This window comes from Engystomops pustulosus, chromosome 5 (genome assembly GCF_040894005.1).
Source record: "Engystomops pustulosus chromosome 5, aEngPut4.maternal, whole genome shotgun sequence".
NCBI lineage: Eukaryota > Metazoa > Chordata > Amphibia > Anura > Leptodactylidae > Engystomops > Engystomops pustulosus.
The window spans coordinates 140,427,331-140,499,419 of record NC_092415.1 but is presented as its reverse complement, the minus strand read 5'-3'; the positions used below and the strand labels follow the sequence as shown (position 1 = coordinate 140,499,419).

At 42.3% G+C, this 72,089-nt stretch overlaps 1 long non-coding RNA gene across 1 annotated transcript; it reads left to right on the top strand.

The window, feature by feature from the left end:
• Positions 1–12,653: 12,653 nt before the first annotated feature.
• On the top strand, positions 12,654–51,869 carry LOC140134202 (uncharacterized). Its single transcript, XR_011856118.1, has 3 exons — positions 12,654–12,742; positions 29,438–29,551; positions 51,637–51,869. It is a non-coding gene; the product is annotated as an uncharacterized lncRNA (long non-coding RNA).
• The last annotated feature ends 20,220 nt before the right edge of the window (positions 51,870–72,089 follow it).

Below are 72,089 nucleotides of genomic sequence, written 5' to 3'. Positions count from 1 at the left end.
CTGCACAATATATTCCTAGATGCATTTTCAGTTTTTATTCAGTTTATGTGGGTAAATTTTGTGGCTAAATGAATGTATTAATGATAAATATTTGTGAATTCCAAATCAAACCTTCATTTAGTTTGAATTTATATAAAATACTTAAAGGGTTAACAAGCTTCCTACCTGCTGTTTTGAATAGTTTGAGGGGTGAAGTTAAAAGAACGGGGTGAGATGTGGCTGTTTTCTATCAACAGAACTTCCAAAACCCCTATAGAGATTAAATGTCCCTAAAATAATTGATTCTAAAATTTTCTTAAAAATTTGAGAGAATGCTGTTCTGATTTGTGATCTTTCAAGCATCGTAATAACAAAAAGACACTTCTAAAATTACACCAACACAAAGCTGAGATACAGTAAATGTTAGTAACTAATTTGGGTAGTAAGACTATCAGTTTAAAAAACAGAACATTTTGAAGTTTTCTAAAGTTATAACCAGATAAAGTGACACATGCTGGTTTTGAAAAATAGGCCTTGGTCATCGAGGTGCAAATGAGCTTGGTCACGAAGGGGTTAATCAAACATTACATCATTAGTCAAAATGTAAACAGTTTCATCCCAGGTAGGTATTATGGAGCTGCAATATCCGATGTAGACAGAAATGTCTATGTAGACAGAAATGTCTATGGACATATGCAATCTAAAAGGAGTGTAATATTTTGTGATTGCTGTATTGGCAGGGCCATTACAATAGTGCACATACACTCACCGGCTACTTTATTAGGTACACCATGCTAGTAAAGGGTTGGACCCCCTTTTGCCTTCAGAACTGCCTCAATTCTTCGTGGCATAGATTCAACAAGGTGCTGGAAGCATTCCTCAGAGATTTTGGTCCATATTGACATGATGGCATCACACAGTTGCCGCAGATTTGCTGCACATCCATGATGCGAATCTCCCGTTCCACCACATCCCAAAGATGCTCTATTGGATTGAGATCTGGTGACTGTGGAGGCCATTTGAGTACAGTGAACTCATTGTCATGTTCAAGAAACCAGTCTGAGATGATTCCAGCTTTATGACATGGCGCAGTATCCTGCTGAAAGTAGCCATCAGATGTTGGGTACATTGTGGTCATAAAGGGATGGACATGGTCAGCAACAATACTCAGGTAGGCTGAGGCGTTGCAACGATGCTCAATTGGTACCAAGGGGCCCAAAGAGTGCCAAGAAAATATTCCCCACACCATGACACCACCACCACCAGCCTGAACCGTTGATACAAGGCAGGATGGATCCATGCTTTCATGTTGTTGATGCCAAATTCTGACTCTACCATGCAAATGTCGCAGCAGAAATCAAGACTCATCAGACCAGGCAACGTTTTTCCAATCTTCTACTTTCCAATTTCGATGAGCTTGTGCAAATTGTAGCCTCAGTTTCCTGTTCTTAGCTGAAAGGAGTGGCATCCGGTGTGGTCTTCTGCGGCTGTAGGCCCATATGCCTCAAAGTTCGACGTACTGTGCATTCAGAGATGCTCTTCTGCCTACCTTGGTTGTAACGGGTGGCGATTTGAGTCACTGTTGCCTTTCTATCAGCTCGAACCAGTCTGCCCATTCTCCTCTGACCTCTGGCATCAACAAGGCATTTCCGCCCACAGAACTGTCGCTCACTGGATGTTTTTTCTTTTTCGGACCATTCTCTGTAAACCCTAGAGATGGTTGTGCGTGAAAATCCCAGTAGATCAGCAGTTTCTGAAATACTCAGACCAGCCCTTCTGGCACCAACAACCCTGCCACGTTCAAAGGCACTCAAATCACCTTTCTTCCCCGTACTGATGCTCGGTTTGAACTGCAGGAGATTGTCTTGACCATGTCTACATGCCTAAATGCACTGAGTTGCCGCCATGTGATTGGCTGATTAGAAATTAAGTGTTAACGAGCAGTTGGACAGGTGTACCTAATAAAGTGGGCGCTGAGTGTAGGTTTTACAGAACAGGAGGGTAAACATACACAGGTCTGACACTAGGAAATTCAAAGCCCCTGACTGGCCCTGGGCTGTAAAGAAATTGTTCCTCAATTTTGGATGCTGGTTAAGAACAAATTTAATACAATATTGCAACATGCAAGGAAAATGCTTAAAAACTAACACACATCATAACCAATGGGTGAACTTAGCTAGTGGGATTTATTGACAGTAGTGGTAAAACCCCTGTAGTATACAGGAACTTAAGAACTAATGTCCATAGAGAGAACCAAAGGCCTTTGTCCCAATTGTAGGAACCTTAGTCCAAAGTCCTGCTGTCAGCAATTGATAAATCAAACTATAAAGATATTTGAAGTCAGTGCTCTCTTCAATTTTGTGCTGTACTGCTTTCTGTTCCCATCAGTTCTCTATGTTCTGTTTAAGTAGTTGCTGGAAAATACAGCCCCAGGCAAGATGTCCTTCTGAGAACACTCATTCGTGAATTAGTAGGCAGTGGAAACCTGTTCACCCAGTACGTTTTGTAGACACTGTGGCTGGTTCTATTTACTGAACTGGTTTAGATTTTGTGAATGTCTTTGGGGGGAATATAAATATTTGAATTACTCTTAGTGAAATAAGGGTGGAACCTTTTATATGTTGAGGGGTACAAAAAAATTTACACATGGCACATAATGCATTTTCTACAGGGGCATACTTAATTTTATAATATATAAAGGGGATCACAGTGTATTTTTGATATGCTGCGAAATAGTGTATATTTTTTCAGTAAGCATACAGTATGGGACAAAGTTTTTATTCAGAAGACATTATGATCCAAGTTTCTGGGGAGTTTGAGGGCCACAGTGTAAAGATGTGCTGCAAAGACAAGTCATAGTCAGGAGAAGACGTCATAAAGTTCTGTACCAGTTGAGAAAGAGACATCATCTATGAGTTACTAGATCTCACTTCTGCCTGTGTCTGACCAGTACTGTAGGTACTGAGTAAGGACTCAATTCTGAACCTTTGCATCTGGTCCATGAGACTTTAGATATGGGCTTGTATGTTTGAAAACATGATATAAGATAATGTGGAGAATGGATTTAAGGGACACTTGAAAGGGAATCTGTCATCAAGAAGGTCACTTTTACATGATGAAAGCCTCTTCCATGTTGATTTCAAAAATGCCTTTGTCGTGTATATTATTATCCACAGCTTTTTAATTGTTTCTTTAACATGACCTGGCCCCCTGCAAGCAGCTTGTGGTGAGTCCCATGGGGACGCAGCTCAAATCAGAATAGCTTGCAGTGATAAGTTGATGTAAGTGGAGAGGAGGGAGCAGTAGAGAGGATGAGGCGGGGGAAGGGCAATGAGTAAGTATGAGGGGGAGGAGGCATTGATGAGAAGAAGACTTGTGCCATTTCAACTGACCCACTCTCCCCTCGAATCTCATCACACACTGCGGGCTGGGAGCTGGATAATTTTCAACAAACAATTAAAAATCACTGGATGCACCTTAAAGGCACATTAGAAATCAACATTCCGGAGGCTATTGAAACCTCTCATCATGTGCAGAATGACCTTCCTGATAATAGGTTCCCTTTAATGCAATCATCTTGAATCTTAGGAAGAATACTGCAGAGTAGTATATTGTGATCGAGTAAAGACATACTGGGGGCATTTATTATTTTTGGCACTAGGAGTTGTTCTTTTGGCGCCCGAGTTTTTTGTGACTTACTTTAAATATACATCACTAATGTCACTAATATGACATATAAGCCAAATGAACCGTACTGTAAGCCCTTCTACTATATTACTCAATCTTCTGTCTGCCTCACTGAGGATATTTCTCTCCGTTTCCAATGCTGCCTGTATTACACATGCAGAAGGTGAAGAGGCCTACACCTTCTATGCAAATAACAGAAGAGCGGAAATGTTGATATATGACTCTCTGGCAATGATACATTGAGCAAAGCTATTATTAGAAATCTATTCAAAGCTGAAAAAGCTTCCAGATAGCCTGCATGCTTGACTACAGAGGAGCACATCCTAGTAGAGCTTTATATACTGTCATCTATTATTATACATCCTACACTAAAATAGACTTCAACCCCAGCTTTTATCAAAGGACATCAACATTTTATTATGTTAAAAATTATGTTAGTATATCACATAGTGTTATCACAACCAGTGTTCTATACTGCAAATAGTAAGTAACAATCACTAATATGGGCAACATGGGAAGCAAAGAAATCACAGATAATAAAGTTCTTAGTGCATATATCCTCCATTGCTTTTTTTGTGTAGGATGTATATTCAAGTGCCAGTGTAGACTAGTGTGATATCATGGAAGAATACTTTATGTAATGGCAATAATTTTATGTAGACAGATAAAATTGTTCCTCCATATTGAGGTTATTCAAATTGTTTTGATATTTGGATGTTGTCTATTATTCTAGAACTATAGCATGCTCTATTATGACTAGGCTCATATTTTTACGGATTTGCTAATTTACAATTATATTACTTAAATCTATTTTTCCATTATGGCATCTACAGCCTTGGTATATATAAATTGAACCTCCAGGTCTTGTTCTAAGGGCACATTCACATGGCCGTCTGCGGGGACGTACATGCGGCCGCAAATTTGCGGCCGCATGTACGTCCCCATAGAGGGCAATAGCGGCGCGGCGCAGATACGGTGCAACACATGTGTGGCACCGATCCGGCCCGCACACCGCAAAAAGATAGAGCATGCTCTATCTTTTGGCGTGTGTGCGGCCGTGCGCCACTATTCTCTATGGAGGGAGGAGGGGCCGTCTCCTCCTCCTCTCCAGCACACGGCGGTATGCCCGCACGGCGGGCATACCGCTGTGTGAATGTACCCTAAGGCAGCTCATACAATTTATAAAAAATTAGCAGTTTCCACAAAAAAAAACAGTATGAGCCATGTGGACTGGGGATCATTTAAAACATAGTTGTAGATCCTAGAAGTGGGATACACATCTAGCAGTCATTAATCGGAGCTGGGGTAACAAAAGCAAAGTGCACACCCCCTGCGCTATCTTCAGCTGTCCATACTTGTAATGTCACATGTTCTACACACAAGTGCTGAATAACAGTAGGCTCAAAGCCAGAGAAGGGTAGATAGATTTTTTGAAAATGCTCTGATATAAAAATATTATTTGTATTATTAGTGCTACTGTATAATTTGCAGTGTCATATGTTATATACCGTATATATGGATATGTAAATAGATCAATTGCATCCATCATACAGAACGTTAGACATGGTCAGTGGCAAAACTTGAAGCTGATGGGCCACAGCAAAGTCTGTGCCAATCCCCTGACTGTAATGTATGGTTTATAGTACTAGTCTTCTCATATGGGAAAGTGACAGCTTATGGACCCACTAAGCCCCTTGGGCTATGTAGCGGCTACACCCTCTGCACCTCAAATGACGCCCAAGGACATAAATAAACAATAAAACAATGGCCCCATATTGTATCCAGCATACATGACAAGAGTGCAGTGTTCTTAATATAATATATAAATATATTTATTGTACATGGACACTATAGTCTCTATTGTACAATAGTCTCTGTATTTATGTTCAGTGCAAAGTACCATTTCTCTTGTCTTGCAGATTGCATGTAATTGTCAGCATGCACTCTTATTTATATATGCACATTATTCAGTACCTCTTCTCTTGCCATGTGTGCTTGATGGAACAATCTACTCTTATTATGTATATTTGCAAAACTACCAGTTCTCTTGCCCTGTATACTGGGTATAATTCTCAGAATTTGCTGTTATTCTTCCTTTCATTGCAGGGGCCAATAAGAGACACAGCTGCCCGAACCAATGTGGCACTCCATTTAGACTTGCATGTGTTTTTATTCAGGTCATGATAATCTTCTGGCTCATTTTATACTTCTGATGCCCACTTCTTGTTCCTTTAACTTTTCCCTCTTTCTTATCCTTCTCTCGCTTACTGATTTTGTACCTCACTGTCACCTTGATTCTGAGCCAATCTGTTTGACATTGCCTTTGTTTTTTGTCTTTGTGTTTATTTAGCTTTCTATCTTTACTGTGCACATATATAAGGTTATCATTCAGACTGGTAGGAGGGGGACAGGATTAGTCATAACTCTCCTGCCACAGCCATGTAAGAAAAGAATCACGTATAGTTTGCACACAGCACAAAAGTAAGTAGCACTACTGCTGAATCACTTAATATCAAGGCAGTAAATACACATGAGCAATTTATGTAAAAGAGTGGCAAAACCCTTTTATATATACATCCATGTGTCCTATAACCTTCAAAAACAAATCTAACATAGGAAATTCTATAAAACATAGAAAACATGATTATATTGATATACAGTATTATACAGTATTGTTGTGGAACCACCATTAACCCCACTTGATAGGTGGCTAGGTATTTCTATTATATGAAATTCAAATGACCCCCTGACATCAAGCCTAGCTGCAACCTACACAACTGCTGATCTTGTATAACACAGTGTGTGAGCACTATATATCTCCACATAAATGATACAGCATGTCAACCAAGTGAAAAAAAAACTGTGCATGCACAAAAAATAAAATATAGGTAAAAATAGTCACTGTATCATACATATGCAGACCAGGATATGGGACATATTCATATCACACATCCAATCGTTGGTAAATTAATATTTGTTATCTCCTTTGAGTTGATAAACCCAGCTTAAAATTAGTCTCTTAAAGGAAACCTACCACTTGAAGTGGCAGGTTTCAGATGGAAATACCGAGCACCAGCTCAGGGTGAGCTGGTGCCGGAGCTGATTTTTGTTAGTGTTTTAAACCGCTGTATTGCGGTTTAAAACACTTTTTAAACTTTATAGCCAGCGCGGGGAGGTACGTGCTCGGCGCTTACCATGCGCACGACTGTGCGCGCGGCTACATAGGAAGTGAAGGAGAGCCGAGCGCATGGTAAGCGCCAAGCGCGTACCTCCCTGCGCCGGCTATAAAGTTTAAAAAGTGTTTTAAACCGCAATACAGTGGTTTAAAACACTAACAAAAATCAGCTCCGGCACCAGCTCACCCTGAGCTGGTGCTCGGTATTTCCATCTGAAACCTGCCACTTCAAGTGGTAGGTTTCCTTTAAGTCACTTGGAGTTATTGCATTTGGATATCCTGAAAAGGCTTTGTGGTACCTGTATTGACTCTTCAATACCACGATACCAAGGACGCTGTGTACTTGTGCTCTCACTCCTATTCCTGCGTCATTCTGAACTTTGTGCGTGTTGTAGAGGGCAGCTGAATTATTATGGGTCCTAATGCTGGTATCTAACGTGATGGAAGCCGGCGTCCTCTGCGATAGGCGTCTCTCGTTTGGATAACCTCGTCCACTGGTTCTCGGAGATGGGACAACAATATGGTTAGATGTGCCTGTATTATTCTAGACGCGTTTCGCAGTATCTAACCCCTTTTTCAATAGTTATGTCCATCCTGGATTTTGCCGTGATATTTAAACATGTTCGCATTAACAAAACCTGGTCTGGATTGGCGTCCATCTGATTGATCTTATCCATCCCTTGTTTTGCTGCTTTTGCTGGAACATAGTGTTTTGTATTCAAATCTCATATCTTTATACAAATGTTGCACCTTACATTCAATGATATAAGGATGTGTTGATCCAATCTCTACCATAAATCTGATTGCAACAAATATTGGAAATAACTAGTGAAAACAAATAGTTAGGATCAACCTCAGATTTTCTCTGTGGTTTCCAATCCTCGTAATGTTTTCTGGAAGCAATCCTACCCATTGTAAATCACTGAAGAATTTGTGGGGGAAAGTATATAGTACCCACAAGTAGTTGGAATCCTATACCCCTGTGGAAGGGTTAGGGGAGCTGCACATGATGCAGATCTTCTTGTGGGTAATCCACATGAAGACCTGCCTAAAAATCTGCTGGAAAGATGCAGTATTCCTTTTGGGGGCCTAAGATTCCCCCGTCCACCACTGGTTAGGGCAGTGGTAGCGAACCTTTTAGAGACTGAGTGCCCAAACTATAATCAAAATGCACTTAAGTGCCAACATTGCATTTTAAGCAGTAACTTATTGCTACCTGTTCTTCAACATCTCTCAATCATATCGCCGCCCCCTTCGCTGAGGCAAAAAATACAGTTAAAAGGAAGGCACATTCAGACTGTCATTGTAGCTTCTCTCCAGGGTCTCTCTGTATAGTAACAATGGTGTGTCCAACAGGATGACCTCCAAAGATAATGCAGTTCTGTCAACACCTTCTCACTTTTCCCGCAGTTCCAAACAGCCAATAAAGTGTTGTTTTGAAATACTCTAAGAGCAGCATCTCCTAAGTTGCCCGGGACTGCAGCAAGATTCGGTGGATTTGGTCCTGTTTGGTTAACTCTGTCCTGGGGTTGATGGCCTGAGTGCCCACAGAAATAGCTCCGAGTGCCACCTCTGGCACCCATACCATAGGTTCGCCACCACTGGGTTAGGGGAATACAACTGTCATTTTTGTCTAAGTGGGCCAACCAGATAGTAGACAAGTGTGACTGTTGAAAGTCTTGAAAGCCTCAAACAATTGTTTCCAACATGTGCATCATCTGCAAAGAACATAATAGAAGGTTATTAGTCCAGTGGCCCCTCCTTAAAGCGAGGGTATTGTGAGAACTTCCTGACCTGATATTTAGTGTTATTGGGCTTGGCACCACACCAAGGATATACAGTCACCGGCCACTTTATTAGGTACACCTGTCTAACTGCTCGTTAACACTTAATTTCTAATAAGCAAATCACATGGCGGCAACTCAGTGCATTTAGGCATGTAGACATGGTCAAGACAATCTCCTGCAGTTCAAACGGAGCATCAGTATGGGGAAGAAAGGTGAATTGAGTGCCTTTGAACGTGGCATGGTTGTTGGTGCCAGAAGGGCTGGTCTGAGTATTTCAGAAACTGCTGATCTACTGGGATTTTCACGCACAACCATCTCTAGGGTTTACAGAGAATGGTCCGAAAAAGAAAAAACATCCAGTGAGCGACAGTTCTGTGGGCGGAAATGCCTTGTTGATGCCAGAGGTCAGAGGAGAATGGGCAGACTGGTTCGAGCTGATAGAAAGGCAACAGTGATTCAAATCGCCACCCGTTACAACCAAGGAAGGCAGAAGAGCATCTCTGAACGCACAGTACATTGAACTTTGAGGCAGATGGGCTACAGCAGCAGAAGACCACACCGGCTGCCACTCCTTTCAGCTAAGAACAGGAAACTAAGGCTACAATTTGCACAAGCTCATCGAAATTGGACAGTAGAAGATTGGAAAAACGTTGCCTGGTCTGATGAGTCTCGATTTCTGCTGTGACATTCGGATGGTAGGGTCAGAATTTGGCATCAACAACATGAAAGCATGGATCCATCCTGCCTTGTATCAACGGTTCAGGCTGGTGGTGGTGGTGTCATGGTGTGGGGAATATTTTCTTGGCACTCTTTGGGCCCCTTGGTACCAATTGAGCATCGTTGCAACGCCACAGCCTACCTGAGTATTGTTGCTGACCATGTCCATCCCTTTATGACCATAATGTACCCAACATCTGATGGCTACTTTCAGCAGGATAATGCACCATGTCATAAAGCTGGAATCATCTCAGACTGGTTTCTTGAACATGACAATGAGTTCACTGTACTCAAATGGCCTCCACAGTCACCAGATCTCAATCCAATAGCGCATCTTTGGGATGTGGTGGAACGGGAGATTCGCATCATGGATGTGCAGCCGACAAATCTGCGGCAACTGTGTGATGCCATCATGTCAATATGGACCAAAATCTCTGAGGAATGCTGTGTGATTGACAAGTGGACTGCCTCTCTGGGCTTGGAGTATGACACAAGCGCACATATGTATGGTAGGGGCAACAGCCCAGTTGTTGCTTGCGGCCTAGTCCTTTAAGTAGATATGGACAGATGTTTTAGGAAGTTTAGGACTCACTCTTTTTCCATGTCTTGACAAAAGAACTAAATAATTCAGCACAGTTTAGGGTGAAGAAGTGAGTCAGGTGATTGAGGATTTTATGCTGAGGAATGTCATTGTTTTCCCAAGGTTACAATGCTGACGACCAGAGGCTGTTCAAGAGGTACTTTCAGATCATTGGCTACTTCCCTGAAAATTTCTAGATAAGGGGAGAGGCTCTATCAAGGAGACACAAACCAACGGGCCCAATAGTTCAGGGAGAAGACAAAATCTTGCTAAGTGAGGAATAATATAAGTGGAGAGATGGAAGCTGAGAGTCCAGGAGCAGCTGAACAGCATTATCTTGTATCAAACCAGCAGTCTAGAGGGTGAAAAAGGATGTGAGGATGGTGATTGTAGAAGAATACCAACATAGAATAGTAATGTCATTTGGGTGATTACACAATAAGCTCAGACATAGGGAGCAGTAAATAAGCCTTCATGTAGGTATGCATAAGTAACAGCTACGGAGTCCTGAGGCCTTTAGATTCAAAAGTCTATTTTTTAAATAAGATACGATACAATACAACTTTATTGATCCCCTGGGGGTAGACTCCTTTGTGCATTGTGTCCCGGCATAATGATAGACACAGTTAGGGATAGGTTACATGTTACAAATATATGTTACTTATATGTTTACATAATGGGGTCATTTACTAAGGGCCCGATTCGCGTTTTCCCGCCGTGTTACCCGTATACATCCGATTTGCGCCGATTTTCCCTGTATTGCCCCGGGATATTGGCGCACGTGATCGGATTGTGGCGCATCGGCGCTGGCATGCATGCAACAGAAATGGGGGGGCGTGGCCGAACAAAAACCCGACAGATTCAGAAAAACCACCGCATTTAAAAAAAAAAAGTGGACTCGCGCTTACCTTCACTAGGAATAGGCCGGTGAACTTCAGTGCATTCCGGCTGGCCTCGGCGGACTTCAGCGCAGCAGCGACACCTGGTGGACGTCGGAGGAACTACAGAGAACACTCCGCTGGATCGCGAATGGACCGGGTAAGTAAATCTGCCCCAATGTTGCATATATATGCTACATTTGTTACAATATAGTTATAAACAATGTTATGTTACATGTACTACTAGACTTGCTAGGAAATCTACCACCAGGATTAAGAATGCTACAAGAAGAGTAGCTTCTGCCAGTGGGGGCACACACCAGTATATCAGTGAGCTTGGTTTACAATCCTTCATCCTGGTGGTAGATTTCCTTAAATGTTACTAGTTACATAACAAAATAGGTTTACATACAACACATTACATTACAGACTATGGCTACATACTGATTGTGGGGACATACATATTAATAACAGTACCGTACAATAAGGTACAGGTTACAGACAGAGCTAAAAACTGGTTATCTATAGGTGGGTGGAGAAATTGTTGCCACTGCCGTTGCAGTGTTACTGAGAAACTAACTTTAGCAGGGGTAACTGTGTGCTGCTTCCGGGGCACCAATTGCTGTGTTTCAGTCTGCTTGGAGCATGCACCTCCGAAGCATTCCACACTTTTAATGCTGGGGCACTGGTGTCTGCATTTGCACAGGGTTAACTCGCCCAGATTATTTGATGACGCCTTTTATGGTACTCTTGGCTGTCTTTCACAGGTGCTCTATTGCACGCAATAAATGTCCCAAGCTGCCTGGTGCTGATGATCTGCCTTGTGCCATTGGGGTTGTGGGCCACAGGAGTGTTTTGTGGTCATTATTGTGCTATGTGATGACTGCGGGGTCCCTTATATTGATGATTCCCAGTCGGGCTGGGTTGCGTTGTCGTGCTTTGTTTGGTTGCAGGCATTATGTTCTGACGCTGATTACCCAAATTAAGAAGCCCTGGTGATGATGAGGCCTGGTCGGCCTGGCTGCATCTCTGCCGAGCTGATACCCCTCTCTGTGGCTTTAATGTACCCTGTCGGTGTTTAATGTGTTCCTGCTGGTGTTTTAGCTGTAAAATCACCTGTGGTTTCTCGCTAACTTTGCAGGCAGGTTGCTTGGATGGTTGGCGGCCTCCCCTTTCATGTGGGTCTGGAGCTGGAGCATGTCACACATGGCGGCATAAGCAACGTGACGCGGCTAGGTGCTGTAGTCTCTCACTTGTGGGATCACTGTGTCCTGGCTCCACTCACTTACAGGAGAAGGGCCCTACCAGATGCAGCTATGCAAGGCTGCTGCTGACTGCCTCCAACTTCCAAGTACCGTATTTTTTGGCCTATAAGGCGCACCAGAGTATAAGGCGCACCTCTAATAAATGCCTGCTAAGACATCTAGGTTCATATATAAGCAGGCTCGGACTGGCCTGCCGGGATACCGGTCAAATCCCCGGTGGGACTTTATCATAAGTCACCATCTCCTGCCTGTGTCTGTGAGCAGGCACATTCAGCTGAGGCTGGAGGAGGGGGGCATCAGGGGGGAATATGATGTCCTGCAGGAGGGAGAGACAGGTTCTCTGCTCTTCCCACAGCAGCGCTGGGGCAGTGAGTAAGACATTTCCTCTTTACTGCACTGAGCACCTCAGCCCCTGCGTGACTGCAGGAGAACATGGCCCCTGATTCACTGGAGGAGCAGACAGTGAGCTGTCACTAATTACAGACCAGAGGACGTGGGTCCCCTAGTTGTCACAGTGGGCCCCCTTCCTCCTGGTCATTACAGACATCAGGGGCCACCAATCAGCTACCAGCAGCTGCTGGAGTGTCCTCTCCCTGGCACAGCACAGGCTGCATTCATGTGCAGGAGCTCAAGATGGATGAGGAGCTGCTGATGGCTTCCAGCACAAGAAAAAGGTACAAAGTAAAAGTGCATCACATGTACACACACACAGTGCACCTCATTACATCCCTGCAATGTGTATATACATATAGAATAACAGTGCACTCAAAAACTACAACTCCCAGCAGTTGAATGAGTTGCTGAAAGTTGTACTACTTTGATTGACTGTATTAAGTGTTGCTGTAGAATGAGTGATGTCACACATAACGCACTGACTGTTTAGAATTGGAATCAAAGCGCACGGGGGCAGGATGGGCTTCTATGCAGACGCATGTGATAACCCGCACCCAGTTTCTTGTATTGTCCAAATGCAAGGGTTGGAGGAAGTGTTACATGTGACCGCAGCCTCAGTATTAACAGCATACCCCGCGTTACATGTGCAACATCCCCCACCGGGGCCTAGTCTTTTCTCGGGGCCTGGAGTCAGCCGGGGCCCGCAGTACCTGAGTGGCTGGCGATTGCGGCCTAGGCACGCTAGTGTCACGGTGCTTGGTATGGGGAACCGGAGGGCTGTCCTACAGCCTGGCAGGTCTCCAGCAGGGTGGTGTTGGCAAGAAATGATGAGGGAGAGGCTGCTATAGCGGATCTCCCTGGGGCAACCCTTTGGTGTCTAGAGCATGAGTCTCTGTGTGGTGGACAGGGTGCCTGTGATGATGGCAGCCGTAGTAGCAGGGACCAGACGGAGGCAGAGGTTGAATAAAAACAACTTACAGTTCTTTATTGGAACCGACAGAAACCGCAGCAACGTGCCTTTAACAGAGTAGTGGAGTGCTGAGATGCAGTTGGAGGGAGCCACAGGATGTAGAGCGCCAGCCTGGATGCAGAGGTAGCTGGGAGGTAGCTGTGTCCTAAAAGGATGCTTCAGCTTGTCCTGGGTTGCTTCAGGTATCACCCTTGAAGGTAGGATGATACCCCTTTCCTCACTAAACTAGCTATTAGTTCCACTCTTCAGGCAGGGGCTAGGCTCTTCCTGCTCTGGTCTGGTATGCTAGCTGTACAGAGTCTGTACTGGAGTAACTCCAGTCTGCTTCTGCAGACTCCTAGGTCTGACTGCTCTCTACTCTCTTCTGAGAGAACTGTGACTTCTAGAAGTTTCCTCAACAGGGAACTTGTTACTCCCCTGGTCAGGTGGTGGCTGCTCCTCCAATTACATCTCAGCTCACAGAAACAGTGTGTAACACATGTGATTGGCTGACACATATTACATCACACAAAACAATTAACTCCTGCCTTAACAGGCAGGATCTACCACTGCAATGTTCCCCTGTGTCCTATAAGGACTATGTAGTGTGATGTAGTGACATCCTGTGGGGCTGACTAGACCCTACACCGGCTGCAAGCTACATGGTGGGACGTATTCGCAACCACTCCTCTGCCTTGCATCGGCGAGGGTGTTGCACATGTGACTGCAGTCTCAGTATTACCAGCATACCCTGCGTTACGTGTGACCGCAGCCTCAGTATTACCAGCATACCCCGCGTTACATGTGACTGCAGTCTCAGTATTACCAGCATACCCCGCGTTACATGTGACCGCAGCCTCAGTATTACCAGCATACCCTGCGTTACATGTGACCGCAGCCTCAGTATTACCAGCATACCCCGCGTTACATGTGACCGCAGCCTCAGTATTACCAGCATAGTCCGCGTTACGTGTGACCACAGCCTCAGTATTACCCCCCCACCTGTCATGGTGTCCAAATTGCAGATTCATCACCATTTCAATGCACAAACATTTGAATAAAAAGTGATGAAAAAACTTCTTCACTTCATAAACTGAAATCACTAAAAATGTCAGCTTCTCCAGCTCCGTACATCAAAGTTTCAAAAAGTAAGAGGTGTGTGAAAGTTGTAAAACCGAGCCTGTAATAAAAATAATGCAACTTTTTTCGTCATTTATTCCACATTAGAAATTTTTCTCCAGCTTCCTAGTGCACTGCACGGAATATTAACCCTTAAAGGATTAAAGGCCAGACCATTTTTATCTTTGATTTTCCATTTTTACCTCCCGTCTTTATAAATCCATAACTGTGTTATTTCCATGTACAGAGCTGTATGGGGCTTGTTTTCTGCATAACAAATTGTACTTCCTAGTGATGGTATTTAATATTCTATGCCGCGGACTGGAAAGCAGGAAAAAATCCCAATGCGGTAAAATTGTGGGCTACGTATGTACGGCTTTCACTGTGCGCCTCAAATCATACCTCCCCTTAATTCCTTGGGTAAGTGTGATCATGAGGACACCAAATTCATAAAGCTTTTATTCAGTTTTTATATAAAAAATTAAAATCTTTGGTACAAAATAAAATGTCTTAAAGGGGTTTTCCCACGAAGACAAGTTAGGCCCTATCCACAGGCACATAACAAGCCTCAGGCCCCATTCACACGTTGCAGTTCTTGATCTGTTTTAATTAAAAATGCAACAGGGAGGGGCTCATTCCAGAACAAAAGTGTTTCAGTAGAAAGACATATGTGTTATGACAAAGCCCTTCCCTTTTGCGGTTTCCAATGCAGTTAAAACTCATCAAAAAACAAAAAGTGTGCATGGGGCCTGAGGCCGTGGTCACACGTACTGCTAGGCGTCCGTTCATAACGCAACGCTAGCGCACAGGGGGAGGTCCTAGGCCCAAACGCTTGTGCTTTTCCAGGGAAATGCATGCGATTGATAAGCCGATCGCATGTGTTTCTCTGTAAAACGCATGTACGTTCGGGCTGAGGACCGCCCCCTCTGTGCTAGCATCGCGTTATGAACGGACGCCTAGCAGTATGTGTGACCACGGCGTGAGGCTTGTTTTCTGCAGGATTGTTGTACACGTCCTCATTCACTTCTATTGGCTCCTGCACATGGCTGTGAATTTTACAGCCCTGTTTGTGAGCTGACTGCCTGAGCTGCAAATGACAGAGCAGGTCCTAACCATGTTTGCGGTTCAGGCTATTATTATGTACCGGCATCCAGATGACAAGCAACCCATGGGACCATTGTTTGCATCCCAAGAACTGTAAAAGTGTAGTGTGCAGAAAGCCTGAGGCTGCGTTCACACATTACGTTTTTTTTGTTGCAGAAACTTAAAGTTTGTCTGCTGAATGGCAAAAAGACCTGCATTCAAATGGAAGATGAACAGATCGTCTTTCCAAAGAGTTGAATATGCAACAAAAAACGCAATGTGTGAACATGGCCACAGGCGGCATTCACACCTTGAATTTCCAGCACGTTCAGAAACGCAATGAAAATATACAAGGGGGTGGCTCGCATGTATCCATGAAGCAGCTGGTGGGCCCCCAGAAATAATTTCACTGGTGGGCCCTTGGCACCCCAGTCCGACCCTGTATATAAGGCGCACTGGAGTATAAGGCGCAGGATCAAATGCAGTGCCTAAAAATGACCAGCAGGTGGCAGACCTGTGCACAGTTCAAGCCAGCTACACTTCCCGGGAAACTTGTCTTCAGCGTGTCAGAGAGCTCCGATCTCAGAGGTATGGGCTGCTGGGGGTTAATGCAGGGTGATGCAGCAGGGGTTAAGTGGTCTCCCTCTGCCCCTTCTCCTTCCCTTCTCAGCCAGGGTGTTATTCCTGTGGGGTTCCCTGTGGCTCCTTCTCTTTCCCCTGTTACAGGGCTGTCAGGTATGGGGGATTGGTTACTGATGATGATTGCCTCGTGGTCGGCAATATGGCAGCTCCGCTCTCTCCCTGCTAGGGGAGGGCGGAATGGGCACAATGTTAAATGTGGTGCCAGGGCACTTCAGGAGCTAGGGACCCTGTATACTGTGTGGGAAGGTGCAGGAAATTTCTGGGGATGGAGCTATTAAACACTGGTAAATGTACAGTACATCTTGTCTGTAGTACATTTCTGTATAAGTTCATATATAAGGCGCACTGGCCTAGAAAAATACGGTATACAGCTTTCCTCCAGATGACAGGCAGAGTGTCAGAGGGGGTCCACACCTGCATGTAAGTCTGCTTGGTTTACAATCCTTGATCTTAGTGTTAGATTTACTTTAATGCAATTTTGAAAATGGGACAAGTGTCTGCTTTCAGAAAATTTGGCTTAATGGGGTTTTAGTATAATATGTTGTAATTTCAGGGTTTTTTTTACATGGCCAACCGCCTGATGCTTCACTAAGCTGGGCGATTTGGAGACCTTCTGGAATCATTGCCTGGGCTCCATTGCTATGACCTTTCAATAGTCACTTATACCTGCGACACATTTACCCCCTGATGAATCCGAGTAACTGCGGAAGAAACGCGTCGGGATTATCATTTTTTTGACTTCAAGACCATCTGAGAACACCTGTCTTCTATAGCAAGGGCAAGATGTCAGGGACAGCTGTGGACCGTCCTTGTTAGGACGGGAGTTATTGGACGACATTTAGGTGATACTTCAGTATGCGAGGGATACGTAGGATACCCAGGCTGATCTATGTCTTACAGGAATCGATGGCATGATCTTTTCAACCCAGGATTGGTAAGAACATTCCTTTTCTCACCTTTCGCATATTGTTATTATTGCTACTATTGCTGTAAGTACACACCGATTTTTTGTCCTTCCTTTCTATGTGCACTGACTACATGATAGCTGCTATACCTGCAACTGCTATGGTCCATTGACCTTTGGTGTTTATATTTGTAACCGCATACCCTGGCACATATACTATGTACAGCCCTGCTTGCGTGTATGATTGATTAGAAGCTATGGTGGTCATCTGGATGGACCGTATATGATTTGTTTGACATTTCACAGTGACCATGAGGTTTGGTGCATCGCTATTTGTGACAATAGTGGTTTTTATATATTTTGAATTAAATGTTAAGTTTTAGATAGTTTTCACCTTCTGTTATACCATTGAATTCTATAGGTGTTGGTACAGCTCCCTTGGAAACACTTATGTGGATCCGACCATCAGAATAGGGCTTGTGCAATAGCGTTTTTTTTACATGGCACCGCCAATATATATGAAGCCCAGCACTGTGCATACACTGCTATGGTAGTGGCCTCCATCCCCACCGCAGGCCCCAGCCAGTAATATCAATAATACTCGATGTGCATGGGACAGGCTGCTTGAGCACTGTTACTGTAGCAAACTTAGTCAATGGCATCTGTGTCTTTAAAACCTGCAACATGTATTGTCATACCGAAAGATGCTGAACTATCAAGTTATAAAAAAAATATTTCCAGCTGTTAATCCCCTAAAAAAGCCCACAAATTGCCACTTTCTTGTCATTTTGCTACCCATAAAATGTTATTACCCAGCCCTGTACACTGAAATCTGAAAATGTAGACATCAGTATGGGGAAACAGCAAAATTTAGATTAGTAGGGGCATTATCTATAAATTATTAGGTCAAGTATCATACTGTATAGTCAAAATAATTCATGTTAGGGGAAATATATTAATTCATTCATAACACAACTATGTTTTATGTAATTAATTGGGGGTACAGCATATCATTGGAAGTACAGTATTATGTTTTTATGGGTTGGAGTACAATTTGTTAAATATACAGGGGGAGCAGTATGTTTTTACTGGTATTTTTGATCCATGTGCTTGGTCAATATTCTGGAGCACAGTGTGGGTCACATCTGTTAGCTAGGTGCCACTATTCTGTATGTAAATGTGATGCTTTTATCACTCTGCTCCACAAGCTGGTCATGATTTTAACCAGTTGGATCTCAACCCTGAAATTGGTGCTAACGATGCACCCAAAGTCTGGCCACCACAAGCAGGGAACCAGCGATAAAACTTAAAGCATTCTTGACATTAATGACCTTACATAACGTCACTGCTGCAGCATCTGTATACTTGCAGTGGAAGAGAGGATCGGAGAAAGTTATAACATGATTTTACTTTATTACTTTACGTATTTTACTTTATTAATTCACTGTCTACCACACAGTGCCTAGACATTCCCTGATCCTTAAAGGAAACCTACCATTTCAAATGGTAGGTGTAAGCTGTAAACACCGTGCACCAGCTCAGGGTGAGCTGGTGCCGATGCTTAGTTTCGTTAGTGTTAAAACTGCGGTATCGCGGTTTTAACACTTTTTAAACTTTATAGCAGAAGCTGCTTCGGCGTTGCGCGCGACCGTGCGCGCGCAACGCCTGCGGCATTTCCTATGTATGCACACGCAGCGCCGAAGCAGTTTCTGCTATAAAGTTTAAAAAGTGTTAAAACCGCGATACCGCTGTTTTAACACTAACGAAACTAAGCACCGGCACCAGCTCACCCTGAGCTGGTGCTCGGTGTTTACAGCTTACACCTACCATTTGAAATGGTAGGTTTCCTTTAACTCCTGCAATATAGGTATAGGGGGAGATTTATCAGAAGTCTCTGAGAGCAGAACTATTCTAGTTGCCCACGACAGCCAATCAGACGTCTATATTATATAAGCAGCTGGCAAAATGAAAGCTGAGCTCTAATTGGTTGCCATTGGCAACTGTTCTGCTCACAGACACTTCCAATAAATATCCCACAATATTCCTATGTAGCAGTAGGGTGGGCCTCCAGAATTAATTTCACTGGTGCGTCCCAGGTATATCTGTCTATCCTGGATCTTATCTATTTTCCAGGGAATCATAAGAAAGAACTCCTTCCCTCTAGCTCTCAGTGTAACCTGTTATAAATACAAACAGTACCTGGAGGTCAGCATTACACCCTAGGGGGAAAACATTACATTTGTGTCATTACATATACAGCAGTAGCATCAGGGATAGGGAAGATGCTGAGCTCCTTCACTTAGGCCTGATGCACACGACTGCTAGGGGGCCATGATTTGGCTGCAAAATTGAGTACCCTGTGTCTGCCTAGGCAGCGAAAATGTGGGACAAATATTCCTATATTTTGTCATTCTGTGGCTGATTGGCTCTATTGCATGCGGCTGATTAGTTCTCCTGCACTCAACCACATTTGGCCACATGTTTGTGTAAATTCAGTCTAAGGCCCATTGCCCACTATTCAGTTTGATGCATGTAACTCACACGAGGGACTTGGTAACCCGGAGGCGTATAGCCGTTGGGCTAATGTACGCACAAAGGGTATCTTAGTTAGCGGGGTTTTTAAGTACAGGAATAGGCCCCCTTTGACTGAGGTGGTTTTTCCTTCCCTTTCTGATATCCTGCGTATGCCGTGGTGGTGGGGGCTATGTGACTAGGGGCGGGCCTGTGTCGTGGGGGGCGGGAGTCCTCCCGCGCGTTGCTGCCGGAGCCGCCGGTCGATAGCGAGGGGCGGCGCCGGACAGCTAGGTCGCTGTTGGGGGTTCCTGTGCGCGCACTGCTGCTGTTGCTCACTCCTCCACTCAATTGCCCAGAGCAGGGGTTCGGCTGCTGCTGACCTCCTCCTCCAGCCCCCTGCTCCGTTGGCTACCACCTCCCGATCAGTAGTGCCGGCGCCGGGCGGGAGTGTGGCTGCAGTGAATTATGGTCCCCAGCCTCCCATCCCGGCATCTCGGGCCCCTCCCCCACACACAGTACCGCTGGGCAGGGGTCAGGCTGCTGCTACCTTTGGCCCCCAGCTCCCTGCCCAGTCGGTTAGTGGCGGTGCCTGCGGCACTGCCGAACATGTCGCCTCCCTGCCATTGTCCTCCCCCTCCGATATTTGCAGAGGACCCGATGAGGCACCACTGGAGGCGGAGCTAGATCCGCTGTCCTCAGGACAGTTGGTGGTTCCCGCCCCCTTTGTAGAGCCCATGCTGTCCGGGGACTTGGGCCCTGGATACCTTGTCCCTGATAATGCTTCCCAGGCCTCTTCAGTTCTTTCTGGGGGTAGCTCGCGGCGCAGCGGCAGTTCAGGCGTCTCCAGGCGGCACACTGCCTCCTGTTCCCCATCCGTCAGGTGTAAGTGGCATCGCCCCAGGGACAGGCGTGGCTCTTTTTCCTACTTTTACTCCAGGTCCTCTGGTGCTTCCGCTTCTTCCATTGCATCGGTTGAACCCCGCCACCGCAGCAGTCGCCCGGTGCATCGTCATCATCGCAGTCAGTGGAGTCGGCGCTCTTATCATGGCTCTACAGCTTCTTCCCGGGTGGTTGCTGTTTCGGCACCTCCTGGTGCATCTATTCCCTTGGTGAACCCGGTTCCTACAGTTCCGGTTGCTCTGCCTTTGTCTGCTGATCCGCCGGGTGAGTCCGCCTGCTTGCAGGCTCGGGGTGGGACGGTGTCCGATTCCGCTTTACCTGCTTCGGTTAATTCTCTCTTGAGAATGGCTGAAGCGTCCACTTCAACGTTTACTCCCTCTCTTCCAACTTTTAGGGATAACTATTTCTGTGGGGTCTCTCTTCTCGGCACTCGCCTGTCCGAGGATACCAGGGATAAGATTCTACGGAATGATTATATTGATATTTGGTCCCTGGTTTCCACGGATTCGGTGACGGTGGATAAGGAGTGCCGTTTTGAGCGGGGGGTGGAAAGGAAACCCATGGTGGCGAAGACCTTTAACCCCTTAAGGACGCAGCCATTTTGTAGCTTAAGGCTCAGCCCGATTTTTTGGATTCTGACTTGCTTCGCTTTATATGGTTATAACTTTTGAACACTGTTACTTATCAAAACGATTCTGAGATTGTTTTTTCCCCACATGTTGTACTTCATTTTAGTGGTAAATTTTGGCTGATAAGTTTTGTGTTTATTTACAAAAAAAAAGAAAATATGATAAATTTTTAAATCATTGCGTTTTCAGGCAGATAGATTTACCACCTAAATAAGTTGCTGAATAACATTTCCCATTTGTCTACTTTACATTTTCATAATTTCTGAAATGTCTGGATAATTTATTTTTATGTCACGCGGCTTACAAATAGAATATCGCTTTTCCGGATTTTCAGAATTGACTATTTTGGGGATAAATACAGTTTTAAATGAAATTTTACATATTTAGCATCAAAACCCCCTATATAATCTACCCATTTTCAAATCTGCACCCCTCAAGCTATCAGAAACAGCTTTTACGAAGATTGTTAACCCCTTCAGATCTTCATAGTAATTGAATCAAAATGGAGGTGAAATTTAGAATGGTCATATTGTTCCCTTATACGTTCATTTAGCACTAAAATTTACACATTTCCAAAATATAAAAAGAGAAAACCCACCATAAAATTTATTCTGCAATTTCTCCTGAGTACAAAGACCCCCCACATGTGGCTGTGACTTGTTTTATGGGGGCACAGCGAGGTGCAGAAGGGAAGGTGCCAGCTGCCAGGATTTTAGTTTCTTCATTGGCCCCTTTTGAAGGCTATAAAATTTTCACTTTTTCGTTATTGGGGCCATGTGACGGCATTTTTTTTGAAAATTTTTATTGTTGAAAATTTAGGAACTTTTTTTGAGGGCAGGAGTAGAAAAGAATCAATTCTGTACTGGATTTTTTACTTTTTTTTTTTTGGTGTTCACCGTATAGACTAATAATCATGTTATCTTTATTCTATGGGTTGATACGATTACGGGGATACCAGACATGAATATATTTTCTTACGTTTTACTAAATTTGTCAAACAAAACCCTAATTTGGGGAAAAATCTATCATTTATGTATTGCCGTCTTCCAAGTGGCATAACATTGTTACTTTTTTGGCTACGGAGCTGGTTGATGGCGTGTTTTTTGCGGGACATATTGTACTTTCCACCAGTATCATGTCTGAGTACATATGGTTTTTTGATCGCATTTTATAGTATTTTTTGTGGGATTGAAAAGGTAAAAATCATAATTTTTGGAGGGTTTATAACAGGTTTTTTTTACGGCGTTTATCGTGGGGGTTCAATAATGATTTACTTTTATTCTACGGGTTGTTACGGACGCGGTGATACTATATATGTGGGGTTTGTGTTATGATTTAGACTTTTTTTTTAGTTATATGTCTCTTTATATGTTTTGGGGGTTTGGGGCATTTTTAGTGATTTATGACTTTATTTTTTTATTGAATAACTTTTTTTTTTTACTTTTTCACTTTTATACCATGGGACATGAACAAGCAATCATCTGATTGCTTCTTCATGATAATATTCTGCAATACTGATGTTTTGCAGTATTATCAGTGTCAGCCTATACACTTGCATAGGCTGGCACTGTGCCAGTAAGATGACGTCACAGACGCCATCTTACCGGCAATTCTTGCAAGTAACTCTGGGGTCCAGATCGGACCCCAGAGTTGCTATAGCAACGATCGGCGCCCCCCGAAAACGGTTCGGGGGGGGCAATCGTGGGGGAAAGACCCCCCAGATGCAGGTTAGATGCCGCGGTCGTGCTGACCGCGGCATTTAACGGGTTAAGCACCCGCGATCGGAGACAACTCCGATCGCGGGTGTTACACTGGGGTGCCGGCTATTAGTTACAGCCGGCACCCCGTGTTTCCCAATGCCGGTTCGGCTCTGATCCAGAGCCGAGCCGGCATAAGCGCCGTGGCGGATATATCCGCCACTGAGCGCTAAGTCACTGCGCTCCGTGGCGGATATATCCGCCACGGAGCATGAAGGGGTTAACAAATGGGTACAGGCTTTCGCTGTGCTGGGTTGTGTAATTTCACAGAAGTTCCTTGATAGATCCCCGCAGTTGTTTGTGTACTTAGATACGATTTTTAGTGCTTTCCGCTCCCATGGTGGGTCCGCGTGGTGGAAGTATGATGAGGAGTTCAGGAGGAGGTTGGCCCAGCGTCCTGATGTTGGTTGGGACACTAAGGCTACTGATGTTTGGCTTAGGCTCATGACTACGCCGAGGCCCTTTCCTGGACCCGCCTCCTCCCCCTCATCCGCTCCAGGGGCTTCCCTCGGGGCAGGGGCGGCTTGCAGGTCTGGGACGTGCTGGATGTTTAATGAGGGCCACTGCTGCTTCTACGGCGCATGTTATTTCCGGGAAGAGTGCTCCAACTGTGGGGGCGCCCATTCCGCAATCCGCTGTTCCCGCCCGGCGGCAGCCCCCTCATGGTCTCAAGGTGTTAGTTGTGCAGAGGACTCCGGTGCACATACTAGAGATGTTGCTGTGGTTAGAACTAACTGTATCCCATGAAGGCGGAAGGCGCCCTTCTTAGGATGGGTTTTTCCTTTGTTTTTTTCATCCCTTTTGTGCCCCAGGATTTTCCGTCATTTTCCTGGAACTTGAAGTCTGTTTGGGAATTTCCGGATGTGGCTAGTGACAAAGTTGGGATGGAGGTGGAATTGGGCCACATGGTGGGCCCTTTCTGTGATCTTACCTAATTTGCGAGTTTCCCCTTTGGGTGTGGTTCCCAAGAAGGCTGGTAAATTTAGGTTGATACACCACCTGTCTTATCCCTCGGGATTGTCGGTCAATGACGGAATCTTTAAGGATTACTTGTCCTTTAATAGGGCTGTTGATTTGGTTTGCAATGCCGGCCCCGGTGCCCTTATGGCTAAGTCCGATATTGAATCAGCGTTTCGATTGCTGCCCGTTCATGCTGATTGCTTCCATTTATTGTTTATTGCCATTTGGATGACGCCTTTTATTATGACATGTGCCTTACGATGGGGTGCTCAATCTCATGTTACTACTTTGAGGTTTTTAGCACCTTCTTCGAATGGGTTCTTTGGTACGAGACGTCCTCCTCATTGGTTACCCACAACTTGGATGATTTCTTATTTGTTGGTCCAGGTGGCTCCCCATTGCGAATTTCTTCTTAGCTCATTTAAGCTTTTGGGTCAGCGCTTTGGGGTCCCTCTTTCGGCTGAAAAAACGCAGAAAGTTCAGTTTTGTCCTTTTTGGGTATTGAAATCGATTCGGTTGCTATGGAGTTCCGTCTCCCTGAGGATAAATTGCATAAATTGCGCAATGCCATTTCAGGGTGCCTGTGTGCCAAGAAACTGCTGCTGAGCCAGGTGCAATCGCTGTTGGGCCTGTTAGTTTTTGCCTGCCGTTTCATGCCCATGGGCCGGGTGTTTTCTCGGAGGTTATCGTTGGCGACAGTGGGGGCGAGCTCCCCTCATCATAGGGTCCGTATCACCAGGCGGATTAAAGATGATATGCGGGTTTGGGAGTTATTTCTTGCTGAGTCCAATGAACACACTTGCTGGCGCTCCACTTCGGAGTCCAGCTCGGACCTCTAGTTGTTTACGGACGCCTCGGGAGGGCAGGGTTTTGGAGCTATTTTTGGTTCGGCTTGGTGCGCAGACGCGTGGCCCGGTTCCTGGCGTGACAGTGACTGGTGCGGTAATCTCACTCTTCTCGAACTCTTTCCTATCGTAGTGGCAGTTGAATTGTGGGGGGCTTCTATGTCTGCTAAATCTAACGTGTTCTGGACTGATAATTTGAGTGTGGTGCATGTGATTAATAATCTTTCTTCTTCCTCCCTTCCAGTTCTAGTGTTGCTGCGTAGGCTGGTGCTCCGCTGCCTACAGCACAATATTTCTTTTAGGGCCCACCATGTTCCCGGGGTGGATAATACAGCGGTTGATGCTCTATCTCGTTTTCATTGGCAGGTTTTTCGGGATCTGTGTCCGTCGGCAGACTTGCAGGGGACCCCTTGTCCGGGTTCCCTTTGGACCGCGATGGAGTCCAGCTGGTCCGCTCATAAGGTCGTCAGTGGCCCCTTCTACGTGGACGGCGTATGGTAAAGCATGGCGGGATTGGTGTGGGTTCGTGGGGGAGCGGGTGTTTGGTGGTGATCCCAGGCAGATATTGACAGTAATGCTGCAGTATTTGGATAGCTTACGCCTGCAAGGGGCTTCGGGGTTGGTAGCGCAGCGTCGTCTTACAGGTTTGGCTTTCTTTTTTTAAGTTATTTGGGTGGCAGGACGTGACTTAATTTTTTTTATTTCAGCAGGTATTGGAAGGTTGGAAGAAAGGTTCCAAGCGGTACAATTCTCGTCGCCCGGTTTCTTTCTCCATTTTGCTTCGCTTGTTAGCCTACCTTCCCTCTGTGTGCTCGGATGAGATTGAGGTGTTGCTGTTTCGGGCAGCTTTTCTCCTTGCGTTTTTTGGAGCCCTGCGTGTGTCAGAGTTGGTGGCGCCGAGTGCTACGCGTCCTGACGGTTTGTTTTTGGAGGATGTGGTTCTCTCGAATAATGGTTTGCGCTTTAGGCTTTGTCGCTCTAAAACTGATATGTGGGGGCGGGGTTGTTGGGTATCGTTGTGTCCCTTTGAAGGCGAGGCTTGCCCCGTGTCCGCTTTATCCGCGTATTTAGCTAGCCGAGTTGGGGGCGTGCAGTTCCTGGTTCACAGGGATTCTTCTCCTTTGACTCGGTATCAATTCGCTTCTGTATTTAAGAAGGCCCTGGAGGCGGTAGGGCTTTCCTTGGCTGAATATGGGACCCATTCCTTCCTTATTGCGGCGGCGACCACAGCTAGTGAGTTGGGTTTGTCTGATGGGGATGTACAGCGAATTGGGAGATGGCGTTCCAACTGTTTTGCAAGATATGTTCGCCCTGATTTGCTTTTGTATTAACATTTTTTCTTTTCCAGGTCCTCGTCCGGCTTTGTGGCTGATCGGCCATTCATATGTTTATTGGGCTGAGCATAGGGCCCAAATTCGCTCGGGAGAAAGAGCGTTGGGGTTCTACAATGTCGGTGGGGTCTCCGCGGTCTGTGCTGGTTGCAGGCTCTCCCAGAGGTCGTGGAGATCAGCCGTCATCCTCTGGTCTGACGGTGTTGGTGATTCATCTTGGTGGCAACGATCTCTGCCATGTTCGTCTCAGTGAGCTTATCGCCATCATCCAGTTTGCTTCCTATTACGGCCAACTGGTGCTGGTATGGTCGGAAATTATTCCGAGGGATGTGTGGGAAGGTGCCCAGGATATGGCGGCTATTGAGAGAGGGTGGAGGTTGTTGAACACCCGGGTATCGAGATTTGTTCGGGCCAGAGGTGGCGTAGTTATTCGCCACAGGCAACCGGAAGGGGATAACAGCAGTTTGCTGCTGGCCGTCGGGGTCCATCTTACGGACATTGGCCTGGATATATTTTTGTCCGGGTTGCAAGATGGTATTGAGAGGGCTTTGTTTTGGTTGGCTGGGGGTTGGAGGGTTGTGGCGGTGGTACATGACCTCCTTCTTGGCGGATAGTTGGGTTATTTGGCCTACATGCCCATTGGCTGGCCAGCATACAGGTGGAAGGGTTTTTTGCACTTTATGTTTGCTGTTATTTAAATTTGTTTATTTGTTCAATCTATGTTTGAAAATAATACAAAAAATATTATAAAAAAAATAAGAAATGTTTACTTATATAAAGCTGTGGCCAACCCTCACGTCAACCCACATGTTTAACTTGAATACAAGTTTTCGTGCGTTTATTAGTGGCGAATTAGCGGTTCAGGGTTAAAGGGGCCTGTGCTCCCGGTGGTTTAGGCTTAATTTTATTTGGGCAGGTGTAGCTAACTGCTCTTGGGTCTTAGGCCTATTGCCCATGAGCCAGTTTGATGCGTGCATCAATCTCGCATCCTGTGCTTGCTGAAACATTTGTCCGAACTTTCATCAACTGAAACAAAACTCAGCATTTCAGTTCACTTTTGGCTATGACTGGCTATGACAGGCTATGATGCGAGTTTGATGCACACATCAAACTGGCTCACGGGCAATAGGCCTAAGGACCCAGGAGCAGTTACACACACCCCTCCTCCCTGTCTAATGTTACTGGTTCATAGGTGTACACATTTTTCTCAGGAGTACGGCAACCTTGGATCTAAATCTGGACTTATTTGGAGTTCTTAATATTTTTACCTCTGACAGTATATATATTTTGGGGTCTGAATTTGTTTCATGGATATGTATTTATTGCAGAATTTAGTCTGTATGCACTTTGGGTCCTGTAATCACTTGGTCTTGTCTCTGGGTTATTCTTCTTGCAAGTTGACTCTATGCTGCAGTTCTTGAATTTTAGTTTTCTCCACAAGGTGGAGCAGTAACCATACTTTTAAAGTTTGGTATAATCAGAAGAGTGGCAGAATAACTGGACTCTAGTTACAGTGGTAGTAGTTATCATATTATTTATCGCATAATATAAAGTATTAAATATTGTATAAAATATAATAAGACAGTTGTTTTATAAACTGTGCAATCATTTCCTAAAGTCCCTAAAGAGAGCTGAATGTGGAGATTTACACTTCTATGAGGAATGGGAATTTTTTTCTATTCCTAAGAAACTCACATCTAAGTAAGAGAAATATGTAGATTATTGTTCTTGCATTGATTGTATATTTAAATCACAAAGCCGTTAAAATGTTTTGGGAAAACTTGCAGTAACGTTTTGCAGAGCAAAATATCATATACAATGAGTTAGTTCTTTCATCTGATTATACAAATCAGTACTAAATGATAAGTATGGGGTAGGAAAAACAATAGGCTGGAATGTTCCTTCCTTGAGAAAGAACTGTATTTGTAGAAATTGTAAGAATTTCTCCTTTCTTGTATTCTATTTCTATAGCAGATCGGAGAAGCATGGATGAGAGTTTTTAGCGTATAAATAATTGATATAAAGCGTGCCTGCTTTAATATATTTGCTATGTTTCATATTTTGGTGTCTAAATGACCAGGTCATTTTTTTGAAGTTTGTTTATGCTCTTCTTTAAATGATAATAACTTTGGAACTTCTTTACATTTCAAAACAATTTACACTTTTTTTTAATGACATTTGAGACTTAACTTGAAAGAACAATTTTATTAAGAACATTTTAACATTATTATGTAATTAGCTAATTACTAAAAATTTGAAAATATATGTTTTTCCCTATTCATTTTTATTTTATTAGGGAGTTAAATTGTATAAACGTTTCCCCAAATATGTTATAAACAGGGGCGTCATCATGGGGGGGGAATACTTTGACTCCATGATTTGTGGCCATGGTCCCAGAGTCACAGTATTCCCTCCTGATGGGGGTCCTGCAAGCGGGGTTCGCTAGAAATTTTAAGCTCAATGCCCTATCCGAAACCTCCTCTTGGCAGCTAACACAGGAGATCTGGGCTGCAAATGTCCTGCAGACAGGGAGTAGCTCCACCCACCGGCCCAGGTCACGCTACAGAGAACATGACCTCTCCTTGCTTCCCTCTCATGGAGGCTACTGTGAAACGGCAGAGGCTGCTGTGCTCTTCTGCTCTGGAGCTGTCCTGATGCTTCTCCTGCACATGTTCTGCAGCTCCTGCCTGAAGTGATATTTGTGTAATATGTATATTTTTTTTAATCTACCCAGTGTATGACATATATTTATGTGTACGATATGTAATGTGTTTATATTGATGTTTCATGTAATTAATTTATATATAAGTGTAACATATAATGCATCTATATATAGGTGTAACATGTAATGGTATTATACAAAGGTGTAACATGCACTATTTGTATATTTGTATAGTTATGACATAGGTGTTACATGTAATGTATGTGGATATGTAATGTAATGTATGTGACATCAAATAGTATAATAAGTGACAGCCAGCATGGGTTTACTAAGAATAAAAGTTGTCAGACTAACCTGATCTGCTTCTATGAAGAGGTGAGCAGATGCCTGGATGGAGGAGCAGCTGTGGATATTGTGTTCTTGCAAAGGCATTTGACACTGTCCCTCAGAGACGGCTGATGGGTAAAATAAGGTCTATTGGTTTGGCAGGAATCATTTGCAATTGGATTGAAAACTGGCTGAAGGATCGTATCCAGAGAGTTGTGGTCAATGGTTCCTACTCAGAATGGTCACCAGTTATGAGTGGTGTACCCCAGGGTTCTGTGCTTGGCCCACTACTATTTAATATATTTATTAATAACAAAGAGGTAGGAATTAATAGCACTGTGTCTATTTTTGCAGATGCACCAAGCTGTGTAGTGTAATACAGTCTATGGAGGATGTTCATACGCTGCAGGGGGACTTGGACAAACTGAATGTTTGGTCATCCGCTTGGCAGGTTCAATGTGGATAAATGTAAGGTTATGCACCTGGGGGCTAATAATCCACATGCAACATATGTCCTTGGGGGAGTAAATCTGGGAGAGTCCCTTTTGAGATGGACCTGGGGGTACTAGTAGATCATAAATTAAATGACAGCATGCAATGTCAATCAGCTGCCTCTAAAGCCAGCAAGATCTTGTCATGTATCAAAAGGGGTATGGACTCTTGGGATAGGGATGTAATATTACCACTGTACAAGGCATTGGTTCAGCCTCACCTGGAATATGCCGTCCAGTTCTGGGTACCGGTCCATAAAAAGGATGCCCTGGAGCTGGAGAGGGTTCAACAAAGAGCCACAAAAATGATAAGGGATATGGAAGGTCTTAGTTATGAGGAAAGATTAAAACAACTAGATTTATTTAGTCTGGAAAAGAAACGACTACAAGGGGACATGATTAATTTATATAAATATATGAATGGTCCATACATAAAATATGGTGGGAAGTTGTTTCAGATTAAATCAAATCAAAAGACGAGGGGGCACTGTCTTCGTCTGGAAAAATCAAGGTTTAATCACCGGAGGCGACAGGGCTTTTTTTCTATGAGAACTGTCAATCTGTAGAATAGCCTGCCTCAGGCACTGGTCACAGCAGGGACAGCAGAGAGCTTCAAGAAGAGTCTAGATGCCTTTTTACACCTAAATATATGTTATATAGAATTATTTCCCCTAAATCCCTTCCTCATCCAATCCCTTCCCATCCTTGGTTGAACTTGATGGACATGTGTCTTTTTTAAACCATATAAACTATGATACCTGTCAAGGAGCTGGTGGCTTTTAAAAGATGGTGGTGCATGGATGCCACCATAGTTGTTTTGTTTTGCTCCCAATGATGTCATCGGGATGCGGCAATATGTTGCCATGACAGCCAAATGTCAGAAACGCCACTTTCACGCCAACTTTCAACATATACCAAATTTAACAAACAGTGATCATAAGGTCATGCAGTCCTCAAAATGGTAGCAATAAAAATGTCAGCTCATATCGCAAAATCTGACATCTAACACCAAAGTTAGAAAAAGTTATTAGCGTCAGAATATGGCGAAACTGAAATAAAAATTTTCATACACAAGGTTTTCAATTTTTTAAATGTATTAAAACACAATTTAGTATTCCTGTGATTGTACCGGAAAAAAGGGTTATTTGGAGCACACCAAAAGTGTAAATTCTTGTGAAAATCGTAAAAAACCAAGGTCACAAGAAAATTGTTGGAACACTGACGTAGCTGCTCATTATTACCTGGGGAGTAAGGTCAAGGGGAGGAAGAGGGAGAAGGACTAGTAAGAAGGGGTTCATCAACCACTGTATGTTTCTGTAGCGCTTTGCTATTTTAGCTGTGTGCTTATGGTCATTGTTTTGTTGGAAGGTGAACCTTCAGTCCAGTCTGAAGCACTCTGGAAGAGATTTTCATTCAGGATAACTCTGTACATACTTTCCTTCAATTACAATCCTGTCCCTGCAGCTAAAAAAACGCCCCCATAGCATGATGCTGCCACCACCATGTATCACTGTTGGGATTGTATTTGGCAGGTGTTGAGCAGTGTCTGGTTTTCTCTGCGTATGCCGCTTAGAATTAACACCAAAAAGTTCAATCTTCATCTCATCAGACCAGAGAATCTTATTTCTTTTTTTTTTTTTTTTTTTTTTTAAACATTTTATTGAACAAAAGAGAAGCATACATGCAATAGACCTCCGTATGGTCTTACTTGTTACAGAGTATTATTTAACATGTACAAGTGATGGTAATATAAATAATTCCGGAAGCGCAATTTCACCTTTTCACTGGCATTAAATGTGGAGTAGGTTAGTTCTTGCTTTATGACTCTTATCAGTCCATAGTGTTACAGTTCGCCAGTAATGGATCATTTGGGATTTCTTGTATTTCCAAGGTATGTTCTGTATTCTTCTCATACAAAAATAACTCAAAATAAATACAATAATAAACATATACATCAAAAACCAGGGGTGTAAAACTGTGCCCAATTATAACAGGGGTAAGGTTGTTCACTCTTGAAAGTGGCTAGAAGATGTCCAGATGTCCCAATGTTTCGTGAAGTTGGCTAGCGAGTTATGTTGGTATGAGAGTGCCTTCTCAAAAGCGTAGTTTGTATTAACTTGAGAGGTGATCTCACTTAAGGAGGGACATGTCGATTCCTTCCAGTGTCTAGTCAGGATTAGTTTAGTTGACATCAGTATGTGTGCCCCTACTGTTTTAACTGTAGGGGGGAGTTTATCTATGTCGATAAGAAGGAGAGATTTCTCTGGGGTGTCGAGATTCTCTGTGACACCTAGATTAGCTATTATAGAATGGGCCCCCTTCCATAAGGCACGAATCTTAGGGCATGTCCATAATGTGTGTATAAGGGTTCCCTTCTGACCGCACAACCTCCAGCAACCTGGGGGGGTGGATGGAAATATCTTATGCAATCGTGAAGGTGTGAAGTACCACCTCATTTGAGATTTAATTATAGCTTCCTGATGTGTCACACAACGGAAGGAGGAGTAGGTGAGGACCATTGATTTTTGCCATTGTGTAATGGATAAAGAAATGTCCAAATCTCTTTCCCAGTGGGACATGTAGGGGAGTTTAGTGAGTTCCTGTCTGTTATTGAGTAGTGAATAGAAAAGGGTTATTCCTTTCTTTTTCACTGAGGTGTTTTGGAGGTATTGAAGCGCTGGTTTATGGATGTTCAAAGCTTTCAGGTCATTGTAATGTAAAAAGCTCCTGATCTTCATGAAGTTGAAGATTTCTCTATCTGGTATGCCTGCCTTTTTGCTTAGCTCACTAAAAGGGGAGATTTTATCTCCGTCTGTTATGTCTGCAAGGGTTTTTAGGCCATGTGCTCGCCAGTGGGAAAGGTCCAGTTCTGGTATTCTGTATTCCAGATATTCTAAAGGTATTATGTGTAGAGGGAGTTTGATTTTATTTGTTTCCGTGGCCACCAACTTTCGCCAGGCTGAATCTGAAGCTATTATTGTAGCAAGTTTAGATGGACTAGAGGTTTTGTGCCATATTCCATCTAAAAGGCGGAACAAGAGGGGTTGGCCGATGAAGCTACTCTCAAGCCCTCTCCAAGTCATGTTTATCTCTTCATTCCACCAGAAATATAGCTGGTCTAAGACTGCTGCTAAATAGTAATCTTTGAGATCTGGAACACTAAGGCCTCCTGCCTTTTTTGGCTTTGTTAAAGTCCTATGAGCTATCCTAGGCTTGTTATTATGCCAGATAAATTTACTAAGTTGTGTTCTTGTTATATTAAAAAAGGATTCTGGGATGGGGATAGGAAGGGTTCGGAATAAGTATAGGAATTTAGGGAGTATCATCATTTTATATGATGCGATGCGACCACACCAGGAGAGGAAGTGTTTGGAGTAGTCTGCTAGTTCCTTATCTATTTTTGCTATTAATGGAAGGAAGTTTGATTTGTATAGTTCTGTAGTTGGAAAAGCTAGTTCTATTCCTAGGTAAGTGACTTGTTTTGTTTGCCAGTCCAAATTAAATTGGGATTTTAACCTAGTGAGGGTGGTAGGTGGTATGTTCACTGGGAGGATCTGTGACTTAGAGTTATTAATCTTATAGTAGGACAGGGAGCCAAATACTTGAGCTAGCTGAAATATACATGGTAGGGATTTTTCTGGAGAGGTGGACATTAATATGATGTCATCCGCAAATAAAGCGATCTTATGTTCCTGACCTCCTACTGTAATACCTGTTATGTCTGGATGTGAACGTATAGCTTCTGCAAATGGTTCTATTGAGATCACAAAAATGATGGGCGAAAGCGGGCAACCTTGCCGGGTGCCATTCGACAGGGTAAATTTGTCTGAAAGAGTACTATTTACAAAAACCCTAGCAGATGGTGTGGAGTATAATGCTTTAATAGCCATAAACATATGGCCTTCTATTCCAAATTTATGTAGTGTCATAAATACATACTCCCAGTTCACCCTATCGAACGCCTTTTCCGCGTCGACTGTTAAAAACGTAGTTGGGGTATTCCTTAATTGGCATATCTGCATAAGGTTAATTAACCTGCGTGTATTATCTGAGGCTTGACGGTTTGGGGTAAATCCTGCCTGGTCGGGTGCTATTAGGAAAGGGAGGATTTTCTTAAGCCTATTGGCTAGAATTTTGGCATACAGTTTAACATCTTCATTCAGCAGGGAGATAGGGCGGTAATTTGCTGTGTTATCTGTGGGTTTGCCTGGCTTTGGAATGGTGACTATTAACGCCTCCAGCATCCTGTCCGGGAATGCTCCATGTGTCGCTGCTTCTTTAAACACTCTACTTAAATATGGCGTTAATGCTTGGGAGAATTTTTTATAAAATGCTCCTGGCAGTCCATCTGGACCCGGGGATTTATTGCTTTGCAAAGATTTGATTGTTTTGGCTATCTCAGTTTCAGTAATTGGGGCGTTTAAGAAAGTCAACTGTTCTGGAGATATTTTAGGTAGGGATAGTTTATCTAAAAATTTCTGTATTTCAGTCTGTGTGGGGACATTTATATTATCATCTTCTCTGAGGTTGTATAATCCAGAGTAAAATGCCATAAAGGCGTTTGCAATATCTCTAGGGGCGATAATTTTTTCCCCTGTCAGTGGGTGGTGCATACTTGGTATTTTTGATTTAAGTGCTCTTTGCTTTAGTCTTCTAGCCAGCACTGCACCAGCTTTTTGATCTTGGGAATAGTGTCTTAATTTTAATTTCTGGAGTGAATGGGTGTATGTGTGCAACATGAGGTTTCTTAGATGAAGACGTAATTTATTTAATTCCAGGATTACAGATTGTGAAAGGGTCGCTTTGTTTTGGGCTTCTAGTAGTTGTATCTTTAGTAGGGTATCATTTATTTCCTTATTTCTTTTCTTTTTAATTGCACTGCCTATAGCTATAAATTCACCCTGGGCAAATCCTTTCATCATGATCCAGATTGAAAAAATGTTAGCATCTCCGTTATCATTAAATCTCAAAAATTCTCGAAGAGCATTCTCCATACGGGCTGAGTGTAATGTCTGTGCTACTGTGGACATGTTAGCTCTCCAGATAAAATCATTATGGTCTGAGAATTTATCCATAATTTTGATTTTAACCGGTGCGTGGTCTGACCAGTGAATAACTCCTATCTCCGAAGAGACTACTTGGTCTATCATACGCCTGTCTACTATTATGGAGTCAATGCGTGAATATGTCTTATGTCTGGGGGAGAAATATGTAAAATCCCTTTCCGTTGCGTGTTGAATACGCCATATATCGTGCAGATCATTTTCCCACAGTAAGCGGTTAAGAGTAAAGGATCTAGATGGAGTAGTCGAAGTAGTATCCATCTGAGGATGGTTAATTGCGTTATAGTCTCCACACATTATTAAGAAGCCTTGTTTAACAGTTGCTACTTTTTTAAAGAGTCTTTTGAGGAAAGGTCCTTGCTTACTGTTGGGTGCATAGATGTTAACTATTGTGTACTGTATGTTGTTTATCTTACATATTAGGATTATATAACGACTTTGGGGATCTATTATGGAGCTCTGTATATCTATCGCTAAAGAGGATTTTATAGCAATGAGGACCCCTCTTTTTTTTTTATGGAAGGAGGAGGAGATTATATGCGGAAAGGACGCATGATAGATTTTGGGGGGGTTTGCCCAGCAGATATGAGTCTCCTGTAAGCAAACGATATCTCCTTTTTGTCTCTTCACCTCATTCCATAGTTGTGATCTCTTGAAAGGACTATTCAGCCCTTTTACATTCAGTGAGAGTACAGATATTGCCATAATGTATACTTAGAAAACAAGCTACAGAGTAAATTCCTACTCTCCTTAATAAGCAGTAGCTTTCTTAGAACAACCTTAGTGGAAAATAGACAGTAATGGCATGGGCAAACATTAACAAACTCTATAACTATGCATAAAAACATAAGGGTAAACAAGAGGTTTCGTACCCGTTTTAGATAGGTACCACACTGGGGGAAAATTGTCCTTGTGGAAACGTAAGGACATTGAGGTCGGCTCCACCACCTTTTCCTTCTCAGGTGTGTCCCTTCTTCCTCCATTCCGGATCTAGGCGCTTGGGGTTGCTTGAAGATGCCATTTGCTGGGGGTCAGGTCTGGGAATTCCCCAGGAGTCCAGGGCTGCCATACCGTCTTCAATGTTGTTAATTGCAACAATCGCATTTTGTCTCTTGACTAGAATTTTAGTGGGGAAGCCCCACCTGTAAGGGATGTTGTTTGCTCTCAGTGTAGAAGTGATAGGGGCAAATCCCTTCCTTGCCTGGAGAGTAGCCGCTGACAAGTCTGTGAAGAGCTTGATAGATTCATAGGGCGCTGGAAGTTTGTCGAGTTTTCTGGAATGTGCAAGCAGCTGATCTTTGACATGGTAGAATGTAAATCTAGCCAGAGTATCTCGCGGTATTGTATCTGGTAGATTATCCGGCTTAGGCACTCTGTGAGCGCGGTCAATGCTTAGTTCATAGTCCGCCAAGTCAGGGATGAGAGACTTGGTTAATTGCTGGACATACGTTTTTAGCTGGGAAGCAAGAATCGATTCAGGGATCCCCCTTATCTTGACGTTATTACGTCTGTCTCTGTCTTCATTATTAATAAGCTTTGCTTGAATAGACGAGACTGTAGCCTCTACTGCGTTGTGAGCATCCACCAGCTCATTGTGTGATTCAACAAAGGATGCTAGCTTATCTTCAGTGTGTGACACTCTTTCCCCTAAATCTGAGATTGAGGTCTGAATAGGTTTAATGAGAGCAGACAAGTCAGTGTGCAGGGAGGATCGCAGAGCCATTAGCATAGCCATAAGTGTATGTTCAGACACAGTTTTGTCTGTGGCTTGAAAAGTTGTAAAAAAATCAGGCTGATAAGTGGGTGTAGTATTCACCTGGTGATAAGGTACTGAGTCCTGCTTCTTCACCCGTTGCTTTGCTGGGCTGTTGGTAGGTGAGCAGGAGCCTTCAGCTGCCTGCAGGGGAGATGCTGAGGCCAGTGAGTTTTCCTCTGAGTGGAGGAGCAGTGGAGGCATACTGAAATCCTCCTCTGTATGAGGGGGAGATGGGTGAGCTGGTGCCCGGAGAGGGCCAGAATCAATACTCCAGCGCTCCGGGACTTCAAAGGAGGCTGGTGAGTTGTTCCCCGACGGGGACCTTACTTGTGGCTTGCGTTGCGGCAGGGCACCGTGTGGCGCGCTATTGCCTGCTGAGGTCCGGTCCGCGGCGCCATCTTTCTTCCTCGTGGCGCTGCGTGGCGGGTCCGGGGGGAAGTAATGTCCGATCTGCCTCCCTCCCGTTTCTTTAGCTCCTCGCTTTCTCCCTGCGGAGGAGGGAAGGGAGCTGGTCATTTTGCTGGGCATTGTGCCCTCTTGTCGCCCGGGTTGCTGCTGTCTCGGGATGGTGGAGCCGGAGCGCTCTCCTTACGCGGCCATCTTACACGGCAGCCAGGCCACGCCCCAGAATCTTATTTCTCATAGTCTGGAAGTCCTTCATGTGGTTTTATGTAAACTGTGTGTGGGCTTTCATATGGCTTGCACTAAGGAGAGGCTTCTGTCTGCACACTCCGCCATAAAGCCCTGACTGGTGGAGGGCTGCACCGATATTTGACTTTCTCCCATCTCCCTACTGCTTTACTGGAGCTCAGCCACAATGATCTTGGGGTTCTTCTTTACCTCTCTTACCAAGGCTCTTCTCTGATGTTTCTTAGCTTGGCTGGACGGCCAGGTCTAGGAAGAGTTGTGGTCGTCCCAAACTTCTACCATTTAAGGATTATGGAATCAACTGTGCTGTTAGGAACCTTGAGTGCTGTAGACATTCTTTTATAACCTTGGCCGGATCTGTGCCTTGCCATAATACTGTTTCTGAGCTCCTTGAGCAGTTACTTAGGCCTCATGATTCTCATCTGCTGTGACATGCACTGTGAGCTGTGAGCTCTTATATAGACAGGTGTGTGCTGAACTCCTATGAAGAAGTACAATGATCTCAAGGAGGATCAGAAGGAAATGGACAGCATGTGAGTTAAATATGAGTGTCACAGCAAAGGGTCTGATGTTGGCAGTATAAATGCAGAAAAGAATAGGTGTTAAGACCGCACCATGTTGGGCTGCCACACTAATCGATAATATAGATCCTAATATAACCCTCTACAGCATAAATCCAGGTAACCAATTAGGCCCACAATATTTATTCAAAGAAATTCGCTGGAGCTGGAGTCAAACATATTCCTGTCTAACCTTGAAAAAATAAACTAGGTAGCCTATCAAGATCACTGGTTACTGAGAGTGATACACGTGCAGCAGGCCACTGACCACGACATCCAAATCGTTAGACAGCTTTAGCAAAATGCCACAATTTATTAAAACATAACTTTTAATTCAGATAGATAAAAGGCGACCACCTTCAAGTCGGTGGTCCAATTCAACCACAAGTCGTAAAAGAGAATACCTAGTGAACAAACAAACAATCACATACACGGACAAAAATTGCCGTACCATAACCAATATTTACAAAAACAGCATGAGAGAGGGCCACATGTATTAGTGCAGATATGCCAGTGTTGGGAAGAAAAGGGCGGTCCCAAGCTGCATAAGTCCATTAACTCCCTACGTGTTTCGTGCACCGGTCCTTGCGCACTCCTCAGGGGAATCTAAAGTAGGTTATACTTGTGCTGGTATGCTTGCTGCGCCACGATGGGCTGCATAAGTATGCGCTAAGTAGCGCTAAGACTTTCTCCAAGACGGGCAGTGGCTCGTCCTAGGCTACTCCAAGAGGTGCAAGCATACACCTAGTCACTAGGCGCCGACGCCGTGCTTTCAACCTAGTGACTAGGTGTATGCTTGCACCTCTTGGAGTAAGGGCATAACAGTCTGTATAGGGGCAGTCTTGGGACCGCCCTTGTAAGGGCTGGGAGCAATACAAGGGGGACCAGGCTAACAGATACAGTAGGGTATAATAGGTCATCACTGGACGGAACAGTCCCTACTGCGGCCAATTCTGGACGAAGACGGGTGAGATTCAACCTTTTCTTCCCAACACTGGCATATCTGCACTAATACATGTGGCCCTCTCTCATGCTGTTTTTGTAAATATTGGTTATGGTACGGCAATTTTAGTCCGTGTATGTGATTGTTTGTTTGTTCACTAGGTATTCTCTTTTACGAATTGTGGTTGAATTGGACCACGGACTTGAAGGTGGTCGCCTTTTATCTATCTGAATTAAAAGTTATGTTTTAATAAATTGTGGCATTTTGCTAAAGCTGTCTAACCATGAGTTCAACATTCTCTATATCAAAAATCCCTCTATTATCACAACCAGTTTTAAAATTTGGCCATTAAATTTCTGAATTCTCCACTCTATTTTGATTAAAGTAATAAAAAAAATGAATAAAATCATTTGATTTAGAGCAATCACCAGTTACATTTATTGTCCTTGCGTTTAACCCAGTTATCTTTTTCACCCCCCTCCATACCTGGCTATTGCTGCCATATTTTCCGGACTATAAGGCGCACCAGATTATAAGGGGCAGCATCAATAAATGCCTGCTAAAACGTCTAGGCTCATATATGGCGCACCGGATTATAAGGCGCACCTGATTATAAGGATGAATGACCAGCAGGTGGCAGACCTGTGCACAGTTCAAGGCAGCTGTTGTCTCTAAGTATGGTTCATATATTAGGCGCACTGGACTATAAGGCGCACCTTTGATTTCTGAGAAAATCAAAGGATTTTTTGTGCACCTTATAGTCTGAAAAATTTTCTTTCAACTTTCCCTCCAATTTCTGTTTATATGAATTTTTACACTCTCTAATCCTGTTTTCAGTTCTTTCTGCATATTACATATTTCAAAGTTGTCTCCCCATTGAAAATCTCTTTTTTTCTTAATTAAATGGACCTTCAATGCTGGGGTCAACCATGTCTTACCTATTTCCTATCATCACCTTCTTTACTGGAATAATGCTGCTGGTATCATGGAAGCAATCTACAATTTCCATTGCTAGTTGGCACTCTATTTTTTAGACCTGTTTTGTTGCAGGTCAGTGAATAAAATCCCAATAATTCCCACAGTCACAGGGGCAGCACAAATAAAAAAAGAGTGGACTCCAGAAATCTGAAAGTAGTTTTGGAGGTAACCTCTTGGGATCCTATGCGGCCCTAACAAATTTGGTATGTAGAAGAGGGATGATGCATGTACTCCATTATCCATCTAACATGGCCGCTAAAGTATCAATCTGGAATCAGGTGGTAGAATGTCAGTGAGAAGAGGGGACAGAGATGACTTATCATACTATCTGTGTCCTCACTCTGTAGCTGAAACATAAGAGCTCTGAATGGCATAACTGGGAGGTAAGTGTAACATCTATCCTCGAGGCCTAGCCTTTCTTTGGAGGCTGTAGACAGCTGGGCCAAGAATACCGGAGAGGCTGTCTCATGCTGCCCGGGCACGCTATGGTTATGGTGTTTTGTATTGGGACTGGAGGATGGGCCTACAGCCTGGCAAGTCTCCAGCAGGTGGTGTGTGCAAGAAAAGATGGAGGGAGAGGTTGATGCAATAGGCTTATCCCTGGGACAACCCCTGAGGTGTATGTAGGAGTCCCTGGATGATGGAGGATGGGGAGCCTGTGATGGTGATGCAGCCTGATCCAGGATTTACATGAAGGCACGTTGTGAAAATCAACTTACAGTTACTTCAAACGGCAGGCAACGGCCTTTACTTCCAAATACAGATTCAGCAGAGCTGGAAAGCTGGCAGAAGATAGCTGGTCCGCAGAAAGAGTTTTTCGCAGTCTGGTAGTAACTTCAGGCTGGGCTGGTAAAGATAGAGTCTTGTCCAGATAGTCGACCTCTGCTTCCTTGTAGTGTGTCTGGTATTATGACACTGAATGTTGTGAATGTTGTAGCACAGATATGTGCTGCTCTCTCCTCTGCTTACTGGAACTGACATGTGCTCCAAGATAGTGTCTCTCACTCTGACTAGGTCTGACTCTCTGCTCTGGTTCAAAAACGGCAGACCATGTGCTTCCGCCCCACCAGGGCATTTTATAGTCCTCAGGTCAGGTGGTAGCATGCCCCAACCAGCTTCCTTTACAATAGAATAAATATTCTTATTGGATAACAACATTTCACATTGCTCACTCCAGCCTTACCAGGCAGTGGCTGCAGCTGCAATTGCAAAGTTCTCCACCATTTAGAGACCAGTGTCCCTAACAGCTCCTAACATGGAGAGGGTGCTATGCCACCTTGCCTATGCATTGGCAGGGGTGTTGCATAAGTAATCTTTAATTATTTTATTTTAGACTGCATTAAAGGATGTAGGAGGGAGGAAAGTATAACAGAGAGGGGCACTTAATAGAAGAGAGGTACTGTATAGAGCGGAGATGGGGGTAATAAAGCCCAGAGGACACGCAGTGGTGCTGTATAGAGGGGCAGGGGATAATAGAAGAAAGAGACAATTGTATAGGGGAGAGTTGTTGTATCCATAGGAACTTCAGAGAAGTTTCATCTCCTAAAAACCTACAATAGGTTTTAATCAAGGAAATAATGCAATATTTACAGATTATGTAAGAATTGTATCAGGCTGGAAAAGTCTTCAATGTCAATGGTATAAAGAATCTCTTAAAAATGGTATAGGAGTCTTTCTAGGGGAGAATATCAGTATTGTATGATGCAAAATTTAATCTATCATGCAAGTAACAAGGATTTTAATGGGACTTCTAAGAACAAAGCCAAACATGGACATTTAGATCTCTATGTGCCTACTGGTCAGTTTAAACATTGAAAAGAATGGGGCACATTTACTAAGGGCTTTGCGATGCACTTTAGTTGTAGGTTCACGCTCTTCATGGCTAAAAAGGCTTGCACAGCTATTTAAGAAGTCTGTGCACTTGGATTGTGGCACACGCGACCGTTTTGTTGCGCAGCTGCGCTGGCTTCCACACGGAACAAATCAGGGGGGGTGTCGTCGGTCCGACTGATTGCGTCATATTTAACTTTGAAATTGTGTTGCACGCCCTATGTTTAAGGTGCACCACAAAAAAGATGGTGAACTATGTCAGACCTGAGTGGGGAAGCGACACATTCATGATTTCTGGCGCACAATCTTAGTGAATCGCCACACGCAGCATTCTAGGCGGACAATGCACTTTCAGTGAACTCGAGCAGCATTGTAAGTAAATGTGCCCCGATGTCTTAAAATGTGCCAGCTTTATCAGAATGGATGATGCCAGATGATTCACCTGATTCATTATTTTTAGAATAACTTCTAACATTACAAATCTATTGCACAATTTCATGGATAAATCTGTACTTCTGTGTTGCAAAGATATGCATGAAACCTTAGGTCTCTTTAACATTGGCGCTGTTTTTCACGTCAGTGTTTCAGTGATTTCCACGGATGATAACTAGAAAGTGTCAGAAAACAAGCATACTATAACATTTGTTTGGGCTTCAGCGTCATCCTCTGTCCATAATGTCCAGCAGAAGATGTGTTGCTGACTATGATTTAGTACTCAGTTAGCATTCTGAACACTGCCCTATTTTACTTATGTCTGTCTTAATTTAATTCCACCACACCCATATGTCTCCTGCTGACTTGTTTCTGGGCTGCAGATGGTTGAACTAGTTGTAATGGGCTGAATGATTTTACATTCCCTTGCTAGTCTGTTTTGTGTTTGTTCTAGATGGCAGGGTGCTGTTCCACTTTCACTTTCTGGACCAGGACTCTGACATAAGATGATTGTTTGCCCACTTCACAGTGTTTGATATAAGTCTTCCTTGCTGGTGTTTTTGTTGTACTGCATTTTGCAATTTCTTGACCTTAGGTTGCCTTCTCGTCTTCATTTGATTTCTTACTCTGTATTTAGCAGTCCTCTTTGTTTTCTTCAACAACCATCATTCTATATGTTGTTTTGTCCTGTTTTTGTCTCTGTGTCTCCTTTTTGTGCAGTTAACACCTGCCATCTAAGGTATGATCAAGAAGTAGATAGGTACAGTTGGATAGGTCTAATATTAGAGCTTACTTTTCTGGTGATTCTATGTTCTTTATTAGTAGCAGTACACATAGAAAGCAAGATGAACGAATGTGTAATGATTGGGGTTATTAAATTATAATTTATATTAAATGGTCATGTCATTGTATAAAATATAATATAGAAAGACTAGGCATCCTGAAATGAAAGAAGTGCAATGGATAATGTAGAACACATAATGATGGTTATACCCCATAAAACATTAACTAACTTCTTTACAGATTTCTCACATGTCTTGGATAAAACTATAATAAAAAATAATTTGCAAATCTCTGTTAAATAAATCACCTTAAATGTCTGACTCAGATGATTTTATTCCAGTCTGACACAAGAATAAACAGTTTTGTTCAGTTCTTCTATTGTTCTCTGCATTGCATGGAGTGTTTGTTTTGTGAAAACCTACGGACTAAGACAACTATTAAGCATACACTAATGAATCTTTTTCTAAGTAAGTCATTTATCATGCAGTTTTAATTGCAGGACTCATAATTCCTCCAAATTCAGCTGCTTTGTGAAACAAGCTGATATCCTACTCAGCATGTACAGACGCAGAAGTTATAGGAAGTCCGAAGAAAATCAGGTAGCCTCTGCTGTTCAAGGTCAGCACAATAATGTCATTACTCTAAGCAATGGAAAGTACAGCAAAATGTATTACCACCAGATCACTTGTACTTATTTATTAGCTATCATAATATAGAGTAGCCACACAACCAAGAGTACTGACTGAGGCCCCTTTAAATTGCAGATCGGCAAGTGTGAGGGGTGTTGGACACTAAATAATCACATGTTGATGACCCTTCAATTGAATAGGTCATCAATGTGACAGTCCCAGAAAACCACTTCAAGCTTTAATGGCATTGGCTGATCTGGCAGCCGCAAATATTGCAAACCACAAATTTCAGGTATTGAGATTATTTTTAAGATATAAATCCAGGCATGCTATCTAAACCTGAACAAAAGTCCTATGAAAAACCTGTGTAGCAGAATCCTATATGTGAATGAGCATAGTGTCTGAAATGACAAAAAGGGAACATGCCACTTAAGGCAACATCCACTATGTGCCATAAACAATACCAATATGCAATAATAAGTGCAGTAAAAAATAAAGAACAGAGCAAAATGTAGGTTATGTACAGTGCTGATCAGTGGAGAAGAATTACTACAAGTTGGGAAAAGACATAAGTATACAGCAACTGCAGGTAATGCAAGATGAACAAAAATAAATGGAATTAATAGTTATCCAGCCAATGTTAGTAAACATGGGACAACATTATACATTACATTTTAACAACATTATACTATATGTCAATGGATTTTTACCTGGAGAGAAGAGTCATCAACACCATTAGACTCCATGAACATTCATTCCATATCACAAGGACTGCATGGATATTTCACGCTACTATATTTGTCATACTGCTGTGAACAAAGGTCCCTGTCCATCAAATACATATAACAGATACAATGGGGCAGATTTATCAAGTGTCTGAAAGTCAGAATATTTCTAGTTGCCCACAGCAACCAATCACAGCTCAGCTTTCATTTTACCAGTGCTCATGAATATTTTAAAGGGGAGGTGATTGGTTGCCATGGGCAACTAGAAATATTCTGACTTTCAAACAGCTTGATAAATCTGCCCCAGTAAGTTTTTCTCAAATAAAACAGTTCACAGTTATATTAAGAAGATAACTGGATTCATGACACAGTCCACAGATCAGCATGCTGGATTTTTTTAGTGTATTTGTGTACATGAGGCTGGACATTGAAGCCATGACAATGAATTTTTTTCAGTAGTGCCCCCCCCCCCCATATAGGTTCTATAGAATCAAATGATCCCCTTATTCCCTCTCTGTATACTGTGGTCCATAGATTAACCTCATTGAGTATGTTTGGGGGACACTTCTAGCAAACCCAATTCCCTCTTCTTTTTTTTTATTTTGCAGTGTTAAGTAGTTAGCACATGGCAGCAGATTGGTTTGGGCCACTGTTTTTCAGTTTATATGACTGTCTATGCAACTGTCTACCTGTACAACCTGGAAGTCAGCAATGAGTATACTCCAGTAAAGAAAACTGGTTATAAGGATATTAAGATATATAAAGTTTGTTGTAATCTATGAGTTTTGGTATTGTCAAAGTGGAAATTAAAAAGAATAAACATAAAAATCCCAGAGTTGAACACGGCATCATATTCGGATGTTACATTTTGGCAGAGATTAATATATAGTTGAGGATGTTTCATGGCTTAGGAATGAGTACTATTAAAAGTAGGCAAATTATGGGAGCTGTATTTACTTTTCAGAAGTGAGTCTGGTATTGAATCTCATCCAAGTCTAATGTAGTTCTCTAGTGATACGCTGCCTAATGGTGGCAAAATTATTTGATGAGTTATCTGTTTAATAGCCACAAACATAAAAATGTTATTAACCAGGCATAAGGCTCTCAGTGTAACAAAATGCAAAGCAGATGCTTGTTAACATCCATTGCAGACTTTATCTTCACTGTGTAATCAAACGTTCTTAGATATTGACAGATATTATAGAAGTAATTATTGTCAAAAACTAAATTATAACACATAATGCCAAGCTGCAGAATCTAAAGCCGACACAAAGTTATCTTTAATTATAAAGAGGATCATAGTATGACAGAAGGACACATCTAATATGGTTTATATAAGACATATAACCCAAAAAATCAACCAAGGAAGGGAAAGGACAGGGTCAAGGACAACCTCTTTCCCTTATCCCTTTGCCTGTGTAATCTAACAGCAACAGGAAGAGGAGAGGAGGCTCATTGTAACAAGCAGTGAAGCCACAGCACTGAGGGGCTGCATAAATATAAGACTTCATTTTAGAAGGAAGGAGGCCATGGATAACATATATGAGAACATTTCCACAGTCACAGTGCCTGGATCTATGAGTATGTGTTCCTGGTTTATCTTGCTTATCTTTGATAGTAGATTCCCTTTAAAGTATCATTATGATGATAAAATAATAGATGAGATCTGCATATTTAAGACAAAAATACAACTGATACTAAGAGCAAAACAATAGAGAGGTTATCCTTACACACACCATCATCACGCTGTCTGCCCCCTCCTCCAGCCTTTTTATTGCAGAGAAGGACATAATCTGCAGGAAGTCAGTTATGCAAGTGGAGTTTTTTTTTTGTATTATGTGCCTTTACAAAATAGTTAAATGGGTATTCCCACTTCAACAAGTAATGGATATTGTTTGAATAATGAAAAGTTATGCAATTTTCTAATATAATTTCTGTATCAATTCCTTACTGTTTTCTAGATCTCTGCTGTTGTCCCTCTATAGAAAGCTTCATTGTTTATTTCCAGTGGACCGAAATCTGACCATGGTCACACAGGTGCACGGCTCGTTATATCCCACAGCTCTGATTACTCTCTATGACACTAACGAGCCACACACCTGTGTGACCATGGACAGATTTCTGTCCACTGGAAATAAACAGTTTTCTATAGAAGGACAGCAAGCAGAGATCTAGAAAGCCGCGAGGAATTGATACAGAAAGTATATTGGAAAACTGTATTGTTTTTCATCTTACAAACAATAACATGAATTTGCTGAACTGGGAATACCCCTTTAATTTAGATTGTATTGTTGGGATTTTTAATTAATGTAATTTTTGTTTACAATCGTACAATAAATCAAAAACACAAGGGGTCAATTGTTCTGTCTAGAGAAAAAAAAGTAAATCTCCAGAGCTGGGGGATAGGGAGGTTTGTTCTGTTCATTGTAACTAGCTGTGAATCAGCAGCACTGAGGGGCTCTGGTAACATCCCCAGCATAAGTATAAAAGTTGATTTTAGATTTTTTTTTTCTTTCCTATGGCAACTATACACATGATTTGTGTCATATTAAAGATCAGGATATCTTCTTTAAGATGACATCAGGTTTATGTCTTTGTAAGCTAGAGAATTAGAGAAATTCAAACTACAGATAAAGATACAGTTCCCGTCTAGTTTTTTAACTGCCTGTATGTCCAGTTCTGTAACTCACAAAACCACAAGGATCTGAAAGAAAAAGATTTTTATCTTTAATATGACACAAAAAGCTTGTGTCTAAGTACTATAGAACAGAAGATTACATTGTGTCTGAAATGACACAATTTCTGTAACCTTTAAACTTGACTCATCTCATGTGAAAATGGGTTGAGAAGAGGCATATGTGTCTGATTTTCAATTTTTACAAAAGAGGGAGCTTAACAAAGGACATTTAATACCCTACCTGACCTGGACTAGTAGAACAGTGGGGTAAAAACTTGATGACAGTTTCCCTTTAAGTGTAATTTTCTTAATGCATTTAGTACTATAAGAGCACTGGCAGAACCTCCCGTGGCATGAGTGCAGATGGTAACTACCATTGGAGAAGCAATTGGAGAACCAACTTGTAAAAATGTTTCTCTTTTCACAGAGCAAATATTTTACTAAAGAATTACACTGTTATCTGGTCTACATCAGACTCTTCCAATAGTATCAGTAGATGTCTTTTTGTGATTTTGTGTTCCATTCATCGATGACCCTTCAGCAAGATAGTTTTGCAGAAAGTTACCCATTGGCGATGAGAAGTACAAGGCACTGACTACTAACTTTCTTACTTTTACACAGTTTCATGGTAAGAGCTCTAAAGTCTCTAAAGTGAGCTTTAAAGTTATGCCTGGGCACTTTCATGAGACAAATGAAAATTGTATCAGATATCTCAGTAGTTGCAAATCCTTCTTATTTAACTTGGTTGGCAACTTGATATTGGGGGTGTCATTGGCTACTGACTAGACAAAAAATGTGAAATGACGAGAGAATCTATCTGGTCATCGGAGAAATATTCAGTTAGAACTAAAAAGTGAATACAGCGCACCAGTGCTTAGGAAAAAGGATCAAGAAGAGTAATATATGGGTGTGCCATATGTATATACTAACCAGATAATCAGCAATTTCCTAAAATTCAAGACCTGACTTACCTGTTTCCAGGTGTGGAACTGCATCTAGATTCATGGTGTATCGAGTGCAAGCGGACCATCTCTATGATATTCCATTCCTCAAATTAGTAAATTACGACTAAACTACTTCTTAATAGTTGAGGAGCATGATCGGAAAACTCTTTTGTCCCTTTCTATTCTCATTGCTAGGATACATAAGACAGCAAACCGATACAGCAGCAAATAATTACACTAGTAATAACACAAGCAAGGTGGTCGCTGAGGAAAATGCAGGCCACGACTGCTAGTAATGATATCTATAACGGGTATTGCTTTCATAAAAAATCCATTGTACCACTACAACAAAATTTGGAAATTAGCAACTTGGGCACGTATCAGCAAGTATGCATAGTATGAACTCTTTCATCAGGTTATCTGCACACCTTGCAGATTGTCACTTGGAAAATCTGCATGAAAATCTGCATCCAATTTGTGTGGTTTTTATGTTTGCTTTATAATGTGAATTTATTGTTGCTTTAGTGTTGTTTTTTAATGTGGATTCTCTTTTTTAGCAGAGGGAATTCTGCATTAAAAATGCACATTGATGCAGATTTTAACTTTCCCATAGATTTCAATGTAAAAGAAAATACGCTAGGATGTACAAAAAAGTAATATGATTATTATTTTATTTTCCCCGCTGAGCATCATTTTCCATAAGGAAAAAACACATTGTTTACATTACTTTTTCCAAATCACTTTCACTTTAAACCTTAGAGGATTCAGCCTTTTTTCGTTTTTGCGTTTCTGTTTTTTACTCCCCTCATTCCAAAAGCGATAACTTTTTTATTTTTCCATGAAAAGAAATATATATGGGCTTGTTGTCTGCAGGACAAATTGTACTTTTTAGTGCCGCCATTTAATATTCCATGCAATGTACTGGAAAGCTGGAAAAAAACTCCATGTGCAAAGTGAAATTGACAAAAAAAAATCACAATAGATGTGTTTTTTTTGTGGGATCTGTTTTTAAATCTTTCATTCTGCACTCCAAATGAAAATTCTCCTTTATACTTTGAGTAGGTAAGATTACAGGGATACAACATTTATATAGATTTTATTAGGTTTTAGAATATTTTAAAAAATGTAAATCTTTTGTACAAAAAATATTTGCCATTTTGCCAAATTCTGAGGCCAATAACTTTTTCACACTTTTGTGGACAGACCTATGCAATGTGCCATTTCTTGAGGTATGCACTGACATTTTTATTTCTATCAATTTGGGACCTATATGACTGTCCGATCATTTTTCATTCCAATAGTCATGGATGGAAATATATGGCTAAAAAGTGGCAATTCGGACAGTTGGGCAGTTTTTCTGTTATGGTGTTTACAGATGGGAATAATCTTTTTTATATTTTTATTAAATTGGCATTTTGGGAAGTAGCTATACCTAACATGTTTATGATTTTTACTGTTGATTTTTAGGGAGAGGGGGTGTGACTTTTCTTTTTAACTTTTCAGACCCTTATGGTACTTTAACCCCGCAGGGTCTAATTTGTCAAACTGTATACTGCAATAATACTATATAATAATTTTACTGCTGATCTCTAATAACCATGCAGGCCTACAATTCCCTATAAGGCTGTAGGCTGCCATGGCAACCAATCAGTGTCCTCCAGTGACATCACAGGGGGATGCCGATTTGCATGCAAGATAGTGCCACCCATCGACAGATTTGTTAGGTGCCATGACCGGGGCCAGCACCGACCGTGACAGTTACAGGCAGGTGTCTGTGAGCTCTTTCTATTCCATACAGCCCCCACAGCACCAGGACATAATAGTACATATTGGTGTGCAAAGGAGTTAATGCTACTGTATTACGCTGAAGATATTCTGCACAAAAATTTGTGAATTAAATCTTCTCGAAAACCACAGAATGTGTGCAGATAACCTTAATATATCTACAATAAATAACTACTATAACAAATTACTAATTAAAAATAATAAATACTAAATGAGAGGTTTCAGCTAATTAGCTTGAATATTTTGATAATACTCAGATACTCCCATCCTCTCTACTGAGACTATCAATTTTTAACTAACCAATGACTAACACAGTATAATTTTTTCTTTTAATAACAAAATAATTTTATAAAAAAAATAAATGATAAAAAATAATTACAAAGTAATGTCAACATATTACATGACCATTATCTGATTGGTACCTGATGTTACACAGCTTCATATAAATGCAGTCTTAAAAGAAATCTTAATGATGAAGCAGATTGACTTTTATAAACTGCTGTAAATGATGGTATTTAGTTATCTATGTCTAGGTTACCAGAGGGTAATATTACCCTTTCAAAGTAAAGCCTGGTAATTAAACAATGCCGTAAAATCTGCATTATAGTGATATTTGTTCGATTCCTTCTATGACATTACCGCTCTTTGTGTCCTTTCTGGAAAGGTGTATAACTCTATTAGATGAGGAGTTAAATCGTCAACTTAATGTTTTTCTGTTTAATGAGGAGGATTATAAACCACAGAAAATCTAACTTTTTGTAAAGAAATTCAGGTTTTACAACTTGCAACACTTTTTATTTGAAAAAATGAAAGGTTGACAGATTTAGCAAATTAACTTTCTTAATGAAGTTGACATTTTTGCGTGATAATCCAGAAACATCAAGGGCATTTTCAGGTTTCTGTAAGACCTGGAGGCCAGAGACTATATTTTATATTTAATTGTTACATATTAAAATTCAATAAATGTTTTTTTTTACTTGTGATAGTTTTTTGAAACATAAGAACATATAACCTGTGATCTACTAAATATTGATGCTGTAAATTATAATTTACAATTCAATATATGGAAGGTATTTTTTGGTTTGGTGGTAACTATATGAGATAAATATTGTTTGAGAAAGGTGGTAATACACCGAAACGTCGCCAGTTTTGGAATAAACTCTTCTTCACTTTTACCTGCTTGGATCTGGAGTGCTGTTTCATTTTTGGATTTTATGAGATAAATATTGTATATTTTATTAGATCAGACATTTTCATATGTGTGTGCCTAATATTTGCATTTTTATATGTTATTGAGATGATGACTCAGGACACAAGGAGGACAGACACTACGGTGAGCCTTAAAGGGGTTGTCCGAGTTTAAAAAAAAAAATATATGTGGCCGGGAGCGGGGTTACTAAAACAATAAAGCTGTACTTACCTCCCGGTGCCCTCCCGTATCCAGCGCTGCTGTCGCTCCGGTCCGGGGGCCATGTAAACAAACATGGCCGCCGGAGCAGCGCTGCATTCAGCTTCCGGCTGGATGCGACAACCTTCCGGTCCCCATACACAATGCTGTGTATAGGGACGGATAGGCGTACCCGGCCACGGCCGGCCGGAAGCTGAGTCCAGCGCTGCTCCGGCGGCCATGTTTGTTTACATGGCCCCCGGACCGGAGCGACAGCAGCGCTGGATACGGGAGGGCACCGGGAGGTAAGTACAGCTTTATTGTTTTAGTAACCCCGCTCCCGGCCACATATATTTTTTTTTTTTAAACTCGGACAACCCCTTTAAACGGAGCCCCCCACAACTATCACCTGCCTGCTTGCCTAAGAGTATTTAAATTGGTTGCATAAAGTCAAGGAGGAGGAGAGTTTAGCACTGAAGTCAAGATGGGGAGCACTGAAAGCCGCTGAATCTGTGACTGACATCATGCAACCAACTTCAGGAGAACTGACTAGTGATGTCCCTGGATGAAGGACCATCAATAACAGTGACAGGGGCTTTCTTAGGAAGAGAGACTTTGACTTTATACTATCAGTTTACACCTCACTTCAAAGTTAATTTTCTGGATGATGCCACCATCTGATGTGGAAGGCGTTCAGCTGCTTGGCAACATATTGGTAGTGGTTTATTAGGTCAATTTCTGCTGACAGGTTATTTTTAAGTTGTCAATCTAGTGTCTGTATGTTTTTATTTCACTTTGTGAAATAGTCAGGGGCAGGGGTTGTGGAGAGCTCATGGATCACATCTTTTCACACTAGATGTAACAAATATACTTATTTTGAACACTTTTTAAAATCTATTTCTCTTTTTGTTTTTTTTTAAAGTCCGTCTAGGTTGTTCGAGCCCTGGGGGTCTGATCACTCAGGCAATATACTGCAACATTCCTTCCCTCCGAGTCCAGAGTCCAGTTTTTCACAGTCAGTGGAAGAAGTTCAGGAAAAAGCATTGTCCAGGGCCTATCTCTCAGAAACTCCCTTCTTGCAGCCCCTCAGCTATCTGCCCCTCCATCACTCCTCCTACCCTTTGAACTTCAGTAAATTAGGGAATAAAAGAAATACATAACCACATTCAACATGTGTGGCTTTTTCACAAAAACTGAATATGGATTTCAGAGTCACACAGTGTGAATCATTAGAAATTTTAAAGAGGTTCAGCTAAAAAAATGTTTGGAAATACCGGTAATAGGTTTTTTGCAACATCACAATTCTAATATCTGATAGGGGAATAAAAATATTTATTGTGCTTTTTATTTCTTTACAGAAAGCCGCATTCATCATTGGAACCAACTTTAGTGGGCAGCTTCACATTGACGTTGCCATTTAATGGCATCTGGCATGTTGTAGATTTGTTCTTTTCACAAATAAATCCAGGTATTTACTGAACAGGACATGTATGTTGTCTTGTGGGTGAGTATTGCTGATGTCAACATTGTTAATGGAGTAGCCCATGTTGGCAGTGGGGTTATGGTTATGGCAAGGCATATGTTAGTGACTACAAACACAGGTTCATATTACTGATGACAACTGAGACACAGTTCCATGATGAGATCCAGAGGCCCACTGTTGTGCCGTTTAACCATGCTTATGTTGCAGCAGGATAATGCGCTGCCCCATATAGCAATGAACTGTACATCATTTCTTGAAGCTTAAAACATCCCATATTTGCATGGTCAACATATTCACTGGATATATCACCACTGAGCATGTTTCGAATGCTCTATATTCCAGTTCCCCCAAATATCCAGTACCATCACACAGCTATTAAAGTAGAGTGGACCAACATATATAAAATGACATCACGGTCATTTGGAAAAATGGTATGGTATGTTTTACAGTGGTCAGGGTTTAGACCCTGTCGGACACTAATTTTTCACAAAAAACAATTCGATTTCTAAGCATCAGGTATATTTTCTATAGCTTGAAGGTTTTGTTAAAAGTATTTATAAAGTATAAATGATAAACATTGATTTTACTAAAATTGTTAGATGTCTGATGCATGAACTACATGTGAACCATTGACCTGAACAAGGTACTTTCTAAAAAGAATTTATATAATTGCACAACTACTTTGACATTTTCAATTACTTTCAAACCACTGGATAATAAAAAAAGACAATGAAATCACTTAGATGTCTGCATCCATATTTCCTGATTGCTTGCAAAGAGAAAAAATGATTTTATTGGTAACACAAACAGATACACATTTGTTTTCCTCCTTTTATGTTTTGCCTGTGCAGTACTTTTACCAGATAAGAGCAATTATATTGACAGCACTTCCTAGCAAAAGGAAGAAAGATGTAGCCCCCGGCTAACACATCTTTCATTTTCAGTCCAGCAGTTTTAGAGACTTCTTGCCATTATCCATGAATTTGAAATCAGAGAAAGGGAACAATACCAATGAAATCTAGACGGGTAAATTAGAATTAGACAGTTCTATTAAGACAAGTGCAGTTTTGCCAATTTGGAGCCTGAACACGTATATATACAAAAAGATATTCTCACTGGTGGGTAAAATTTATATAGGTGTAGTTGTAAGATGCTTAATGTTCAAGGCCAGCATACATTTATGTAATTTTTTGCATAATTTAAATTCGGAAAACAAAAATCATCTACAAGTGAAGTGGATCTATGATAAAAGCAGGAAGTTTTTTTTTTTTTTTTCTGGTTAAATCATTTATTATAAATCTCAGTATAGAAGTCTAGGTGAAAACCTTCATAGACAGAGACATAGGCTCACAATAATAAACTGCATTAGACTTTTTTTTTTCCTTTTTTTTTTTTATTATCATCAAATATCCATAATACATTACATGACATCTTTGTATTAACATCATATGCAGAGCTCCCTACAATTAAGAGCTTCCAACACGTTGCCAAAATGTCATGATATCAATATACATAAACCCTCTATCCCCCCCATCCCCCCCACGTCCCCACAACCCTCTACCGATGCTGGAGATACTGAGTGGTCGCAATGGATACTCAGTGGAGTACCCTACATAGACAAGTCTCTATAGTCTCCACTGATTCCAAATATCATTAAGTCTGCTGCCCTTCCTATAATGTTTCTCATACGCACATTCGTACGATTTTATACGGTTAACTAGATTACTCCATTCATTCACTGTTGGGGATTTATCGTCTAACCAATGTTTGACCAATACAAGTCTTGCAAGGAAGATAGTCTTCAAGGCCAGGTCACTTTTTGATCTATCGTCTAAGGGAATCGGGAGCAAGCCCAAAACCCCAAAAGTGGCCACGCGCGGGAACGAACGTTGAAACTGATTCTCTAATTTCGTGAAGATCTCCTCCCAATATGAGTTGATCTTCGGGCAGTCCCATAGAACATGTAGGATATCGGCTTGAGGACTTTTACACCTCCTGCAGTTAGAATTTTCACTTAAACCAATTTTAAACATTAAATATGGTGAAAAATAAATTCTATATAATATATGAAGTTGTGTACATCTGTGATTTAAGTTGATCGATGATCTAACAACACTCTTATAAATATCTCGCCATTGTGCCGCAGTAATAAAACCGACCTGATTAGTCCATTTCACTTGACTTACATGACTAAAATTCTGGTCGATGCTGGACCTAAGCCGGCGATAAATATTGGATAGATTAAGTCGTGACAAATCTAAATCTAATAATTCTGTGAAGTTACCCCCTACATGTATCGTGAACCTGTCGTGGTGTGATTCTTTCCTAAATGCATGTGCAATTTGACAGTACCTAAAAAAATCCCTTTCCTCCAGAATACCCCTAAAACACCAAACCTGGAAGGAAGGCAGTGCACCATATTCCCCCAACTGCTCCAGAAACTTAATCCCCTTTTTCTCCCAAAACCCGACATCTTCCATTTTACATAGTTCTAAAAAGTTAAGATTGCCCCATAAAGGAGTGAATTTAAATCCCCCCTTAATACCAAATAACCTCCTGAGGTCTCTCCAGGTATACTCCAATAGCCGCGCCAGAGGGAGTTTTTTTACATTAAGACCCTTCAATTGACCAGACTCCAATAGTGCAAGTATTGATTCGAATCTTCGCCCCAACCGAGAAGTAATCGCATAAAATATAGTAGACTGTCTGTTTTCCAAAATAAACTGAGTCTGTGCCGCCAAAAAATAATGGTAGAAGGAAGGGAGCGAAAGGCCGCCCCTTTCCCTATCTATCATTAAAGTTTCTTGTTTAATGCGCACCTTTTTCCTCCCCCAAAGTAGTTTGTTTATAATCGCACAAATGAACCCAAACCATCTCTTACCTATCCAACAGGGAGAATTGCATAGTGCATACAATATTTGAGGTAACAATACGCTCTTTGTAAGGACAACTCTCTCTGCACAATTTAGTGGAAGCGTATTCCATGTATTCACCTTATTTTTAAGTTTTGTTAACAAAGGGGCAAGATTCAAAGTAATATAATCATCGACCTTGGACGTGATCTTTAAGCCCAAATAGTCAAATGAAGAAGAAACCTTCAAATCGAACTGCAGATAATTGAGGTGTGAGTCGCTGTCAAGAGGGACCAGAATAGACTTATGGGTATTTATCTGGAAACCTGAGACTCTACCGAATTCCTGAATGACCTTCAAGGCTTTTGGCACAGATATATCGGAGTCTTTAAGACAGAGGAGGACGTCATCAGCGTATAGCATAATCTTATCCATGGGCCCAGCAAGCCCTCCCCCCTCTATCTCCCTGTCTGCCCTAAGCTTTATTGCCAGAGGTTCAATAAAAAACGCAAATAACAACGGGGACAGGGGGCATCCCTGCCTAGTGCCCCTAGACAATGTAAAAAAGGGAGAATAGTCGCCATTAACTCTAATGCAGACCCTCGGGGCCCTATAAAAAAGTCTAACCCAATCTACAAAGGGGCCGCCGAGCCCAAATCTATGCAGCACCTCCCAGAGGAAGTCGCACTCCACCCTATCAAAGGCCTTAGAGGCGTCCAATGACAGGATGGAGCGGGACCCCCCCCGACCCAACTGTAGGCCCGCAAACAGCCGTCTTATATTAGTTTTACTCTGGCGACCGGCCACAAAGCCACATTGATCTTCGTGTGTAAGTGTTGGTGCATACTCCTTTAATCTTTTAGTAAAAACAGATAGTGATAGCGGCACCTCCCGTGACCCTTTTGAGGTAGATGGCTTCACGGAGGGTTGGATCGGAGATAATCTTGCTCGTGGTTAGAGCCCAGAATAATGTGGTGCCAATGTCCCGAAAGGATGCAAGTCCAAACATTGAATACAAATAGAGAGAGGAAGGACGGCACTCACCCAAATTCTGTGTGAAATCAAGGTTCTTCTTTATTGGGAATAAAATCCAAACATCAACACCAGGGTGCAGCGGGGAGGGAGTGATGCATGATGCTCAAGGGAAGGCTACGGCCGTTTCGCGCTGTCTGCGCTTCTTCCGGCCTCCGTGTGGGGATTAAAACAACTCACAGGATTATAAGCTCCTAGGGTGGGACAAACGCCCGCCCTATTCTGGTACTACAGCCAACAATAGGTTATCGTCATGTCACACAAAAGGCCTATGCCAATCAAACGCTGAATGGGTCAGAAACATTGGCTAAAACTCACCTATGGTTCTCGTGCGCCGCACTTGTCCTCCCATTCCACAGGTGCATCCGTGGTAAGCGGTAACTTCCGGACTCGGCCGGTGGCTCCGCCCCCAACAAGACGCATCACGTGGGATGTGTCACCTGATCCTAGCCCCGCCCACCGCACTCGTCGGTCACATGACGCGTCACCGCGGTAACCGCTGACACAGTCTCAGTGACTCTGTGTGAGCAACTGGTGGGAGAACGGGGACTTAGGAGGGAGGGTGCGCATGCGTGATGACCAAAGTGGTGATACGAAGCCTACTATCGTTATGACCTTAGTGCATTATACATGTATTGTGTACCTCATTTGGCTGCCCATTCGAGCTCAACAAAAGCCTGTTAATTAAAAACAACAGAGTGGATGGATCTTCCACTTAATCACCCAAACAAATGTACAGTGCAGTTTTTTTTACAGGATCTAAAGATATATCAACCTAGACCAGGTGAATATAGAAGTTTATAGAAAGACGCTCCAGTCGATTTTATCATTTAACCCCACCGGTCCCATGGCGTTAGAACGTATAATCCATCTATTCTCCGTTTGCAGCAATAGGCGTTCCCTGTCTCCTCCCCTCTCTGGTGTTTCTATAGCCTCAATGCCTGCAAATTTTAGGGCTTTTACATCTCCACCATGGCATTCGTGTATATGTTTTATGAGGCGGGGGGCTCCTACACCTGTTTCGATTGATCTCAAATGTTCCCTTATCCTCTGATAAAGAGGTCTGATTGTTTTACCTATATAGTATCTGTTGCAATTGCATATTAGAACATATACGACAAAGCTAGTTTTACAGTTTATGAAACTATTTACTTCCACTCTTTGTCCCCCAAACTCGATCACTTTTTTGGCTACATTATGTGGGCAACATCTGCACCTGCCACATCTGAAGTTGCCTTTTATGGGGCCCCTTTTTAGCCAATTTTTGTCTTTCTGAGCCGAAGTAAATGAACTCTTCACTAATTTGGATTTAATGGTTTTACCTCTCCTAAAACTGACCACAGGTCCACCTCCTGCCATCTCGGCCAATTCTGTGTCGCCTTCTATTATGTGCCAATTGTCTTTCAGTGCCTTTTTAATAAGATCTGCCATGGGAGAAAAATCAAAGGTAAAGGAAAACCTTTCTTGTCCCTCTCTCTCCTGTTTCCTTTTTTTCAATAAAGCCTCTTGTTCTTTTTCACTTGCCTTCTCATAGGCTCTATCTATCAATGTACTGGGATACCCTCTTCTCTTTAGCCTTTGTTTTAATTCCTCAGCCTGTTCCTCGAAACCCTCTCTTGTGTTGTTTATACGTCTTAGCCTGAGGAATTGTCCGTACGGTACCGCTCTCTTGACATGACTGGGATGGTAGCTATTGAAATGCAATAAGGAATTGGTCGCCGTTTTTTTCCTGTGTACTGATGTGCAAATTTTGTTGTTTTTCACCTCTACTAATACGTCTAGAAACTCAATGACGTTTTCACTGATTGTGTGCGTGAATCTCATGTTCATATCATTATGATTGTTAAGGGATTTGACCATGTCCTCAAACATCTCCTTGGTCCCAGACCACAGGATGAACACATCATCCACGTATCTTCTATACATTTTGATGTGCGCGAGATAAGGGTTGCTGGTGTTGTAGATGTATCTACTTTCAAAAACTGCAAGGAAGATGTTCGCGTATGTGCAGGATACGGGGGTGCCCATGGCCGTCCCGTCACCCTGCACATACCACTCACCATCGAACAGGAACGCGTTGTGGCTTAGGATAAAATGTAGGGCCTCACAAATGAACCTTGTGTAGTCTTCACCTTTTTGTGCGTTCTCTACTATTTCCCTCACTGCTTGTACCCCCTTCTCATGGGGTATGCGGCTGTAAAGACTCTCTACGTCAATAGACGCTAACAACCAGTGTTCCTCCCATGTCTGTTGGTTTAAAGCATTTAAGAATTCATTCGTGTCTTTCAAGTATGAAGGGATGTCTTTTAAAACCGGCCTCAATAACCACAATACTCCTTTAATCTGTTTGACATTAATTTGGCCACCAATTTGGCATCCGCGTTAATAAGCGAAATCGGTCGATAGGATTCCGCTGCCAGTGGGTCTTTATTTTTTTTTTGTATCAGGACTATACTTGCCTCATACCACGAATCAGGCAACTTACCCTCCCTTTGAGCAAATTCCCAGATCTCCACCATAAGTGGTAGAAGAATAGCACCGAATCTACTATAGATTTCCAGAGGCAGCCCATCCAGTCCTGGGGAGGAATTACGTCTGGAGGATGCAAGGGACTCCTCAAGCTCCGAGCTAGTTATAGGGCGAGATAGCATATCTGCCCTCTCCGTCGAGAGAGAGGGAAATTGGATGTTATCTAAGAATTGCCTTATATCCCCTATTGACGCCTCCAAATCTGAGGAGTAAATACCTTGAAAATATTTTAAAAAAATTTCTCTGATCTCCTGAGCATTGGCAGTTACCTCCCCAAAATCGTTTTTAATAGCTGTTATTCTATTTACCTCCTGTTGTTTTTTAACTTTCTGCAGAAGCCCCTTTGAAGGGGCCACTCTCACAATGTGCCTTCTGATCCAAGAAAAATAGTTTCTGCATCGCCTTGTTTGCAATTAATCTATTATATTCCTCTTGTGCCCTATTAAAGCTATCGTGCCGCTCTTTCGAACCGCTCTCTAGAAAGTCCCTTTCCTTTTCTTTCACCTCCTTTTTTAGTGTCCTCTCCTGTCTGGCCCATTGCTTACGCAGGTATATAATTTCTGAATTTAATATCCCTCTAAGAAAAGATTTAATTGCATCCCACATTAGCCCAAGGTTCACCCCGGTTCTATTGGCCGAAATAAATCTACATATCTCTTCCTTAATTTTATCTTCATCCGTCAGTAGAACCAGCCAATGCGCGTTAAGTTTCCAGAACCTAAGGGCAGGTTTCTTAGAACCGGATAACTCAAGGACCAATGGGGATTGATCAGAGATGGAGCGATTATCATATCGGATTTTCCCCACCCAATCGATGGCAAGATCGTTGGCCAAAGCTAAGTCGATCCGGGAAAAGGTATTATGGGAGCGATTATGACATGAGAATATCTGCAGTTCCCCATTTAAGGATCTCCACACATCTCTCCAACCCACTTCCTGGCAGAACCTAGCAAAGGGGGTGTCTACCGCCTCTATGCCTGCCAGGTTTCTTTTCCCTATACGATCTTTCTTGTCTGACATTACAGCATTGAAGTCACCGAGAACCAGGACGGGGCAGTCGCCCGCCTTTTCCAAAAACCGCAATAGACTTATCAAGACATCATATCTAAAAGGGGGAGGTATATAGACTCCTGCCACAACACATTTGATGCCCTCTAGTACACCTAACAAGAATACGTATCTTCCGTCTGGATCACACCTTGCATCCAATACTTGGAAGCCAACTGATCTATGAACCAGAATAGAGACACCTCTAGAAAATGAAGAAAAAACTGAATTATACACATGGCTGGCCCACCTCCTATCTACTAGAGCTAAAGAGTCTTTATCGAGATGTGTCTCCAGTAATATAACAATTGCGGGTAGTTGTTTAACAATATAGTCAAAAATAATACAGCGTTTCAAGCGGTCTTTTAGCCCTCTTATGTTCCACGATGTAAACCTAGTACCCATATATTATACCTACACGGATAAAAAGAAGAAGAACAACAGACGAAAATAGACAGCACCCCACGACCAAACAGCATCCCCAGCATCGGATCATCCCTCCCCCCCAAAACCCACAAACCTGTCCTACCATGGTAGAACTCTTCCTACTTCAGCCACTTACCCGCCCCCACCCAACCCCATCACCCCGATTCCCGAAGCAGGAAGTTATTACAGAATTTTTACAGGCATAATTTTGATAAATGCAAAGATATATTTCATACAATCATTTCTATCCACTTTAAAATAGAAAACAAAAAGTTGCAAACTATCACAGACCCTATTGATTATCTGTTTCAGTTTCATCAGGGTTCTGATATTTGCACTGGCAACAGAAACACTTAAAGGGACTGGCCACCTTCACATAATAATATTAAAACAATGCCAAATGCATCCAAAATAAAATAAAAAACACCCCACTTAATCCCAGTTATGGGTGCTCTTCACCTGGTCATTTCTTCTGGTCCCTGCTGGTCCACTGGGTGGGTTTTTTCAGCTGCCATCTTCTTTGTGCATGTTCACACATACATACATGACGGTTGTATTCTGCACTGCATGCACGTCCCACCGAGGAGAGGGAGCAGCAAGCAGAAAACAACATGATAAGGGTGAACACTGCATGGAGATGCAGCCATGGATGTCCTGTATCATGGGAAGCTGCACAATAGACCGGAGGAGACATCTCTTCTTCCTCCAGTGAGAGAGACAAAAAGGAGGGCAAGGAAGACAAGGAAAAAATAAAATGCACCAGGAACCACTGGATCAAGAAAAAAGAGGATCAAGACAACACCGGAGAATTCCTAATGGAGATAAGGTTGAAAAATTTTATGAGCCTGCTTCCCCAAGCCATAGTTAAAATTTATATTAAAGTGGCCAACCCCTTTAAAAGCTGTCCCAATTTTGCAGAGGCTCCTGGTGGTGTGAAAAAAGCAAGAAGCTATACATGACTTTTTCCAGCACTTGGTCCAGCACTGTGCCTCCCATCAGCACCAGTCTCTGTATGTATAGAGAGACTCAGCAGTGATAGGGGCATAACTACAGTGGTAGCAGCCATAGCAGCCCACAGTGTCAGGAGGCCCCGTCATCCGGCCTGACACTAATGATGGAGGATGTGTGTGTATTTGTGATGTGTTTATGCTATATGGGTGTATGGTGTGTATATATGCTGTATGTGTATATATGGCACTGTATGTGTGTGTATATGTAATTTATATAGGTTCTATATTTGTACATGTGTGTGTGAGTGTAGAAATGTGTGTGCATGTCTATGCAAATAGCTATATAAATGAGTGTGTATACCGTATACTTGTGTATAAACCTCACCTCAGCTTAAACACAAGTCAATAATAAAATAGTAAAAAAAAAACTTAATACTCACCCTCCGGTGTTCCCAGATGTTTGTCGTGGCTCCCGATCCCCGTTGCGGCTCCCGGCTGCTCTCCGTGTCTCTTCTTCTATCTTCTCTATTCTCTTGCCAGCAGAGTCGCGTCCATACGAAATGCCGGCCATTGCACACTATGATGCGGCCGTTGATGACGTCACACCACATTGTAGTGTGCAACGGCCGGCAGATCGCATGGATGCGACTCTGCCAGCTAGAGAAGAGAGAAGAAAGAAGAAGCCGCCGGGAGCCGCGACGGGCATCAGTAGCCGCCGGGAGCCGCGACGAACATTGGGGACATTGGGTGAGTATTAAGTTTTTATTTTATCTGTATATTACATGGGGGCAGGCTGTATACTACATGGGGGCTGGCTGTATGCTACATGGGGGCAGGCTGTATACTACATGGGGGCATGCTGTATGCTACATGGGGTCAGGCTGTATACTACATGGGGCAGGCTGTATATTATATGGGGGCAGGCTGTATGCTACATGGGGGCAGGCTGTATATTACATGGGGGCAGGCTGTATGCTACATGGGGGTAGGCTGTATATTACATGGGGGCAGGCTGTATGCTACATGGGGGCTGGCTGTATGCTACATGGGGGCCGGCTGTATGCTACATGGGGGCCGGCTGTATATTACATGGGGGCAGGCTGTATGCTACATGGGGGCCGGCTGTATGCTACATGGGGGCCGGCTGTATGCTACATGGGGGCAGGCTGTATACTACATGGGGGCAGGCTGTATGCTACATGGGGGCAGGCTGTATACTACATGGGGGCAGGCTTTATCCTACATGGGGTGTGGCTGTATACTACATGGGGGCAGCCTGTATACTACATGGGGGCAGGCCGTATACTACATGGGGGCAGGCTGTATGCTGCGTGGGGCAGGCTGTATGCTATGTGGGGCAGGCTGTATACTACATGGGGCAGGCTGTATACTACATGGGGCAGGCTGTATACTACATGGGGAAGGCTGTATACTACATGGGGGCTGGCTGGCTGTATACTACATGGGGGCTGGCTTGCTGTAAGCTACACCCTCAGCTTATACTTGAGTCAATAGGTTTTCCCAGTTTTCTGTTGTAAAATTAGGGGTCTCGGCTTATACTCGGGTCAGCTTATACTCAAGTATATACGGTATATGAGTGTATTATGGACATTTTAAGTGGGAGGGGGCACCATTCTGAAGTCTGCTACGGGACACTGCCTCTCCTGCTCCCACACAAAACTGCTCTAGGTCATGGCTGCGGCATGCCTAAGGCTTACAAAGTACACTCCTGAATGGAGCCAGTTCCAGAAGCTATGGGTGTCAGCAGCATATTACTGCTGACCCGGCCTGTAACACCCGCAATTTGAGATTCCTGTTTATACACGGTGGTCATGCATGACCATGGCATGTAAGGGGATTCTGAAGTGTATTGGACCCCCCCTATCCTCTGATGGCAGCCACAGGGTCCTGGGAGTGCCAAGGCTGGGCAATGTACTCTAGGAGCTGGGCCCTGCCTAAACCAGCTACAAAAAACTAATTAGATTTTCTCTATATTAGTTTTTCTTTAATAAAATTGTAAATAAATATATTTTAAAAAATATATAAATGAGGTAAAGCCATAATTGTAGTGATCTATAGAATAAAGATAAAATATTATTTTTATGGTATGGTGAATGTCCCTTCAAAAAAGGTAAAATATGGGAAATCAGAATTGATGTTTTTCTTTTTCTCCATACATTCAAGAGTTAATAAAATATCATCAATGAGCTAAGGATCCACTAAAATGAAGTATTTGTAAAGTGCATCTAATCTAGCAGAAAATCTGCCCTTATATGTCCATATTATCCCCCAAAAATAAAGATGTATCATAGTATCATAGTATATAAGGCTGGAAGGAGACGCAAGTCCATCAAGTCCAACCTTTAAGAATTAAATAAATGTTTTATCCCCATAACCCGTGATATTTTTTCTCTCCAGAAAGTCATCCAGGCCTCTCTTGAACATGTACATAGAGTCCGCCATAACAACCTCCTGCGGCAGAGAGTTCCATAGTCTCACTGCTCGTACAGTAAAGAACCTTTGTCTATGGTGATGGTAAAATCGCCTCTCCTCTAGGCGTAGAGGATGCCCCCTTGTCCTGGTCACAGGCCGAGGTATAAAAAGATCTTTGGAGAGATCCTTGTACTGTCCGTTCAGGTATTTGTACATTGTAATGAGGTCTCCCCTCAGTCGTCTTTTTTCTAAACTGAATAATCCCAAATTTTTTAATCTGTCAGTGTATTCTAGTTCCCCCATTCCCCTAATAATCCTGGTTGCTCTCCTCTGCACCCGGTCCAGCTGTACTATATCCTTTTTATACACTGGTGCCCAAAACTGTACACAATATTCCATGTGTGGTCTGACCAGGGATTTGTATAAGGGCAAAACTGTCTTTATCATGAGAATCTATTCCTCTCTTAATACATCCCATTATTTTATTTGCTTTAGCAGCAGCCGTCTGGCTCTGGTCACTAAAATTAAGTTTACCATCCACCAATACCCCCAAGTCCTTTTCAGCTTCAGTTTTACTAAGTAATTGACCGTTTAGAACATAATTATACTTTTTGTTTCCATGGCCCAAGTGCATAACTTTACATTTATCTACATTAAACCTCATCAACCATTTCTCTGCCCATCCCTCAAGCTTCCACAAATCCCTCTGTAATGCTAAACTATCGACCTCAGTATTTATTACTTTAAACAGCTTAGTATCATCTGCAAATATTGAAACTTGACTGTGTAAACCCACTACAAGGTCATTAATAAAAATATTAAAAAGAAGTGGCCCCAATACTGACCCCTGTGGCACTCCAATGGTAACATCAACCCAATCTGAGAATGTGCCATTAATGACCACCCTCTGTTTTCTATCACTAAGCCAATTACTTACCCAAATACACAGATTTTCTCCTATTCCCAGCAGTCTCATTTTATATACCAACCTTTTATGTGGCACGGTGTCAAATGCCTTTGAAAAGTCCAGATATACAACATCCACAGCGTCCCCCAGATCCAGTCTTGAACTTACCTCCTCGTAGAAACCAATCAGTTTAGTCTGACAGGACCGATCTCTCATAAACCCATGCTGACGCTGGGTTATAAGGTTGTATAGCCTTTAAATAGTGACAATGCAAATCTGCTCTGAATGGCGCAGCTTCCCTTTGATGCCCTGGCCTGTGCTCATACAGCAGGGTATCACCACATATGGTGGATTGTTATACTCAGGAGAAATTGTGTATCAAACTTAGGAGCATTTTTGTGTTTTATCTACTGAGAATGTGCAAATGTTTTGATTGTTACTATAATTTAGGGCTCTCAAAGTTACTTGATAGCAGGTCCCTGTACAGTGTGATTTTGCGTTTTTTTAATGAAAATGTGAAAAATTGCACCTTAAGTTATACGCCTCATAAAATCCTACAATAATGAGAGGATGCATAAAAAGCCATGTCAACATAAAGCAGATATTCGGTAAATGTAAGTTATGAAGTTATTTTGCTGTTATGACTATATGTCAAAATTTTCACCAAAGATCTTTTTTTCTTTCACAAATAAACACAACAATGAAGCACAATGGGGCACGTTTACTTACCCGGCCTCTGGAGTTCACGGCGTACGGAGTGGCTGACGATCATGCACTCTGGCGCGATACACTGAGATCGTGCGCCTGATATCCTGCATGTGTCTTTTCCACAGAATTTGAATCTTAAATCCCAATTTGATTGTGTGAAACACAATCCCAAGTTAAATACCTGTCACAGCGGCGCAAATCCCGAAAACCGTGACCAGTCCAACGAAAGTGCGATCAGTGACCCTTAGTAAATAAGCCCCAATGTGTCATGAGAAAACAATCTCAAAAGCACCTGGATCTGTTGAAGTGTTCTAACGTTAAAGCCACTTATATTGACACATGTCAGATTTGAAAAGATGGGCTCCTTATTTTGTTCGTTCTGCCTGTCCCTCTTTTGCCTCTGCGCTGGTCGATCATGTGCAGAGGCTTCCATCAGTCTTCACCTGCCCTGTGTGGCTGTTCAGCACTCATCATGCATAGTGTATTCGTCCACCAGGCCACATGACTCATTGTGCCAGTGAAGAAGCTGTCATACTCTGAGACTGCTTGTGACCAGACGAAGGTTCTCTAGACTTTTTGTTATATGAATAGCTTGTGTTGTAAGAATTGTGGAAGGCAGGCTGTACCACCAGCTCCCTTCTTGTCAGAAGTCTGCAGGTTCAGGTGGTTTAAGTGCAGCATTGTCTGTGATACTGCACAGTTATCTAGTTCTTCTAGTGTTCAGAGGCTTCTGACCTCTAAGCAGCAGTTACTGTAAGTAGAAAGGTGCTATCAACAGCTGAAGCTTCTCCATAGTCCAGCAGCTGCTCAAGGCATCTAGGAGGTCCTGATGCTTCATACCCCTTTTACCTCCCACTCTGAAGCCTTCAATCAGAGAAGGAAAAATATGTAGCCAGACCTGCAGTGTAAATGCGTATCGGGATTGCTAGAAATCGTATCCGCACTCACAGAGTGAATTCTGCTTTCCGGTGCTCAGTCGCACCATGCATTTATCATGCAGTGTCCAACAGAATTGTGTTAAAGGTGCGCTAAAAAAAGTTGGTGCACTCGGTTGGAGCAGTGCAGGGGGCACCAGATTCATGAAGAACCAGAGCCACAACTCATGAATCCGGGGTACCCTGCAAGGCAAAGAGTTTGCACCGTTTTTGATAAATGTGGGCCACTGTGTTTCACTATCTGTCTATCTATCCGTTCACATTTCCATTGGTAAGTTGAATGTTATCAACAAAACACATTTATGAAAGATTCTATAACCTTATATGTCATTATATTTTTTAATTCAAGGTAGGTTCGTATCTGCTTACTTGATTTCTGTTGTTCGCCATCATAAGAGCAAAACATTAAAATAATGGAATTATTGCATCAGTTTAATGACTTCTGAGTACTGTTCATTTCTGGGCCTGAATTATGTATAAAGAATGCACTATACTTTCAGAAAGTAAGTGGAGGTGCAACTCGGATTTACAGAATAGGGGACAACATACTTGTCCGTGCTTCAGTGACTACAATGGGAAGAGGATGAGCTGATGACAGAAGTTGGCATCACAGGGAAACTGAGGACAACGAGTCGTCCTATATTCTGATATGAAGTAGATGGCACCATGTCAGGAGAAGATTTCAAGACATCACTTCCTGCAGGTTCCAGGTTAAACACCTGGGATTGGAAAATCTCAGATCTCGGATGTTTAATCATTTAGACACCACGGTAAAACATGCACCACGGTGTCTGAGTGGTTGCAAAGGGAGCAAATTCAACACCCCGCAGCAGTGATTGTGGGGTGCCAATGGTGTCACATATCAGTTTGGTATCCAATTGTGTAACCCAGGGTTGCCTGTGTTTAAGCAGTGCAACCTCTGGCCCTGGCCAGAAGCAAAGGGTGTCAACACTCAGGAGATAACTCAAATCTGAGGTGTCAAGCATGACCACGGCGTATAAGGGGATATCAGCACATTGCATCCGTGGAACGCTCCCCCCCCCCTCCGCCGGAGAAGAACCAATCCTAATCAGGACAACCCCATGGTCTGATGTGTGCTTCAGGGCGGTCCAATGTCTCCTACAGTGAGAACGGATTAAAATGGAACCACATGATGAACAGTGTAAAAAACATAAAAACGTCCCATAACACCATAATATATGTTTATTTATATGAATAAGATATAGATCTCCCAGAATTTTCAGAATTTTTACCAAATTTCCATTTTTTTCAGAATGAAATACAAACTTTATTAACTTACATGTGTCAGAAGAAAATCGTCTCAAAATCACCTGGATATGTTAAAGTGTTCCAAAGTTATAACCACTTATAGTGACACATGTAAGATTAAGATTCTAAAAATAGGGCCTGGTTACAAAGGTGTAAGCTGGCTTTGGTGACAAAGGGTTAAACTGCTTTGTAAAGACAGATTTTATAAATATGGCCCAAGTGAAAAATATTGTATGAGATAAATGTTATAAAATTTTATATACACATTTATTTTCTCCCAATATTTTAACAAAGTTGGGAAGAAACAGTCAGCTTTGGTAGAGGTAATAAGGATGCATAGGATATCCATTATATTAACCCTTTACTGCCAAAGCCACTTTTCACCTTTCGCCCATTGTTTTCAAATCTGCCCTGTGTCACTATAAGTGGTTATATCTTTGGAACGCTCTAAAACATCCAGGTTATTTTTAAATTGATTTTGTGTGAAACAACTTTAATAAAGTTTGTAAACCCTATAATCGTTTTACAGGGGTTAAAACAAAATTGGGTGCAATTCTGAAATTAAAATTTTTTGGCTAAATGTAGGTATTTTTCCAAAAATTTACAAATTCTCAGTGAATAAAATACCAAATCGCTCCACAAAGTTTAAAACCCATTCTCTCTCGAGTGTAACAATAACCCCATATGTGGTGGTAACCTACTGTATGGGCACACGCCAGGGCATTGTAGGGAAGCTGCGCCATTCAGAGCATATTTGCATTGTCACTTGTTAATGGCTACACAATCTTTACACAATACAGTATAAGAGCTTATTAGCTTATTGATGATATTTTATTAACTCTTGAATGTATGGAAGAAAAGAGAATCGTCAATTTTGGTTTCTTTTCTTTTTGTACTCTCTTGGGGCCGTACACCATACCATAAAAATAACATATTACCTTTATTCTATAGATCACTGCGATTACAGTGATGTCTCATATATATATATATATATATATTTATATATATATATATATATAGTTTTTTACATATTTTTACAAATTTACTGAAGAAAAACTAATATAGAGAAAATCCATTTTTTTCCATTTTGTCAACTTTTCGGAGACATGACTTTAATATTTCTTGAATGACAGAGCTGGTTTAGAGCTTATTTTTTACGTGTTGAGTTGTCCTTTTTTTAGTGGTACCACTTTGTACATGCTGTAGTATGGCAGTATGTGGTAGGATCAATTAGACAAACTAGGGTTAAAGTACCCTAAAGGGTCTGAAAAATAGTAAAATTATTTTTTAAAAGTTTTAAAAAATTTTTTAATAAAAAAACATAACAATTTTAAACACCCCCATTTCCCTATAACTGACATAAATATAAATAAACAGTAAAAATCAAAAACAGGTTAGGTATCATTTCGGGCAAAATCCAAAAAAAGCTGTTCAAGCCGTAAAATCCAAGCCAACAAGAAAACAGCGCTAATGCATTTTTTCACCAATTTCACTTTGTTTGGAATTTTTTTCTCGCTTTCCTGTACATGGCATGGAATATTAAATACCCTCACTATGAAGTTCAATTTGTTACGCAAATTTTTGAAGGTGGGTTATGAGAAATAAAAAGTAAAAAATGAAAAAAAAACCCTGGTTGTTAAGGGGTTAAGCATATTTTTTAGGCATTTTTAGTGATAATTTTGCAGGGATTTTCTCAGACAAGGCAGATAAAGTGCATGCTGTGTTATGCATTTGTTCAAGACATGAACAGACTTGAAGTGATCTTATTATGATGTGTATGTATAGTTCTTTACCTACAGCAATGGGCATTAGACCCTTGAGGAAGCCAGACAGCTAGGGGTAGTGAATTTTTGTCCCGTCCCCCCCCCCCCCCCGCCACACATGGACAGGTACTCAGTATTGGTCTATACGTAGAGCATAGTTCCTTCATGTACCTACAGTATTATGCCCCCTTTCATGCTTGCTTTTTCATGCACAAGTTTTGTGTGCGTTTTTGACTTGCAGAACTCACATTGCACTCTGACCTACACACATCTTGAAAAAAAATACCAGTATGCTCTACTTTTGCAAGTCATGCGCATAATAATGCGCCATACAAGTCTATGGAGATGCATCAAAAAAGGCATTGCATTCTGAGACACGTGCAAGTCCAATGCTTTTTTCAATTGCCATAGTCATGAGTCTTTTTTATGCACAGACAATGCATTGAAAATGCATTGAAAACACAAAAAACAAGTGCAAAATGCAAAAATGCTAATGACTCCTAGCAAAAACTGACCTAAAAAAGGCAGGCAAAAGCAGCAGTTTTTAACACATTGCACTGTGATGTGTTCTGCAACGTTAGTGTGAAAGGAGCCTAAGGCCTCTTTCAAAGTGCATTGTCCGACGATAATGAACTCTCCCACGATTCAATAAGATCGTGCACCCGGTATCCTGCATGTGTCGCTCCCCGCTCAGGTCCACTGGAGTTCACCTTATTCCCCGTGTATTTAAGTGCAACACAATTTGAATCTTAAATCCCGTGCTTAGTCCGAATCAGTCGGTTCATCTGACGGCAAGCCCACCTCCCCCCCATTTCTGTCGCATGCAAGCCAGCGTAGCTGCACCAAAATCCCATCACTTGTGACACAATCCCCAGTTAAATACCTGTCACAGCAGCACAAATCCCAAAAATTTTGAAAATCCAACGAAAGTGTGATCCACATAGTAAGCCCCATTCAGAAGGAATTTGAGATAAATGTACATCCCCAATTTTTTGCCCTGCTTCTTCCGAGTATGGCAATACCAGACATATGGAAGTCAACTTTCGTTGCACAGCGATGTCCAGAACAGAGTTCGTGCTATTGGATTTTTGGCCGGCCAATTTGGCTGCAAATGTTTTGTGATGCCACAGTGTAATTGAAGAGCCCCTGAAGTAACAGTACAATAGAAAACCTCCAAAGATGTCACCATTTCAGAAACTAGACCCCTCAAAGGATTTATCTGTGGTTGTGGTGAGCATTTTAACCCCCAACATGCTGGCCAAAATCTAATGCATAGTAAATGGTGCATATTAAAAAATGCATTTTTATCTCAAAAATGTCATTTTAGTGCCTAATATATTGTGCCCAACCCATGCCACTTTAGACAAACACCCCAAAAATCATTCTGCGAGTTGTCCCGAGAACGGCAATACCCCACAAGTGCCAATAATTGACAAGCTGGGCACACGGCAGGGCTGAGAAGGGAAGTAGTGAAATTTAGCTTTTGCAGCTCCAATTTCACATGTTTGAATTTTGAGTGCCATGTCATGTTCGCAGGGCCCGTGAGGTACCAGTGCAATAGGAACCCCTAGAAATTATACCATTTTGGAAAGAAAATCCCTTTAAAAATTTATTTGGGTTGTATGAGCATTTTAACCCCCAACATGCTTGCCAAAATCTAATGCAAATTAAATGGTAAAGAGTAAAAAAAGGGTTTTTATTTTTAAAAATGTAATTTTAGTGCCTAATATATTGTGCCCGACCCATGTCACTTTAGACAAACACCCCAAAAATCATTCTGCGGGTTATTATCGGTATGGCAATACCCCATGTGTGGCAATAGTCTAAAGGCTGGGGACACGACAGGGCTGTGAAGGGACCAGCAAAATGTAGCTTTTGGAGCACCCTTTTCAGTAGACTGTTATTGGGGTGCCCCTGAGGTCCCAGTGCAATAGAATGTAGAAAAAGTTACCCCATTTTGATCTACATACCTAGATCAAAGTATTGAGAATGGCATTTGGAGCACAGACATTTAATTTTTTTGGCATCATAAAACATTTGTAGATGCCCTTGGGGATCAGTATAGTAGAAACCCCTGAGAACTGATCCTATTTAAAAACAACATCCCTCCATGAATAAATCTAGGGGTTTAGGGAGCATTTTACCCACAGGTGGACCCCAAGGATGATGCATAATGGATAGTGCATGGTACAAAATATCCATTATGTCAACTTGTGTCCAGCTCCTGCCACGGGAGACAAACACCCCAAAAATCATGATGTGGCTTTTCCCAGGTACGGCAATGCCCCATATGTGGCAATAATCTACAGGCTGGGCACACAGCAGAGCTCAGCAGGGAAGGTGCGACATGATATATAAGCTGTGTGAGCTATGTGCATCAAGGTACAATAATACATCCAGGGACGTGTGGTAAATCTAGAAACACTCCTTCACACTGGTATATGGTTTGTTTTTTTATGTCCCTTTTGGAGCACACTCTGCACCTCTTCTGTGTCCTTCCCTTGCTGGCAGTTTGGGGAACGCCTCCTGGAAAGTGCTGCCCTGGTACAATGCGTGTTGTGGCCTCGCTTCCAGACGTACTAGCACTACCCCCTTCCTGGTCTCTAAAAATCAACTGCTTGACTGCCACTTCTTGAAATTCCAGGAAACTTCCCCTCTGGCCTGCACATCAACATAACAGGTAAGCATTATACAGTGCCTATGCGCTATGCTCGAAAACTTCTCTATCTCTGCTGCACTAACAGGGGTCCACCTGTGGGGTTGTGTATAGAAATAAGTTGGGTTTTGGGCAATATAGTGTGCAGCGTAGAGATTGGTTTGGGATATCTTCAGACCAATAAGGTCCTCACTAAAAAAGAACATAAAAAAGTCCACTGGTCTGAGCCCTGCCGTGTCGCTGCGCATCCCAGGACTGGACATAAAATCAGGGACCTGAGGGGCATAATTACTGGAGGTCACCCATGTGGGGTCAGAAGTCCCAGGCACTCAGCACTACTACGAAAGCGCCTTCTCGGGGGTTTCTCAGAGTCGCTTTGTGAGGA